This window comes from Triticum aestivum, chromosome 2B, assembly GCF_018294505.1.
Source record: "Triticum aestivum cultivar Chinese Spring chromosome 2B, IWGSC CS RefSeq v2.1, whole genome shotgun sequence".
NCBI lineage: Eukaryota > Viridiplantae > Streptophyta > Magnoliopsida > Poales > Poaceae > Triticum > Triticum aestivum.
Genome location: NC_057798.1, coordinates 785,866,484 through 785,938,572, shown reverse-complemented (window position 1 = coordinate 785,938,572; position 72,089 = coordinate 785,866,484). Strand labels below are relative to the sequence as shown.

The 72,089-nt window shown below is 43.4% G+C and overlaps 3 protein-coding genes and 3 pseudogenes across 4 annotated transcripts; 5 read left to right on the top strand and 1 right to left on the bottom strand.

Annotated features, from left to right (window-relative positions):
• Positions 1-4,508: 4,508 nt before the first annotated feature.
• Positions 4,509-6,884, top strand: LOC123042744 (probable ubiquitin-conjugating enzyme E2 23). The gene is made up of 3 exons (XM_044465133.1): positions 4,509-5,989; positions 6,093-6,218; positions 6,433-6,884. The coding sequence occupies exons 1-3, from the start codon at positions 4,577-4,579 to the stop codon at positions 6,733-6,735; spliced, it is 1,842 nt and encodes a 613-aa protein (XP_044321068.1). The 5' UTR covers positions 4,509-4,576; the 3' UTR covers positions 6,736-6,884.
• A 5,476-nt stretch (positions 6,885-12,360) lies between these two features.
• Positions 12,361-17,298, top strand: LOC123042743 (SKP1-like protein 1). 2 transcript variants are annotated; one of them, XM_044465130.1, is made up of 2 exons: positions 12,361-12,372; positions 16,795-17,298. In XM_044465130.1, the coding sequence occupies exons 1-2, from the start codon at positions 12,361-12,363 to the stop codon at positions 17,296-17,298; spliced, it is 516 nt and encodes a 171-aa protein (XP_044321065.1). The 2 variants fall into 2 exon arrangements, with proteins under 2 accessions (XP_044321065.1, XP_044321067.1); XM_044465132.1 differs by lacking the exon at positions 12,361-12,372 and having other exon boundaries at positions 16,771-17,298.
• A 6,389-nt stretch (positions 17,299-23,687) lies between these two features.
• LOC123042742 (probable ubiquitin-conjugating enzyme E2 23) lies at positions 23,688-26,004 on the top strand. The gene is made up of 3 exons (XM_044465129.1): positions 23,688-25,144; positions 25,242-25,367; positions 25,591-26,004. Exons 1-3 carry the CDS (start codon positions 23,732-23,734, stop codon positions 25,891-25,893), a joined length of 1,842 nt encoding a protein of 613 aa, XP_044321064.1. The 5' UTR covers positions 23,688-23,731; the 3' UTR covers positions 25,894-26,004.
• An 8,987-nt stretch (positions 26,005-34,991) lies between these two features.
• Positions 34,992-53,761, top strand: LOC123039661 (probable ubiquitin-conjugating enzyme E2 23; annotated as a pseudogene).
• Positions 53,762-59,431: 5,670 nt separating this feature from the next.
• LOC123039660 (probable ubiquitin-conjugating enzyme E2 23) lies at positions 59,432-63,847 on the top strand (annotated as a pseudogene).
• A 4,904-nt stretch (positions 63,848-68,751) lies between these two features.
• On the bottom strand, positions 68,752-71,339 carry LOC123042741 (uncharacterized; annotated as a pseudogene).
• Between the last annotated feature and the right edge of the window lie 750 nt (positions 71,340-72,089).

The following is a 72,089-nucleotide window of genomic DNA, read 5'->3' as shown; positions in this document are numbered from 1 at the left end:
ATAAATGTATCAAGACTGACATACTCACTCCATTCAAAAATTATTGTCGTGGTTTTAATTCAATTGAGAAAGTAACATATTACATGGCTGCCACCCATATGTCGACGGGCTCTCTAGACAAAACCGAAGAAGCCAAAGTATAAACTGCAAAATTCTACTCACGAGACTAGATATCAGCTATCAAGTATTTATCTATTTATTATATCAGGTTAGAAACCCCAACAGCGACACCTTTGTTTGGTCTTATGCTATTATCATAATTTTCAAAGTACATGCATATAAATTTTATCACACTTATTTTTTACTTGGTCGACATTTTCCTCCACCCCGCCGACTTTCTTTCTGATTTGATCGACTTTATCCTCCATCGCGACAATTTTATCGACAACCTTGGCCTCCATGTGCTCGACTTTCTTCCTCATTTCATCGACTTTATACTCAATGCTCACAATTGAATGGACCTTGCCTTCCATCTGGGCGACTGTGTTGGCTATGAGTTTGTCATCCATCTGAGTCACCACTTTAGCAATCTCCATCCTCACGATTTTATCCACCTTGCCCTCCATCTGGTGGACTTTCTTCCATATGTTATGAACTTCATCCTCCATGGCCACCACTTTTTCATCGACTTTGTTTTGTATCCTCACTATTTGGTCGACTTTGTCTTCCATCCTCGATAACTTATCAACTTTGCACTCTATTTTGCTGACTTTCTTCCCTATCTTGTCGACTCTATCGTCCATAAGAACGAGGCACCAAGCGGCAACAACAACACCGAAAGCACGTACCGCAGTGAGAGCGTGTTGAAGACGGATGCTACTGAATTCGGAAGACGTCTCGGCGGTGGAAGAGAAGCACCGGGTCTTGCCGCTGCCGCTACGGGCGGCCGTCGGCAAGGCCTTGCCGAAGGTGCCGCTGCTGCCGACGACCTTTGCGACCCTGGCGGTGCAGCCCAGGCCGAGACGGGCCCTTAGCGTAGGGAGCGCCATGGACAGCCGATCGATCGAGTTACCCTGTAGGAATCTTGTATCGCTTCCTGTTGGGGCGATCGAGGTCGGCTATGGAATTTGGTGCGGCCGTAGATGAGATGGTTCCAAGCATCCGTGGAGGAGGGCGTGTTATATACTCCCTAGTACACAGTACAACAAAATATCACGTACAAGTCTTGGGAATGAAGAAAGACCTATCGAGGAGGATCTCAACGTACTCGCAAAACTGCCTTCTACAAAATTATAGTACGCCTTTGACGTAATCTATAAAAAAAAGCGTACCGACAAAAAAAAAGAAAAAAAAGAGAGGAGGATCTCGACGGAAAGGATAGAATCGGCTTGGCTTAGATTTACCAAAAGCGCGCTATGGCATGGTAGATGTTTCAGTATGTGAGACCTGCACCAAATTTCAGATTGTTTGGACATATGACAAGCTCTCAGCAAAAATAACAAAACCGGTCCGAGCAATATACGTGAGCAGTACACTGTTTTACAGACCTCAAATTAGTTTATCTTTTTTCAAGATCTACTCAGATGTCCAAACGAGCTGAAATTTTGCACGAACCTCACGCACTGAAACATCTTTCATGCAAAAATAAAAAAGTTTTTTAGTATTTCTAGTATTTTTTATTTTACTGTTCATGGTGGGTGTAGATGAGCTTGAAAGCCAAATCGTCCCTCTCCAGCGGCAGTTCATATTAGTCGTGCGTATAGGAGGAGGAATTCATCATGCCAAAGCTATTAGGGCATCTCCAACGGCGACCTGCAAATTCCCTTCTGCATCCGTCCGCGGACAAACAGGGTGACCCGTCCACGGACATGGATGTGGAAGGCGGCCATCCAACGCTGCTCACATACATTTCAACTATTTATTTGAACCTACCGGATGAAATACGTGCAAACATGACGGATTTCATACAAACCAGACCAAAACATTTACATTTTGGACATATTTCAATAAAAAGGTAAAACTATATGCACGCATGGTCGCGCAGAGCTCCATTCCCATGACAAGGATACATTACACTAGTCTATGGCCGGCAGTGCCGGATCCCTTTGTCTTCCTCATGTCCGACAGCCCGCTCATCCGACTGACGTGACTCAATCGCTCGGGCTTGGAGGAAAAAATCTCCTCCCCTGTGTGGCCTCCCCCGCCCTCTCCTGCGCTACATCTACGCCGGCGATGTCCTCCCCCCTCCCACCACCACTACGAACACTCCGTAGGCTCCGCGCGGTTCTTTAACCCCCTGGATTTGAGCCTCTCCCGCCTATCCCCGGCGCAGAGTCGAAAGATCTGCGGCTGCCGCCGCCGTGGACCAATGCGCCTTTGGCATCGATTGGCCGGGTACTGGACCACACAGCCCGGCAACACCTCCGCGTCGAATGCATGTACTGACTCCTCCACTAGCCACCCGGATCTCACTCATCGGCTGTTCACCGGGAAAGACACGCCCGGCCATCATCCGGGCTCGGCATTGGCCCAACAGCTCATCGGCTCACCGTCATCAATCATAAAGTACGATGACAACCTGCGCCACGTGGTGCGCCGAGTTTCCACCACACCGGATCACCCCGGATGGGTGTTCTTCAAGTGCAAAAAAGATAGGATATGTGCTTTTCTTCCTTTGGTTGTTCACCGGATTCGGCGCAATTTCGGTAGCTCATTGTTTGTTCAAATTTGTGTGTAGGATGGATGAAAGTTTTGGTATTGGGAAGAAGATTACATCGATCTATTGATAGCAGAAAATTTGACCGATGTTCGTGCACTCGTTGCTAGATTAGAGGTTAGAGATGAGACTAGATACGAAGCAACATCGATTTGTCGGAATCGAAGAAGAAAGAAGTGTGCAACCTCGAGAAGCCAATAGAGAGAATTATTAATAAAGACATAGAGAAAATATTAATCCAACCAGTGGGAGCAATTATGAAAATTAGATATCTTTTAAAGTGTCTAATTGTGGTTCTTGTTTTCTTCTGTTTCATTCTCATGGCGAATAATTTGTGTGTTATGTGCTTCAATGTATTAAAATGTCGTTCAATGAAATAAAAAGACAAGAAATATATTTTGATGGCCGAAAACGAAATGCAAACGAAAAAAAATACTCTGCTATATATAGAGGACCGGCTAGGTTTGGCCAAAACTTAGTAGAGAAAAAATACTTCACTAAAGATTTACTCCGCCAGATCCATCGTTGTATATAGATGATCGAGGGATCTGTTAGAATTTCCCTAAGGGCGCCAGCCTGCACGTAGCGTCTGGATGGCCGAGAACATGGGGCAGCGACCTGCAGGCTGATTATTTTGCTGGTTATAGGAGTCTAACCCAAACTTGTAGATGTTCAGGATCCTATTGCTATACATGTTCAGGATCCTATAAAGGGAAACGGAATAGCAGTACAACATGCCACACACCATGTCAGTACATGTGGTAACGACTTTCTTAATTTGCCCTGGACAGTCCCATCTTTGGGCCGTGTAAAGCTCAATACAGATGGATCTTTCTCTGATGGAATTAGTGGTGCTGGAATGGGGACTGAGATCCGGTGACTTGCTGTGGACAAGTAACCGGTGAACAGTACGGTGCCTGGCCCCCTTCTCCGACTGTCGGATCAAGATCAGCGGATGGAGCTTCGTGAACAGTACCCCGAGCTACAGTGGTCCGTCTACAGGAACTTGTATACTGCGGACGAGCTACAGTGATTCGCATACAGTACCGGCCACCGTGATTTTGCTAGAGCATTCGATCTGGGCTGCCCATCCTCCATCCAATGGTTGGCCTCCTGCCGGTTACGGCGTGACTGCCAGAGGCCAGTCACTGGATCTCTGTGCGCTGGAATGGTACTTCGTGATCATTTGGGAAGTATCATCTTCACTTCTTGCATACATCTGCCCTTTTGCTATGACGCGTTTGAGTATGAGCTTTGAGCTATCATGGAAGGCTTGATGCTCTCGCTGCAATGGAGTACGTTACCAATTGATATTGAGTCAGATTGTCAACAGGGTGTTTCTATGGTGCAGAGTAAAGGAAGCAACAGATCAAAATATGCCCCAATTGTGTTGGAGATCAAGGAATATATGAAGGAACGGAATTCTTGTATTACTCACATCCATCGTAGCCGAAATATTGCTAGCCACTATACGGCAAATTTTGATAGGACTAGTGGGCGTACGACTGTCTGGCTTGGTTCCGGGCCGGAGGACGTCGTGAACGTTTGTAAACGTGATTGTAATCCCTACAGTTTTTGTGTAATACAAGAGTTATTTCACAAAAAAAAAACCAAACTTGTAGATATATACCATAATGATATATATACTCAAACTTACATGAGCATTATTACCAGAAAAGGAAAAGGACGAATCCGCCACCCGAAGTTACTTACCATACCGTAGTCCGATTATGCACAGGACCGAGTATCATAGGTATTCGAATCCTACTCAGACAGCTGCCGGCCGATGCCTATTATTCGCCTATTTATATGCACGACCCCCTGTCTAGCTTGCAACACGACCGTGAGCGCGATACACGAGCACCTCGCAAACAATCCAACAAGCAATCTCTGCCTGCTCTCGCCGGAAAGTCAGCTAAGATGGCCGCAGCTGCATCCCACGACGTTGACTTGGGAGACCTCGTGAGCTTCGGCCGCACGCTCCTCCACCATGGACTAGTCATCGCCGATGCCGACCACGACTCTGCGGACGTCGACACCTTCAAGCTCCTCCTCGCCGATAACACCGTCGTGTACAAGAACGCCGGTGACCTCAGGGTGGTTGACAGGAGCCACCTGCGCCCCGGCCAGGTGGTCGGCTCGGCGTCCGACGATGACGGCCAGCTCGGCGTCGTCACCGGCATCACCACTGTGCTGGACCTTGCCAAGCACGACGCGGTGACACATGTCATCACGGGCGTGTCCCCGTCTACCCTCCGCCGTGTAAGGAGATTCAACCTCGGCGACTTCGTCGTGTCGGGGCCGTGGCTCGGCCAGGTCGTCGAGGTGTCCATCGACGTGGATGTGTTGTTCGATGATGGAGCGGTCTGTAGGGTCAGCAACGCAGACTCCAAGAAGCTACAACTAGTGGACGACACCGGTGCCGGCAGCAACACCATGTATCGCCATCAAATGAACTCTCTCTTCAACCCCGGGGAGCACGTCACTGCACCAGACCCGTGCTCCGCCTTCAAGGCGGCCCGCTGGCTTAATGGCTCCTCGAATCCTGACCATCATATAGGCACTGTCAGCAAGGTGGAGACGTCCGGCGTCCTTGTCTACTGGATTGCATCTATGCATCATGGCACGGACAAGGGGCTCGTCGAGGCATCTGCCCCTTCCGCCTACCAGAACCCGGACGATCTTACTTTCTTCTGCGCCGCGTCCAATTGTAGGTGGGGGGTAGCTGACCGCTGCTTTTTCCGCAAGGACAATGCAACCGATGATGAATGTGAAGCACCAACTGCTCGAGCAAAGGTGGAGATTCCCATGGTCATCACCAACACCCGTACCTCCGTGGACGTGCTGTGGCAGGACGGCACACGGCAACATGGCATAAGTTCAACGACTGTCATCCCCTTTCAGGTAGTGGATGAAGACTTATTCCCAGGGGATCACGTCGTCGGTGTTCTTCCTATTGATGCTAGTGTGAACAATTACGTTTTTGCTGATGGAACTGAATTCGAAAGGCCCGTGGGCGTCATCAGGAGCCTGCACTACGGAGACCGGACGGCTTGTGTGTCATGGTTCAACGAGGCTAGGGAGGTCGAGTGCGACGATACTGTGACTATGTACGCGCTCAAAAAAGACTCTTCTTACCTATCTGCTGACTATGGAGATATTGTCATTCGCCTTCTGCCGTCAGGATCAACCAGCGGTGAAATCGCGCCGTTGCCACAAGGCAACAAGAAAAAGAGTACCGTTGCCGCAGATATTTCATGGGTGGGGCATGTTGTTGACCTTCTCAATGATGGACATGTCCAAGTCAAGTGGGGCGATGGTAGCATGTCAATGGTATGTTGACACTTTCTGTTACTACTCTACTAGTCACTTCTTGTTGGATTCTACGGATGGTAACACATTAGCTGTTTTCGATCTGATCTAGTGTGTGCTGCAGGTATTGCCCCATGAGATTGTTGTCGTCGAGGAGGAACACTATTCAGATCTGTTGGATGAAATGGACAACTGGGTAGTGGTCGACAACATCGTTGATGCACCTGAAGAACTGGCTATGGCTAACACGGTATATATCTTTTCTTCTAACATTGTTCACTTCTACAAACTAAAACAAAAAATCAACTTAAACCAGGGCCTAGCTACTTCGGATTGTCCCGACCGGTTAGCACCAAAGAAAAATAAACTGATGCACACATATTTTATACAGAATTAGGACCTCTTATATTTTATACAGAATTATTATATAAATTGATGTGGTAATGTGTTTTATCTTATTTTAGGACCATGATCTAGGGAATCCAACAGATGATAGTGGTGTCGAAGGTGACAACCTGGCAATGAAGAGGACAAGCCTTTTGGGTCTTGCAACCCAGTCTTTGCTCCAAATGACCGACGGCGTGGTGGCTCGGTGTAAGGGATACATGCCATTGTCGTCATCAACAAGCTCGGAGTTACCTGTGCCCACATACGATGAACGCACTAGTGGTGATACATCGGAGACCATCGATGCTGCCATGACAAGGAACATTGTGGATGTGAACGGCCACGATTTGGCCGAGGAGGGGACGAAGGCTGACAACTAGCCCTCTGGATCATGATTAGCTTGACACCACAGACTAAATAATTACAGTTTTGTTAGAAAATGATGAAGAATCAAATTTTGTGATTTTAGGCAGATATAAGGTGGTGGAGATTGAAACTAGCCCCTCAAGTTATAAAGGTTGATTTAATATGTTTATGTTTTTGATATATTCACCTCCCTGGTTTCACAGCATATCTTTTAAATTTTCATGTGTACTTCTAAATATGTGAGGATCATTGCCTTGCATGACTGAGTGTATACACACCAGAATATATGAAAAGGAAAGGGAAGGAAAATTCCCGGTTTCACATTCTTTGTCGAAAAAGAAACGAAAATGTCCATCTTGTGTGGTTTGTGTAGTTTTTTCTTATTGTTTCTGCACAGTTAATCAATCAGCTGTTGTGTTGGGTCTTGTCTAGTTCAGCTATTTTAACATTTTGTCCACTTGTTGGCTCTTAAGGGCATGCATGTTTCACTCATAACTAACTTTGCCCCAACTAACCTTGGGCAAGTGTGGTCTAGAAAAAGTTTGGCTCATTGATACACACTGGAGTATATGACAAGAGAAAGGAAGGAAAATCCCGGGTTAACATTCTTGGACGCGTCTAGCGAGCGGCAGGGTGCTCGCTAGCGCTCGCGAGCGGCCAGGCAAAAAAGGAAAACTGCCTGTCCCCCCTGTCCCAGGAAGGAAAGCGCTCACCCCCACCACTTTTCGGCCGCCTTTTTCTTGTCGAGAGCGCACAACAGAAACAGTCCCGAGCGGCCGGCAAAAAAGGAAAATTTTGGTCCCCCGTACCAAAAAGGAAACCGCCGGTCCCCCACGACCAGCGCGCACCAGGCGGGCGTCCTGGAGCGGCCAGCTCCGCCAACCGATCACGCCTCCACCCCAGCACTACAAAAGCTCTCTCTCCTCTCCTTTCCTGTCCTTTCCTCCTTCCCCAAAGATCTTCTTTTACCCATGAAAAATGGTTGTCTGCTAAGGAAAACCCCTAGATCGTCATGGCAAGGAGAAGAAGCTGAGATCCAAACTGAGGAAATCAAGGGAAAAAGCTGCAACAAAAACCCTGTGAGTTTCCCCTTCTCATATCCCTCCCCTTCCCCTCTATGCATGTTGATCCTCCCTACCTGCTGTTCTCTCAACCTCCTTGTGGAGATCTTGTTACCAGCAAAAAAAATCCCCCATGCACTGAAGCCAACAGGCTCCCCTTTACTATGTGTTATGTATGAACTCCTGTACCATCTTTTGCATAGTATGTGCAATTCTGGGGGGTGAAAAAGACAGAAGATTAATGGACCATAAAACCAGCAAAAACATGTGGAACTAGGTGAAAACCTTCATGTGCCAACTTTTGCATACTATGTGCAACTAGAGAAGCCTTGATGTACCAACTATACTAGCAAACATGTGCAACTGTGACGGCTGTGGTTTTTGAAGTTTCTGGTTTGTAGCACTGCACTAGGTACTTGGTCAGCTCCGTAGGCAGCGTCTCAGCTACGTTCAGAAGACCCCCCGAATAGCCTCTCACACAAATTTGCTCCTTGCATTGGAGTCAGTTCTTTATTCAACTTGACAAATCTCCCTGGGGACGCCATTATCCTACCAGCCTGTGACGGGCAGTCTGGATTCTCTCCATTCATCTCAACTTCTGCGTTGACATTCTGGATATTAAAAAAAGAACAGTTGAGTGAAAACTTGTGCAAGTATATAACTAACCATGCCAACTAAAAAAGGCTGGTGATACCCTTCATTTGATATTTTTAAAAATACAACTAGAAAATGAGATACTGTTGGATAATGTTGATGATGCCAACTAATGAGATATTCTTGTGCGGCTAGAAATGCTGATGATGCCAACTAATGAGATATTCTTGTGCAACTAGAGAGGCTGAGGATGTCAACTACTTGGATAATGTTGTCCAACTAGAATTGCAGACGGTGCCAACTAAAGAGATACTCTTCTGCAACTAGAAAACCTGAGGGTGCCAAATCATTAGATACTGTTGGACAATCCCTCAAATTTTTTAAGATGGGATTAATCTGAATTCTTGTGCAACTAGAGAGGCTGAGGATGTCAACCACTTGGATAATGTTGTCCAACTAGAATTGCTGAGGGTGCCAACTAAATAGACACTCTTCTGCAACTAGAAAATCTGAGGGTGCCAAGTCGTTAGATACTGTTGGGCAATCCTCAATTTGTTTTAGATGGGACTAATCTGAGTTCTTGTGCAACTAGAGAAGCTGAGGATGTCTACTAGTTGTATATTGTTGTGCAACTAGAATTACTGAGGTTGCCAACTAATTAGATACTATTCTGCAACTAGAAAGCCTAAGGATGCCAAGTCGTTACATACTCTCGGGCAATCCTCAATTTTTTTAAGATGGGACTAATCTGAGTTCTTGTGCAACTAGAGAAACTGAGGATGTCAACTAGTTGTATATTGTTGTGCAACTAGAATTACTGAGGTTGCCAACTAATTAGATACTATTCTGCAACTAGAAAGCCTGAGGATGTCAAGTCGTTACATACTCTTCGGCAATCCTTAATTTTTTTTAAGATGGGACTAATCTGAGTTCTTGTGCAACTAGAGAAGCTGAGGATGTCAAATAGTTGTATATTGTTGTGCAGCTAGAATTACTGAGGTTGCCAACTAATTAGATACTATTCTGCAACTAGAAAGTCTGAGGATGCCAAGTCGTTACATACTCTTGGGACAATTCTAAAAAACTTGAAGATCACAATTCTAAAAAACTCTTGTACAGATCAACACTCCAATCATCAAAAATTCAAGCATCATACCAGAGATTGGCTAGCAGGATCACAAAAGTGATGCATCTGTACAAATGAATTTGACTGTTTTTCCTAGAAAAATACCTAGAAGGGGTTGAGTTAACAATCTGTGAGAATGAAAATGTTGTTAATATTTCAGTACTAGTACTATTTGGGTAAGGTAGCAGACTATACACGCATAAGTGGAGGTGGATTAGATGACTGAATGAAAAATTATCGATAACATAGATGAACTGCATAGACATCAAAAGTCTGATTGCTCCCATCAATATCTGGTAAGATAAGATTACAACTGTTAAGCTACAAAATTTGCATTTTCTACTTCAGCTGCCATAGAAACCCAAGTTGAATCAACATCGCAAGTAAATTTCCCAAGTCTAAATATCATCGCTTGTGCAACTGGTTAGCCCCTAGTGTGCAACTTCATAAGTTGGCTAGCCAACTGAGATATGTATATGAGTCATCCAACTACGTTTGCGTTCCTGTGCAACTATTACAACAAACTAGCCAACTAGTTACTTACATGTGGCAACTTACGAGAAAACAGAGAAACCACACAGATGCATTTACAAGAAAAAAAGAGGTACATAATGTAATGAAGCTCTAGAGAGAGTATCATGTTTAACGGGACAATTGTAGTCTAGGCAAAAATAGATGGATCAAGATAGGATGCTGAACCATATCAATAGTTGCGAAATTAGAACAACCCGCCGCGAAAGTCCAACTCAACCCTAATCGCTGTACAAACTCACCACTAATCCTAATCACCATAGCTCCTTGAGCAAGATGCCGAAAGTACTGTACATATGCGGACGAGAGTATGCATGCTTCTAGTTTACAAATAGTAGTTGGTCGAGCTTACAATGACCCGCGTCTAGCTAAATTGAAGTAAGCAATGTGAGAGCTAGATTCATCTAGCCAATTTAGTATTGTTGTGTTGTGTAACTGCTTGATGGTCATATCCAACTGAGAACTATTATGTGTGCAACTACAACTGCTACACATGCCAACAAAAAATATGAATAGCAAAATAGATCAACTTAAACAAGGCTTAAACAAAAATGTCATCTAGTCTTTGTATCTTCATGAAAGTGGATAGGATTTTCTATACCTGAAGCATACAGAGGCAACAAGCATAGCACAAAAGTAGCAGAATGTAGGACACCCAATTTCATCCAAATCAACGGCCTTCTAGCGAGTGTGCTACAGAGATAAGATTAAGCTGTATCAGAAATGCGTACTGATACAAGTGCATGTGCAACTTGCGCGGCAGTAGAAAAAACAACTTGCATTTCCTGACATGACATACCAGATATTGATGGGAAGCTGCCATGAGCTCGTACAAGGCCAAGTTGAATCACAGCCGCGCGGAGCTGCCATGAGCTCGTACAAGGCATGTGTGTAAAAATCATCATCAGCAGCTTGCTAGTATTTCCGTCCCTGCGTTCAAACACCACCTGAAAGACCGTCCAGATTGACGAACGCAAAGCATGCTAGTATCTCCCTTCTCCGCGTTCAACTACCATCTGAAAAGAGACCGTCCAGATTGGTCATTGACCTTGATACAACACAAAATGATGATCCTGATAGAACACAGAATAATGATCCTGATGGACTTATGCTACTAGTTAACACGAACCACATTATGAATTGATCATTGTGAGATAGTTACACATTAAGTCAGACAACAAACTTGTACACCTAACTCTGGTCGACCATAGCAACTCAAACTAGAAATTGATGTACGAAATGCAGACTAATTCCATCATTGCAATGGAAGGAACACCCATGTCAGGTATAAATGCATCAGATCAAATACCAGAAACAAAAAAGCAAATGATGTTCCTGAATTACTGCATCAGGTGATCTGGTGCTGGATTCTGTTGATCCTTTGCTAGCTCGTACTTGTTCTTAAATTTTTTTGCAGGCATCCATTGCAACTATGCAGAGAGAGAGAGAAGAGAGGCCGCAGGGAGCACCTACACGTCCTCCATGTAGCCGAGTGACGGGGGAGAGGTGGTGGTGTTGGTGGTGCACGGCCGTCCGTGTGGACGTCGTCAATGGCGGAGGAGGCAGCCGGGTTCACGTGGTGGTGGCGCGACACCGCGGCCCGATCTGGATGAGGCGGGTCTTGGACCTCATGCCTGGAGCTCGTGGGGGAGGCGAGTGCTAGGGCCTCGTCTTCACCGTGGTAGAGGGGATGGAGGTACGAGCAGGGAGGGCCATGGCCTAGATCCATGGCTCCACGGCGGCCTGGACCGCACCGTCGCCGGGAAGGTTCCGGGTGGGGGATCTCGGGGTCGAGCCAGAGGAGGAGGCCAGCTTGTGGATGCGGTCATGCGGATCCGGAGAGGGCCGCGCTCGGAGGAGCCGACGGCGACTGGATCCAGATGAATTTGGGGAGATGCGAGACAGTGAGAGACAGCGGGGTGGATGGTGGGCAGGCCGGCTGGCTGGAATGGGATGACGATGTGGGCTCCCGACCAGATGACATCTGGAGTGGGGATGCACGCGTGTGATTGAAATCGTGTGGTTGACAGCCGGCCGCTCGGTCTCGCAAAAAAGTGCGCGTGCACTTTTGAGATTTCGGGAACATTCTTTGTTGAAAAAGAAACGAAAATGTCCATTTTGTGCGATTTGTATAGTTTTTTCTATTGTTTCTGGGAATTAATCAATCAGATTTTGTGTTGGGTAGCTATTTCATTTGTCAGACAACGTTCAGTTCTAAGGGCATGCATGTTTCGTTCATAACTAACTAATTTGTCAGGCAAGTGTGGCTTGGAAAAAGTTTGGCTCATCAATACAGCGGTAAACAGTGGTTACACTAGACTTCACAGATGGCCCAAACCGTCTGCCAACAGTAACCAGAGAATATTTGTTTTATATATAACGTAAAAACAATCACTAGAACGGTAGTGTAGTGTGTACAAAACAGTAAAAAGAATTACCGATCGATTTTTTGTGCACTTCATTTGTGTTTAGTGTTGTGCGTAATTTTTGGGTGTTTTTTTATCAGTGTCGTTAGCAGCGGAAACTAGGTATACAAGTGTGGGGGCATTCGGCAGAAAAATGATTTTTGGACGGGGATGCTATTAGTGTTCTTCGGTCCCGATTGCCTGCGTCAATTTTGCTAGGCGAATGGGAGCTGCTGCACTGCTAACTTAGGCTGCTATTTTGAGCATAGTTGCTTCTAAATATTCAATCAAAATCATGTTGCAAAATAGAGTAGTACGTACATATAGTATGGATATTACATGGTGATTATTTTGTTCATGGCAACGAGGGACTGGTTAAGGTGATTTTTTGAATACAGGCTTGTTTCTCATCGGTAGTCCTTCAGGAGATACATCTCTGTATGATTGTTCAGTTTATCATTTAAGTCTTTTTTCACTGAATATATATGCATGGTTGCATCATTTTTCAGTCGTAAATAATTTTTAATGGCGGAACTAAATCAAACACACTAGACCCTCTTTTAGTTTCCTTTTTCAAGTCTCTCGGCTCCCTAAGTTTTATGTTTGAGTTTGTCCTTATTCCTCATTCCTTTTTATTCTTCTCGAGTAATCAGTGTTCTTTCTTCAGTTTTGTGTTCAAACTCCTAATAAGTTTCCATTCAGTGCTCTTTCTTCATTGTAGTAGGGAAAAAAGAATTCATTATCTCAGTTTTTTCATTGTTTGGTGTCATTGCTTTCAGAAAGCTCAATAATTTCAATTTCAGATACATTTTCAGTTTGGTCATTCGTTCTTCAGTTTTTCTTTTCTGCTGTGTTTATTCCTTATACTTTGTTAATCAGTCATTGTTTAGTTCGTTAGTGAATCTTCTTCGGTCCCTCTTTGCAATTTATTTTTATCAGTCCTTGGTCTTCAATCTTTTTCTTTAGTTAATTTTTTATACGGTATTTTAATCCAAGCATTATGTTTTACGTACATGCAAGCTATCTCCCCATTCCTAAATATAAGTCTTTTTAGAGATTCCAATTGGAACTACATACGCAGCAAAATGAGTGAATGTACACTCTAAAAAATGTCTACATACATCCGTATGTAGTTCTTATTGAAATCTATAAAAAGACTTATATTTAGGAACAGAGGGAGTACATTGGACTCATTATTCTTTAGTTTTCTGATGAAATCTTTTTGTTCGCTTTTCAGTCATATTCTTTTAGTCTTTAACTATGTCATTGCCTCCCGCCTTCAATCCGCAGTTTTGTATTTCCCTATTTGCAATTTCAATTTTTTTTACTTCTCAGTCTATATAAGTTAGCAGTCGCCCGCGTGGGCAACACGGGCAGCGACTCGATCGCCTTTTCTCGCAACCATCCCTGTGTGCCTTCCCCTCTCCGCCACCAGGCTTTTCCGCGCAGCTGACGGCGGCGGCAGGGTTCCATTCCTGTGCTGCTTTGGGGGACGTTTGGCCAAGTACTTGTAGTGGCTGAAGGTTGTGAAGGCGGAGTTACCAGTGGCGCCGACAATCCAAACAATGTTGGATCCAGCAAGAGCTTTACAGGGGTGGCCAGATTTGCACCATAGTGCCTGCCACCGTTCCTCATGGACACCATTAAGGAGTGCCATCTCCAATGCATGTAGTCGCTCCCAGTGCCGTCAAGTTCCACGACGGGATCATGGGAGCCACTACCCTATTCCCTGGCAGGAGTGTAAGTCCGCCCGTATTGGACGCTCCTCGTCCGTACGGCCGCCTCCCATGGCATCCTCTATCTGGGGAGCCCAATTGGTTGAGGCGGTGGCCTAACATAGTTATCGTGGCCATCTCTGGCGGCGAGGCGGCGGCCTTGGTGGTCGTTCACTCGGGCTCGGGTGTAAGGTCAGATGTCGCCGTTAATCTGGACAGTAAGTTGTTGGGCGGTCATCGGTCGTACGACAATAACGTAAGGAACGCTGACCTATTTGATCAGCCGCCACAGGCGAGGATAGAAGAGCATGGCAGATTCACTCTCATAGATTTTCTAAAGACCGAGATAATTTTGAATGCATTAGAAATTGTGCCGTGACAAAATTCATAGATTTTGCACAATAAATTGTACGTGCTAATTTCAAAAGAAAAAAGAGATTGCCATGGCAGTCTCGAATAAAAAAAAAATCCATGGTCGAAATAACAATAAATTTGCCATTGACAATGCAAAAATAGCATTTTCCATTAGAACAATCTAGGAATGTACTATAAAACTTAAGTGCGCCCATGGCTAAAACATGAGAAAGTTTTCCAAGGGTAGTTTTCCGCTGTTATCTAGTCTAATTAATATAATTGAGATGGTCTAAGTACTAAGACTGAGATGCTACATACAGTAAAACTACGATGGTCAAAATTGCCATGATAATAAAAGAAATTTGCCATGATACAAAAAGTAAATTTTCCATGACGTGTGAATTTTTTTTGACATGTTTCAAGACAATAAATGACCATGTTCTAAAATGTATTCACCGTGGTCACAAAGCCATATAGTACAAAATGTAAATTTTCCATGGTCCAAATATATATAAAAAAATCATGGTAACCAAAAAATTCCCATGGCTAAAATAAAAGTTCACCATGATAAAAAAGAACTTCCCATGGTTTGTGAAACAAAATTTCCATGTTACACACTTTTTTGCCATGGTAACAGATACGACATGTTCCAATTTTTTTGCTATGCACAAAAAAAATACCATTGCAAATTATTAACCATGGTCCACCAAGTAAAAAGCCATGCTACAAAAAATAAATTTGGCACGGTCCAAAATATAAAATTTTCCATTCTAACAAAAGTAAATTTGCCATGGGCAATCATTTGTCTACTACAATGGTAACTATGAAGTTAAAACATCTGCCATGGTCCATCAACTAAATTTGCAATTTTCCAGAAAGCAAATTTTCCATGACCCATAAAGTAGATTTGCCATGGTTAAGTGAGAAAAAATAAATCCTAAAGCTTGCCATGGGAGTGTTTCAAAAAGGTCTAAATTTGCCATGTATGGGAGACAAAATTTTTTACGAATTCGCTATGTGAAAATTTAGAAATACTTCTAAGTTTGGCATGGGTAGAAAAACATGACTTTAATGATCTCCAAACATGATTCTGTTATTTTTTCAACTTTTGCCGTGAATTAGAGATCATATTTCTATGTATGGGAACATGGGAATCTGTAATAATTACATGGATAATTTAAGAGTTTTTTCTAGGGATTAGTTCTCCGAAACACATGGTGATTTTGGTTGAGGAAGGCAAATTTAGTTCTTTGAAAACATGCCAAATTAGGAAATGTGTAATGTACCCTGAAGAAAACACAAGCATAGCAGATAAAACATGATTGGTTGACCGATTGATTACAGCAGGAGCAAAACTAAACAGAAGCATGGCAAATTTAGTTGAAATGGCGAAATTCTGGTGATATGGAAATTTAGTTCTCTGAAACCATGGAAACTTTGGAAATCTGTAATGTACCCTGAAGAAGACACAAAGAAAAATTGATTGGTTGACCTAAAATTGATTGATTAAAGCAGCAGCAGCAGCAAGCAAGTGAGCAACACTAACCTGACCTGAGATGGGAGGGAGAAGAGGCACTCACGGCCGACGAGGGACTCAAGCGTCTAGCCGACGGACGCCATGCGAGGCCGGGCAAGACCATGCATGGCGAGCGTGCGCTCCTCCACGGCCGGCTGCCGCGGACTGCCTCTCCTCCTCCACACGCGGCGACGGAGCGGGCATCCGCGATGGCTTCAGATATGACGCGCGGCGGCACTTGGCCGTGACCACGCAGCTCCGTCCGACGGAAGAGACTTGCCTGCTCCCTTTCCATGCTCCCATCCATGCTCCCGCGTACGTGGCTTGATTTGATTGAAAGAAAATAAGACCCGGCCCCACCCCCTGAAAATCAGGGGGGGAGATGATTAGATTAGAAAAGAAAAAGGGAAAAGGACAGCCGTAGGATGAAGTGGGAGCACGGATGGGAGCACGAAAAGGGTGCAGGCAAGCCGGATCCCCGTCCGACGGGCTGACTCCATGATCTGCGCACTCGAAGGAAACGGAAACTACAGGAGGAGGCCGGGCCCAACTCGAGTGATTACGTCACGAGTACGACCCGGAGTCCACCGTAGGCACCGCCTCACTGGCCCCAATAAATCCCCCCGGTTCCCTTCCCACCCTAGCCCAACACGTACGCAAAGAAGCTCCTGTGTCTTTCGTTCGCTTTTCCGCCGCCGTGTCTTTTTTTGCTACTAACTAGGGTTTCGTTTCGCCTCCCTACTCCGATCGATGGCGTCCGAGGAAGGCGAGAAGAAGATGATCATGCTTAAGAGCTCGGACGGCGAGGAATTTCAGGTCGAGGAAGCGGTCGCCATGGAGTCTCAGACCATCCGCCACATGATCGAGGACGACTGCGCCGACAATGTCATCCCGCTCCCCAACGTCGACTCCAAGATCCTCTCCAAGGTCATCGAGTACTGCAAGAAGCACGTCCAGGCCAACCCCAAACCGGCCGACTCCGCCGACGCCGATGCCAGCTCCTCCACCTCTACTGCAAACGCCGCCCCGGTTGAGGACCTCAAGAGCTTTGACGCCGAGTTCGTCAAGGTCGACCAGGCCACCCTCTTAGACCTCATCCTCGCTGCAAACTACCTCAACATCAAGGGATTGCTCGACCTTACTTGCCAGACTGTTGCCGACATGATCAAGGGAAAGACTCCGGAGGAGATCCGCAAGACTTTCAACATCAAGAATGACTTCACACCCGAGGAGGAGGCCGAGATACGCAGGGAGAACCAGTGGGCTTTTGAGTAGAGAAGACAAACATCTAGCTAGCTAGGCACCGTTTCATTGAATTACTGCTTAGTATTCATCTTTTTTTTAGACTTCGTATTATGCAAGAAGAAACCTATCAATTACTTCTGAAACTAAATTGTTCTTTTCTTTTGACAATTGGATGTTTTGATTGGTAACATCATCCTAATTAGCTAATTTATGTGTGTGATTTGAGATATTTTTGGCTATCTTGAAATAGACTTATTGTTTTCGATTTTATATCTATATATTTGCTGAAGATCTGTCAAAATCTTGATTTGCATTTGGCTTCAGGTCGAATATAGTGATCGTTGGATCGTTGTCACGAATCTCAGCGGGCAGCAGCATTTGTCTCTCGTACGGAGCGGGCGCGCGTTTTAGTTTTTCTTTTCTTTTCAGGTTATACGATTCTCCACTCTCCAACCCGTGTCACTTGGAATACATGCTTACAATTTCCCAGAACATCTATCAATGCTCAGAATTACATTTTGAAGCACACGTACAACAATAAAAAAATTTATTCGTCTGTACGTACCTTTGGTGTGACACAACACTGAATCACATCAGAATGGACAGAATCACAGGGCTGGTCCCTCGCGCAGCACCAACCTCTTCGGTTCCAGCAGGATGCGCCGCCCTTGTAGCAAATCATTGCTGCCTTGTAGCACGCCCCCCGTCTGTAGCAGTACCTAGCCGCTGCCGTCGTAGCACGTCCGTTGCAGCACTGCCGTGTCACCGGCCGCAGCTCTCAACGCCGCCGTTCGCACAAAAAACAGCACGCCGGTCGAAGCTTTTTCTCACACGGTGGAAGCTTTCATGGAGTTCAAGCTCATGCCGACTGAAGCTTTTTCATCACAGTTTGAAGCTTTTCCTAAGCTGCTTGAAACTTTTTTCCACCGTCGAAGCTTTTTTCACGTCCATCGGCGCCAGTCACCCACTTGTTTGTAGCGTTGCCGCGCACCGGTTGTACCATCTCTGTACGTCGCTTACAACACTGTAGGCCGTCGGTTGAAGCTTTCATATAAGAGGACGATTGTAACTTTTTTGTTTCGCGGTGGTTTGGTTGAAATCTTTTCAAACTATGGACTAAACTTTTCATATAAACGGTTGTAGCTCTTCAATCACACTATGGTCCAGTTGAAGCTTTATATACTGCCGGTTGAGTTTTGTAAGTCTGGATGATGACCAGACTATGGTCGCAGATGTGCCACTTGACCTCCGGTCACTGATATTGACTGAATGTACAGTGCCTGTTCCAGTTTTGTAAGTCTGGCATAGGTGCATGCTTCATAAAAAAATAATATGTGAAGTCCTAGCATGATATGCTTTAGTATAAGCCACAAAGCAATTATTTACACAATGCATCATAAAATGTTCGGTTTCAGGCTACAAAGACAAAGACTGCCAAACATAAATTTATCGAGTCTTACATAGCATATTACATGGCTGCCATCCATGTCGATGGAAAAACCGAAGAAGACAAAACCGCAAAATTCTACTCTTGAGACTAGGTATATATCGGCACCTACCAAGTATTTGTCTGACTATTATGTCGGTTTTGTGCTCCCAACATCGATGGCTTTGTTTGGTCTTAGGCTATCATTTTTTCCAATTCAATTTCATACTGATACTATCACACGTCATACCTATTTGGTCGGCTTTGCCCTTCACCTCATCGACTTTCTTCACGATTTCATCGACTTTATCCTCCATCCCGACAATTTAATCGACCTTCCTCTCCATCTTCTCGACTTTGTTCGCCATCTCATCGACTTTATACTCCATGCTCACTATTGAATGGACCTTGCCCTCCATCTGGTCGATAGTCTTTGCTATGACTTTGTCGTCCAACTGAGTTGCTATCTGAGTGATCTCCATCCTCACGATTTTATCGACCTTGGCCTCCGTGTGGTGGACTTTCTTCCCTATTTCATCGATTTTATCGACCTTGTCCTCCATCTTCAATACTTTTTGCTCTATTTGGTGGACTTGCTTGCCGATTTGGTCGACTTTATCCTCCATACTAAAGAGACATCCTAGGGCGACAACAGCACCGAAAGCACGTACCGCAGTCATAGCGTATTGAAGACCACTAGATTCGGAGTTGGAAGACGTCTCGGCGGTGGAGGAGAAGCACCGGGTCTTGCCGTTGCTGCGACCGATTGCGGCCATGCCGGAGCGGGAGCCGCCGTCGCCAAACTTGGCGATCCTGGTGGCGCAGCCCAGTCCGAGACGAGCTCTCAGCGCAGGGAGGGCCATGGAACTGCGATCGATGGAGTTGCTGCTGGTTTGGAGACTCTGGACGGACTCGATCCCGATCAAGACGTGAACTAATTGGAAAGCTAGCGACGCCCTGCGATGGATGTGCTTGATATGTTGGCTGGTCGTGTCGTGCCCTAGCTAGGTCCTCTCGGTCTCGGAGCGATCTTTTTCTTTTCTTTTTTTGAGACACCGAACCGATCTTGTTATAGGGGAGCTCCTATACAGCGCTGCAGGCGCCCGTTAACGATCCGGCGCCTGCAATCCTGCTAGCATGGGCCGGCCCATTAGCGTGCTGCCCTAAGTTTTTTTAATTTTTTTACGAAAATAAAAATATGAAATGAAGAAAGGTTTATAGATTTAAAGAAAAAAAGTTCATCCATTTTAAAAAATACATTCATATCATTAAAAAAGGTTCACAAATTTTGAAAAATTTCAATAATTTGAAAAAAAGTTCATTCAAATTGAAAAAAGCTCATCCAACTTAGCAAAAGTTTATTAAATTTGCAAAAAGTTCATAGAAATTGAAAAAAGTTCATGAAACTGAAAAAAAGTTTATAAGTAAAAACAAATCATCAATTTTCAAGACAAATGTTCATTAAATTTCAAAAAAGTTCATCAATCTGAAAAAAGTTCACAGAATTGAAAAAAAACGAGAACCAGCGCCTAGATGGGCCGGCCCATTTATAGACGCCACATGCGCCAGTTAGCAAAATGCACGTTAACTGACGCCTGTGGTGCCAAATAGGAAATGCCTTGTTATATCGCACTGTGGTAGGGCGAGGTGGCTATGGTCCAGGCCGCTGTTGGGCTAGTACTAGCTGACGAGCCAGGATGACCCTTTTTATGTTCTAATAAATAAGAAAAATAGCTAACTGGGCCTTTTGGGCCAGCCCAGGCCTACCCCTAGAGAACGACTCGAAAGGTTCACTGGTTAAAGGGGGAGCAACTAATTAACGAGCGCTTCTTCGGGAGGCTCGCAACAATCAGCGCCACTTAGCGCGCTCTCAGCCATTCGCCACGTGTCCCGCTCTGGACACTCCCTCGGGATTTTGTTTCTTTTTTAATTTTTCTGCACGCGTTTTCGGCTTTTTAAACGATTTTCTTTTACGTTTTAGTTTTCCATCGGTCTTCACTAGCTTTTTGACCAAAAAAAGTTTTGAATTTTTTTTTGGAAACAACCGCATTTTTTCGCGAGAGGCATGATTGTGCTTTCGCGAGAGGCACGGCCGTATCCTTTGGAAACGAAAAAAAATGTGTTTTCTGTTTTTTTCTTTCACGAGAGGCATGGTTTTGCTTCCGTGAGAGTCACGACCGTGCCTCTTGGAAACAAGAGAACACGTTTTCTATTTTTTTCTTCCGCGAGAGGCACGGTTTTGCTTCTGCGAGAGGCACGATTGTGCATTCGCGAGAGTCACGGCCATGCCTCCTCAAAAACGAAAAAAAACGCGTTTTCTGTTTTTTCTTTCTTTCACGAGAGGCACGGTTTTGCTTTCGCGAGAGGAACGGTTGTGATTTCGTCAGAGGCACGGGTGTGCCTCTTTCGGAAAGGGAAAACAATCCGTGCTCCCGGTTCGGTTTTTTTGTCAGGTTTTTTCGTCCGGTTTTTTTCGTGAAAAAAAGTTCGTCAAAACCTATCAACATAGGATCTAGTTTTGAAGATCTCGACGCAAGGAATCCAACGGCGAAAGCGGTTCAAGATTTGGACGCACGGTTTAAGAGATAAAACGTTTTGAATAAACGGATCTACGAAAAAAGGGAAAACTCCCGGGTTGCGACAAGTGGCGCACATGCAGCGTGCCACTTGTCGCAATTTATGGAAGTTGGAGTGATCTCCGCGGACGAGACTTGCCTGCTTCCTTCCCATGCTCCCATCCGTGCTCCCGCGTACGTGGCTTGATTTGATTGGAAGAAAATAAGACCCGGCCCCACCCCCTAAAAATCAGGGGGGGGGAGAAGATTAGATTAGAAAAGAAAAAGAGAAAAGGACAGCCATAGGATGAAGTGGGAGCACGGATGGGAGCATGGGAAAAGAGCAGGCAAGCCGGATCCGATCTCCGCAAGGAGTACTCCTTAACTAGTGCTTTCGGGTTAAAGGATTCCAATCCAAACTCGATCATACCCAAAGAGCCACGAGCATTTTATATATCAGAAAAAAGAAACAGCGGCTTCCTGCAAAAGGAAAAAAGCAAGAGTAAAATAAATACAGCAAAGAATTAAAAACAATCCATTTTTTTGGCATGGTAGATGTTTCAATACGTGAGATCCTCTTCAAATTTCAGATTATTTGGACATGTAAGTAGCTCTCAGCAAAAATAACAAAACCGGTCCGAACAATACATAAGTAGTACACTGTTTCTCAAACTTCAAATTTGTTTTTCTTTTGCCGAGAGCTACTCAGACGTTCAAACAAGTTGAATTTTTGCATGAACCTCACGCACTGAAACATCTTCCACGTAAAAATAAAATATTTTTTCTAAAATATTTCTAGTATTTTTTATTTTACTATTCATGGCGGATGTAGATAACCTCGGAAGCCCAATGACCCCTCTCAAACGGCAATTCATAGTAGCCGTGCATATAAGGAATTCGTCACTCCAAAGCTATTAGGGCATCTCCAACGGTGACCCATAAATTTCCTCTCGCATCCGTCCACAGACAGATAGGGGGGACCAGTCCGCAGACATGGATGCGGCAGACGGCCATCCAACGCTGCTGACATACATTCAACTATTTTTTGAACCAACCAGACAAAATTCGTGCAAACACGACATATTTTATACAAACCGGACCAAAACATTTACATTTTGGACATATTTCAACTAAAAAGATAAAACTATGTGCACGTACAAGCACGCAGAACTCCGTTCCCACGACACGAATACACTACACTAGTCTATGGCCGGCCATGGTAGATCGCTTTGTCTTTTCCATGTCCGACAGCCCACTCATCGGACTGTCGGGACTCCATCGCTCGGGCTTGGAGGAAAAAAAAATATCCTCCCCTCCGTGGCCAACCTCGTCCCACTCCTTCTCTACGTCGACGCCGGCGATGTCCTTCCCACCCCCACCACTACGAACGCTTCGTAGGCTCCGCATAGTCCTTACCTCCTGGATTTGAGCCTCTCTCGCCTCGCCCCGTCCCCAGCACAGAGTTGGGAGATCTGCGATTGCCCCCGCCGTCGACGAATGCGCCTTTTGCATGGATTGGCTGGGTACCGGACGGCACAGCCCAACAACGCCTCCGCGCCGCATGCAGGTATTCACTCATCTAGCTTCCCGGATCTTACTCATTGGAAGTTCGCCGACAAAGACACGCCTAAGCGTTGCTCAGCTCGGGACTGGCCTAGAACCTCGTCGGCTCCCTGTTGTCGGTCATAAAGTGCGAGGACAACTCGTGACAGGTGGTGTGCCGAGTTTCCACCACACCGGAACACCCTGGATGGGTGTTCTTCAAGTGCAAAAACGATGGTATATGCTTTTTTTTCATTCGGTTGTTCACCAGATTCGGTGCAATTTCGGTAGCTCATTGTTTGCTCAAATTTGTATGTAGGATGGATACATATTTTGGTATTGGAAAGAAGATTAGATCGATTATTGATAGCACGAAATTTGATAGATGTTCGTGCATTCATTGCTAGATCAGAGGCTAGAGATGTGACTAGATGTGAAGCAACATCAAATTTGTCGGAATCGAAGAAAAAAAAGTGTGCAACCTCAAGAAGCCAATAGCGAGAATCAACAATGAATACATAGAGAAAATATTAATCTAACTAATGTGAGTAATTATGAAAGTTGGATATCTTTTAAAGTGTCTAATTGTAACATATATTAAAGTAGATAGACATTGCTGGTTAGTAGATATGTACCATAATGATATATACTCAAACTTAAGGGCCATGCGCATTAATTATTACCAGAAAAGGAAGGGACAGCGGCAGTTCATAGCAGTCGTCTAGAAGGACGAATCCGTCACCCGAAGTTACTTACCATATCCTAGTCCGATTATGCACAGGACCGAGTAGCATAGGAATTCGTATCCTACTCGATCAGACAACCGCCGGTGCCTACTATTAGCCTACATATATGCACCCCCTAGCTAGCTTGCAACAGCACCTCGCAATCAATCCAACAAGCAATATCTGCGTGCTCTCGCTTTAAAGTCAGCTATAAGATGGCCGCCGCCGCATCCCACGACGTTGACTTGGGAGACCTCGTGAGCTTCGGCCGCACGCTCCTCCACCATGGCCTAGTCATCGCCGACGCCGACCACGACTCTGCGGACGTCGACACCTTCAAGCTCCTCCTCGCCGACAACACCGTCGTGTACAAGAACGCCGGTGACCTCAGGGTGGTTGACAGGAGCCACCTGCGCCCCGGCGAGGTGGTCGGCTCGGTGTCCGACGATGACGGCCAGCTCGGCATCGTCACCGGCATCACCACCGTGCTCGACCTTGCCAAGCACGACGCGGTGACACATGTAATCACGGGCGTGTCCCCGTCTACCCTCCGCCGTGTAAGGAGCTTCAACCTCTGCGACTTCGTCGTGTCGGGGCCGTGGCTCGGCCAGGTCGTCGAGGTGTCCATCGATGTGCATGTGCTATTCAATGACGGGGCGGTCTGTAGGGTCAGCAACGCAGACTCCAAGAAGCTACAACTAGTGGACGACACCGGCGCCGGCAGCAACACCATGTATCGCCATCAAATGAACACTCTCTTCAACCCCGGGGAGCACGTCACCGCACCAGACCCGTGCTCCGTCTTCAAGGCGGCACGCTGGCTTAACGGCTCCTGGAATCCTGACCATCAGATAGGCACTGTCAGCAAGGTGGAGATGTCCGGCGTCCTTGTCTACTGGATTGCATCTATGCATCATGGCACAGACAAGGGGCTCGTCAAGGCATCCGCCCCTTCCGCCTACCAGAACCCGGATGATCTTACTTTCTTCTGTGCCACGTCCAATTGTCGTTGGGGGGTAGCTGACCGCTGCTTTTTCCGCAAGGACAATGCGGCCCATGATGAATGTGAAACACCAACTGCTCAGGCGAAGGTGGAGATTCCTATGGTCGTCGCCAACACCCGTACCTCTGTCGACGTGCTGTGGCAGGACGGCACACGACAACATGGCATAAGTTCAACAACTGTCATCCCCTTTCAGGTAGTGGATGAAGACTTGTTCCCAGGGGATCACGTCGTTGGTGTTCTTCCTATTGACGCTAGTGTGAACAATTACGTTTTTGCTGATGGAACTGAATTCAAAAGGCCCGTGGGCGTCATCAGGAGCCTGCACTATGAAGACCGGACGGCTTGCGTGTCATGGTTCAATGAGGCTAGGGAGGTCGAGTGTGAGGATACCGTGACTGTGTATGCCCTGAAAAAAGACTCTTCTTACCTACCTGTTGACTATGGTGATATTGTCATTCGCCTCCTGCCGTCAGGATCAACCAGCGGTGAAATCGCACCGTTGCTACAGGGCAACAAGAAAAAGAGTGTTGTTGCAGCCGATCTTTCATGGGTGGGGCATGTTGTTGACCTACTCAATGATGGGCACGTCCAAGTCAAGTGGGGCGATGGTAGCATGTCAATGGTACGTGAACACTTTCTGTTACTACTCTACTAGTCACTTCTTGTTGGACTCTACTCAACTCATTAGCGTTTTCGATCTGATTTGGTGTGTGCTGCAGGTATTGCCCCATGAGATTGTTGTCGTCGAGGAGGTGCATTATTCAGATCTGTTGGATGAAATGGACAACTGGGTAGTGGTCGACAACATTGTTGATGCACCTGAAGAACTGGCTACGGCTAACACGGTATATATCTATTCTTCTAACAGTCCACTTCTACAAACTAACAAAAATCAACTTAAACCAGGGCCTAGTTACTTCGGATTGTCCCGACCGGTCAGCACCAAAGAAAAATAATCTGATGCACACATATTTTATAGTGAATTAGGACCTCTTATATTTTATACAGAATTATTATCTGGATGGATTCATCTCAATTGATGTGGCAATGTGTTTTATCTTATTTTAGGACCATGATCTAGGGAATCCAACAGATGATAGCGGTGTCGAAGGTGACCACCCGGCAATGAAGAGGATAAGCCTTTTGGGTCTTGCAACCCAGTCTTTGCTCCAAATGACCGACGGCGTGGTGGCTCGGTGTAAGGGATACATGCCATTGTCGTCATCAACAAGCTCGGAGTTACCTGTACCCACATACGATGAAAGCACTAGTGGTGATACAGCAGAGACCATCGATGCTGCCATGACAAGGAACATTGTGGATGTGAACGGCCATGATTTGGCTGAGGAGGGGGCGAAGGCTGACAACTAGACCGCTGGATCATGATTAGCTTGACAGACTATGCAATTACAGTTTTATTAGAAAATGATGAAGGATCACATTTTGTGATTTTAGGCAGATATAAAGTGGTCGAGATTGAAAGTAGCCCCTCAAGTTATAAAGGTTGATCCAATCTGTTTACGTTTTGGATATATTCACCTCCCTGGTTTCACAGCATGATCTTTAAAATTTCCATGTGCATTTGTAAATATACGAGGATCATTGTCTTGCATGACGAGTGTATACATACTGGAAGGTTAAGTTAGTTATGAACGAAACATGCATGCCCTTAGAACTGAACATTGCCTGACAGATGAAATAGCTACCCAACACAGCAGCTGATTGATTAATTGCCCAGAAACAATCGAAATACTACACAAACCGCACAAGATGGACATTTTCGTTTCTTTTTCGACAAAGAATGTGAAACCGGGGATTTTCCTTCCCTTTCCTTTTCATATATTGGGCAACTGCGGCTTGGAAAAAGGTTGGCTCATTGATCCTGCGGTAACCAGTGGGTACTCTACAGATTAAACTTCACAGATGGCCAAAACCCTCTGCCGACAGTACAATGGAACCAGATCATATTTTATAACGAAAATAACCAGAACTGTAGTGTAGTGACAAAATAGTACAGAAAAACAATTACCAATCAATTGTCCTTTGAAAGGCTCATTTTGATCTACATGCTTCTGATTTCCCACAGCATCTATGCTCTACATTTTGAAGCGCACGTACGACAAATTTTTTGAAGCACACCACTAAATCGGCCGATATCTTTATCTGAGGCGTCCCAGATAAATTTTCTACAAGAAAATAGCATAAGAGCTAGTAGTTGCTTTAGTGTAATGCAAATGTTTCATAAAATGACATATTGTCGTCATCGTCTTTACACTGAATTTTCGTCTGATCTAGTGTTGATTTCCTCTCTTTATTCAGTTGCTTCATGCATTAATGATGTATATGAAATGTGTTTTGCAAAACTAGTTCATCTTACATCAAGTTCATATGAGAAGAAGCAATATAAGAGAGGTTAGTTTTTGGGAATGGTGCGGGTTCAATCAACTGTTTTGGTGTGGATTCAACTGCGGTTTATGTTTGGATTGGGCTTAATTGGGTTAGTTAGGAAAACGAGTGCGGCTTGGACTAAGGGCATGTACATCAGTTTAGACACCTGTTGTCTGCAACGATCCTCCACGTCACCTGTAGACAACAGTAAAATTACCTCATACAACAGACCATCCTTTCTTACTATATTTAACACCCCAAATTTGTAAATATAATTAATTAGTATATGAAGTTAAATCCCATCCCGACCCCACCGCTCCTACTCTCTACAAACGGGGCAGTTGCCGTTTTCTACAGACGCACTCGATACAAAGTGGAATGATCAATTCTCTCTGTATGTTCATTCACCCACACCGAGTACAATATATACACATGCTGGAGTGGTTACAAGGAGCCCGATGGAAGTGGCACGCAGGCCTGGGCATGCTCCATGATCCTATAATCTAGGAGTACAAGTACACATACATACACAGGTACAATACACGTTAACACCCCCCCCCCCCCATCAGCCGGAACTCCATGTGGAAGGATGTTGAGGCTGGATCGGAACTCGTGGAAGACCTGTGAAGGCGGCCCCTTGGTGAACAGGTCCGCAAATTGTGAGCTGGAGGGGACGTGGAGAACACGAATGTTACCGAGAGCCACACGATCGCGGACAAAATGAAGATCGATCTCAATGTGTTTGGTCCTTTGGTGATGTACGGGGTTGGAGGCAATGTAGGAGGACGACACATTGTCACAATAGACGATGGTGGCATGAGATGGTGGGTGACGAAGCTCATGCAAGAGTTGGCACAACCAGCATGACTCGGCAACACAATTTGCGACACCACGGTATTCGGCCTCGGCACTTGATCGAGAAACCGTGGCTTGCCTCCTAGAGGACCAGGACAACAAGTTATGGCCGAGAAAGACACAGAACCCGGAGGTAGACTTGCGTGTGTCCAGACAGCCGGCCCAATCGGCGTCGGTATAAGCCACAAGGTCTAGGGATGAGGACTTGTATAGTTGCAAGCCATAGTAGGTAGTGCCACGGAGATATCTCATGATGCGTTTGATGAGTTGCATGTGAGAATCGCGAGGGCCATGCATGAAGAGACACGCTTGTTGTACCGCATAGGAGAGATCGGGCCGAGTGAGTGTTAGGTATTGAAGTGCTCCGGCAAGGCTACGGTACTGGGTGGGGTTGTCAAGGAAACGACCATCATGGGCAGACAGCTTGGATTGTGTGTCGATGGGAGTGGAGACTGGCTTGCAGTTGAGCATCTTGGCACGTTCAAGGACCTCAAGTGCATATTGTTGTTGACACAAGAACAAGCCATGGGTGTTGGGGGTGACGTTGATGCCAAGGAAGTGATGGATCTCACCGAGATCGGACATAGAAAACTCGTGTTTGAGAGAGGAGATGATGTGGTGGAGAGTATGTGGTGTGCTAGCGGTGAGGATAATATCATCGACATACACGAGAAGGTAGGCAAGAGAGGCTCCACGATGTAGGATGAAGAGCAAAGAGTCGCTTTTGGAGGCGGTGAAGCCAAGAGACAAGAGAAAGGAACAAAAACGGTGAAACCATGTGTGGGGGGCTTGCTTCAAGCCATAGAGTGATTTGCGAAGAAGGCACACATGGTCTGGCCGGTCGGGATCCACGAAGCCGGACGGTTGAGCACGGACCATTTCCTTGAGATCGCCATGGAGGAACACATTCTTCACGTCAAGTTGGTGAATTGGCCAGGAGCTGGCCGTGGCAATGCTGAGCATGGCGCGAATGGTGGCCGGCTTGATGACCGGACTAAATGTTTCGTCGTAGTCGACGCCCTCCCGTTGGGTAAAACCTCGCACAACCCAACTTGCCTTGTACCGAGCCAATGTGCCGTCCGGATGGAACTTGTGGCGATAGATCCACTTGCCTATCACCACATTAACACCTGCAGGTCTGGGAACCAAAGACCAAGTAGAATTCTTAAGTAAAGCATCATATTCATCTAGCATTGCACGTTGCCAATGTGGGTCTTTGAGAGTAGAATGGTAAGTTGGAGGGACGGGTGAGATGGTGGAGGAGTCGGTAGTGGCGAGGAAAAGGCGTTTGGGTTGGCAAAAACCGGATTTAGGGCGTGTTTCCATTTTATGTGAGTTGTGGGGAGGCTGAGCTGGCTGGGCGCGAGGTGGGAGACGTGGCTGCACGGGAGTGGCGGGCGCGGAATCAGAGGTGGATGGCATGGGGTCAGCGGCAGGGCTGGCAGGCACGGGATCCAAGGAGGATCCGCGGGCAGGAGAATCTGGCGGCCGATCCAAGGGAGCAGACTCGGCACGCGAGGCCGGTGCGAGGCCCGAGGAAGCGCGTGGGCGTGGTGGTGGGGAAGAGCCAGGCGCAGGGGACCGGGGCGAGATAGAGGGGGAGCTGCACGTGGAGGGGGTTGTTGGGCTGGGTGGGAAACGGCGATGCGGGATTGGGCCGCATGAGGGCGTCCCATCCGGTGGATTGCATGGGTCCCGGTCCGAGGTAGGTGGGAGAGGGGGGTGCGGATCTGGCAGCAATTGGAGGGCAGGTGGGACAGGATTTTCTGCGGAGGGGTTGGACTGGGGCGGTTGTGTGGGCGGTGCATATGGAAAATTTGTCTCGTCAAATGTGACGTGACGGGAGACGATTACGCGGCGTTGGGTTAGGTCGTAGCATCGATACCCCTTGTGTTCCCAGGGATAGCCAAGAAAAATGCAGCGGGTGGAGCGTGGGGCTAGCTTATGGGGAGAAGTGGCGTAGAGGTTGGGGTAACAAAGACACCCAAACACTCGTAAATGATCGTACGTGGGGTGAATGCCATGAAGCATAAAGTATTGTGTGTGGTCGTGAATGGCACGAGAGGGGCGACGGTTGAGGAGATATGTGGCCGTGTGCAAAGCTTCTGCCCAAAATGGAGGGGTGAGGTTGGCTTGGACAAGGAGAGTGTGTATGATATCATTTGTAGTCCGAAGAAGACGTTCTGCCTTGCCATTTTGTGTTGATGTGTGAGGGCACGAGAAGCGATAGGAAATGCCGTTAACGGAGAAGAACGCACGGAGTGTGGAGTTTATGAACTCACCCCCATTGTCGCATTGTAATGCTTTGATGATCACATTGTATTGAGTGCGAACGTAAGAGATAAAGCGGTGGAGAGTAAGGGATGTGTCCGACTTATTGCGAAGAGGAAAATACCATGAGAAGTGGGTGTAATCATCAAGCACAATCAAATAATATTTATAACCGGAGAAGCTTACAACGGGACTGGTCCATAAATCACAATGGATGAGCTCAAAAGGAGCAAAAGTGCGACTATGAGAGTGAGGAAAAGGTAGGCGCGGCTGCCGTCCAAGTTGGCAAGCATTACATGGTGTATGCGCAATCTTATTACAAGAGGGAAGAAAATCTTGGGCTGCTAGCGAAGAAGTAACGTGGGGGCTGGGGTGGCCAAGCCGGCGGTGCCAGACGTCTGCGTTGGAGGTGGTGGCGGTGAGTGCGGTGCTCCAAGGCATGTTATTGCCGAAGAAGGGGTAGAGATCGCCGGAGCTAGCGGAGATCATGATTACCCTCCTGGTGCGAAGATCCTTCACAACAAAGCCAAGAGGGAAAAATTCAATAGAGCATAAGTTATCTTTGGTGAACTGGCGAACAGAGATGAGACTAGTGACTACATGGGGAAAAAAGAGAACGTCGCGTAGATGGAAGTTGTGGGGGGGGGAGGTAAGGTGGTCGATCCAATGGTTTGAATGGGGAGGTCACTACAAGAAATATGTCAACTAGTGACCTTATGTGAGTGACCCTGGAAGAATTGGTCATAGATCTATGACCATTTGAGACCAATTGGTCAAAAGCTGTTCGGGGGGCTCCAAACCCTAAACCATTGCGACCATTTTGGTCAGAAAGGTCATAATTTCCTTACACGAAATGGTCACAAAGCAAACAGTGCTGGTCCGCTGCCTTATTTCTAGTTGTTAACGACCAATATAGATGGTCATAGCCTTCTAGATTGTGGTGGGTTGTGATGACTAGGCGCCATCTCATCAGTTTTGTCTGTGTGTCATGTCCATGTGTCAATTTTTGCCCTAGGTTGTGAAGCAACCTATATTTCTGTTATTCCAAAAATTCCCAAAAATATCTCATAAATTGTTTGTATCATATCTTCAACAAATGTGTCAAAAACCTTCCTTGCCTAGTTCAAAAATAACTCAACAATATTCATTTTCCTATTCTGTTCAGAGCAGCACTTTGTGAAGGAAGTGTTATTTATATATTCTTGTTTTCCCTAAAAATTTGTGACGAAGGTCTTCTTAGTAACTGATCATCCTCAGCCAAAACTCACGCCCATTAGCCATGTGCATTCCCCGTACCGCAAATCAAACACTTGGCTGCCTATTCATGTTTGAGCATCGACCGGTCTCCTTGTGAGAATCTTATGTTATAATTTTCTTCCTAGCATCTACCTAGGGAGTGAACAACCCACTAGACATGCCTAGGAGGCCCAGAATACATGGCAACGCCACGGTCACGCGGTGACCACGCGGTGGGCATGCGAGCTTATGCGCTCTAGAGTTGGGGCCCTCAGCCACCGTCCAAACCTCGATGTCTCGCCATCAAACCATGTATTTCTAATTAAATAGATACTTATTTACCTAGAAATGATTTTTAGAAAAAAATAAAGAGCAATCTATGAGGCACCTACAGTTCAAATTTGACCCGCTTCCAACTGAATCAGCGGGAATTTGTCTTTTTCACCAGAGGTGGATCAAAAATTTTGACACCCAACCATTTTATCAATTGTGCATTATATATGGCCTAGTATTTTATAAAATTGATTATGTCCAATTTTGCAACAAATATATGGTAGATCCTTCACAAAAAAACTCATTTTGGGCCCTCGAAAAAATGGAAAATGAATTTTTCGTCCAAAGAAAATGAAAACTTCCTTAGGCAGCATTGTTTGTCATTCCAAGATGCACCCTTGTGCATGATATGAGGTTATTTGAACAAACTATGCCATGAATGTGGCCACAAGATTGATCATTTGGCTTGAAAGCCATGAATCTTCACCCATGATAGCTCATTTCTGAGAACACTTTTTAAAAATAATTACCGTATTATAAGTTTATTATTTTTCCTGGAAACTTGGTCACATATAATGACACAATGTGGAGGTTTTATAATTTTTTGATTTTTTTGAATTTTTTATGCCTGTTTCAAAATGCGGTTAAAAACGCCGGGAATGACCGTTCCTAGCTAGTGGTTGAATCTTGTAATTTTTTTTGGTGTTTCTCTGATTAAATAGATACTTATTTACCTAGAAATGATTTTTGGAAAAAATAAAGAGCAAACTACGAGGTAGCTACAATTCAAATTTGACCCGCTTCCAAATGAATCAGCGGGAATTTGTCTTTTTCAGCAGAGGTGGATCAAAACTTTTTACACCAAACCATTTGGTCAATTGTGCATTAAATATGTCCTAGTATTTTAGAAAATTTATTTGGTACAATTTTGCAATAAATATATGGTAGGTCCTTCACAAAAAAACCTCCTTTTGGGCACTCGAAAAATGGAAAATGGTTTTTTCATCCAAAGAAAATGAAAACTTCCTTAGGCAATATTGTTTTCCATTCCAATATGCACCCTTGTGCACAATATGAGATCATTTGAATAAACTATGCCATGAATGTGGCCATAAGATTGATCATTTGGCTTGAAAGCCATGAATCTTCACGCTTGATAGTTCATTTCCGAGAACACTTTTTTAAAATAATTACCGTATTACAAGTTTATTATTTTTCCTGGAAACTTGGTCACATATAATGACACAATGCGAAGGTTTTCCAATTTTTTGATTTTTTTGAATTTTTATGCCCGTTTCAAAATGCGGTCAAAACGGCGGGCTTGACCGTTCCTATCTAGTGGTTGAATCTTGGCATTTTTTTGGTGTTTCTATGATTAAATAGATACTTATGTACCTTGAAATGATTTTTGGAAAAAATAAATAGCAAACTATGAGGCAGCTTCAGTTCAAATTTGACCCATTTCTAGCTGAATCAACGGGAATTTGTCTTTTTCACCAGAGGTGGATCAAAACTTTTTACTCCCAACCATTTGGTCAATTGTGCATTATATATGGCCTAGTATTTTATAAAATTGATTAGGTCCAATTTTGCAACAAATATATGGTAGGTCCTTCACAAAAAAAACTCATTTCAGGCACTCGGAAAATGGAAAATGGTTTTTTCGTCCAAATAAAATAAAAACTTCCTTAGGAAACATTGTTTGCCATTCCAATATGCACCCTTGTGCACAATATGAGATCATTTGAACAAACTATGCCATGAATGTGGCCATAAGATTGATCATTTGGCTTGTAAGCCATGAATCTTCACGCATGATAGCTCATTTTTGAGAACACTTTTTTAAAATAATTACCGTATTACAAGTTTATTATTTTTCCTGGAAACTTGGTCACATATAATGACAGAATGCGAAGGTTTTCCAATTTTTTGTTTTTTTGAATATTTTATTCCCGTTTCAAAATGCGGTCAAAACGGCGGGCTTGACCGTTCCTGGCTAGTGGGTGAATCTTGGAAAACTTTTGACGTTTCTCTGATTATATAGATACTTATGTACCTAGAAATGATTTTTGGAAAAAATAAAGAGCAAACTATGAGGCAGCTCCAGTTCAAATTTGACCCCCTTCATGCTAAATCGGCGGAAATTTGTCTTTTTCACGAGAGGTGGATCAAATCTTTTGACACCTAACCATTTAGTCAATTGTGAATTAAATATGTCCTATTATTTTATAAAAATGATTTGGTCCAATTTTGCAACAATTATTTGGTAGGTCGTTCCCAAAAAAAACCTCATTTTGGGCACTCAAAAAATGGAAAATTATTTTTTCGTCCCAAGAAAATGAAAACTCCCTGAGGCAACACTGTTTGGAATTCCAAGATGCATCCATGTAGATATACAATGACACAATGCGAAGGTTTTACATTTTTTTGTGAATTTCCTATGTCGATTTCAAAATGTGATCAAATTTGCCCGCATGACCCTTCTCAGTTAGGTGCTTAATAATGCAAAACTATTGGTTTGTCTATGATGAAGTAGCTACTTTTGTATCTAAAAATGATTTTTTCAGAAAATAAATAGCAAACTATAAGATACATGTAGTTCAAATTTGACCTGTTTCTTGCCGAATTGGCTGTTTCATAAAATAGCTAGAAAGATCGGAAATGCAATCAAATTGATGATCATCCATGAAATGTGGTCTAACTTAAATGAAAATTTTAGTGATGCCATTTTGCAAAATATTTTTGATAGAGGCCTCACAAAACTTCCTTGTTTTTAGCACTAAGAAGAGTAATTTTTAAAAGCTCATTTTCGAACCAATCAGGACGCAGCACACGGATCACCCCACTGTATTCGATCTGAGCCGTCCACCTCCTATTGATCCAGTGTCTCTTATTAACATGTCTTCCTTCCCCCCTCGACCCCCTCCTTCCCGAAAAACCCTAGGTCAAGCGCTGCCGCCTCCCTCTCCCCGATCCAGATCCATCCTCCGCTGCCCCTCCCCCCGATCCAGATCCGTCCTCCGCCGCCCCTCCTCCGCCGCCCCATCCCCGGCCATCCCCACTTCCACCACCCCTCCTGTCCCAGTTGCTACTCTCTCTCTCGGTTCAGTGAGATGGGATCCACTCCCGCAGCCTCCGCTCCACCCTCACCGTCGACGACCCACGCCGCCGCCGCACACCACCGCGCCCTCCCCTCACCCTGGCCCCAGGTCGGTTCAGTGAGATGAGGAGAAGGCCGCTCGGCGTCGTGGAGGCAACCCCCGCCACCAGATCGGCCGCCCGATGTGGCGCCGTCCTCTGCCGCGCACGCCATCAACCAAGGAACGCGCCCGGCTCTGCTTCAGGTGCCGTGCTACTACATTATCAATTAGCTTAGACAAGCCAAGCTAACCCTCCCCTGTTTCGCCTTCTCCTCTCGCCACTGTGCGCGCGTCTGCTCGCATCGCATGCCACCCCCCGCTCTCTGCGCCACCTCCGCCGCCCGACTGCGGCTGCTCTTGCCGTCCGCCTCGTCTGCGCTCTTCCTCCACGCAGTTGCTGCTTCTGCTGCCTTCGCGCCCGCGAGGCAAAGATCGTTCTCGATGACGGGCATGGCGGCGGCCGCGGGAGCAAAGGCGTAATTTATAATTGTTCATTGTTCTCCACCAAACACCACGGGTAACTAATCCACATCCCTAATCTTCTTTTCCATGGATTCATGATCCAGAGTGTTGATGCTTGTTGTGAAATTTTCAAGTATACAGAACGTGACTAGGCAGTAGCTGCTGTTGGTTCAGTACCAAAATCATACAAGTAGATTTAGACAGGTTTGTGTAACATGACATCTGGACATCAATCATTCTTGTTTCGTTGTGAGTATCATGTAGTATTAGACCAGGACAATTTTCTTGATTGCCATACAACGTTATTAGGAGGCAAAGGCATCACCAACAGTAGAGAAGCCACTACTATTCTCTTTTGCTTTCTGCATATATTAAATGACACTGGAAAAATAAATGATAAATGCAGAGGGTAAATTGTTGAACAAACATCAAATTGGCCATGGAGAGATCATACTTTCATTCATGAAAGAAGGCAATCTTTTCCAGGTCACATCTGGCAATTCACCTCTAATTAGATATGTATATCAAGACAAGAATCTTTGCTGTTTTTCCATGTCTACTAAATGATATCTGTTGGTCAGCTATATATGCATGCCTTTCTTTACAATGGCCAAGATATGATATGGAAAGTTCAGACAACATTTCTACTGAATTGTACCATATGTAATGTTCAAAATTTATTCATACCTGAACTTATGATGGCAACGACACTAATGTTAAAAGAAATTGTAAGATTGCCCATTTGCCAAGGTACCCGTGATTAACCTTTGTTTTCCTCTCTCTCTCCTTGTGAAGCGGCTATTGATTGGTCACCACCAAGCTCAGGTCCATGGAGCTCCAACGTCAAGGGCACAAAGGTCAGCTACCTGATGCTCCCTTGTTGTTTCGGGATGCATTCCTTCCTTTCTAGCACATGTCTCATCTTCTTCTTCTTGTGCAGCAGAAGCAGCAGCAAAGATAGAGGCCAAGGCATTCATCCAGGAGGTGCGCAGTCTGCTCGGCATCAACCTTATTATACACTTGTGAATATTATTAGAATGAGGTGTGGTTTGCCAGCACCAGCAGTTCCTTTTATGCAACGGTTCAGACTACTTGTTGAATTGAATACACTTGTGCAATCCTATTCTAGTTCAAATAGAAACGCTAAACATATCATAGATGATGCACCTTTTGCATTCTTCCAGTCTTGTATTTTTAGGAAGCATTTTAAAACGACAGATCATGCAGCCCCCACATAACACTCATGCAGCCCCCACATAATGTTGTCTAACAAATTGCATTGGAAATATACTGTTCTTCCTTGCCTAATGTTATTGTTGCCGATAATAGGGCCTATAGACAGCAAGTTATTTCCTAGTGGTTACTTATGCTTATTGTGTATCACACTGAAAAAGAAAATGCACAATGAGCTTGTTTGATCTTTTTTATGCTTATGTATACTTGATCAGGGCAATCCTATTTCCTGTATCTGTCCTATCATGTGGTAGTGTGATGTTTCAAGATGACAAATTTTAAAACCCAAACTATTGTAAACAAGCTTTCTGCATCTTGAGAATTAATTGTTCATGATAAGCGAATAGTGTAGTTGATCATCACTATTGCTAAATGCTATTGTCTGATATAATAGAAGCATGAGCACTCAACCATTGTATAGCTTTATGCATATTTGTTTTGTATTTTTTATAAATGATGATAGTTTGTGCAAGATGTTCACATGTTATTTTATTTTTTGACTAAATTCTCATATGCCCTTGACTTAGCTTGACCCAGAACAGCAGCATCCTTGATACGCGTACTGACCTTCACCTCGCTCTTTCTCTCGCAGACTCGAAGGAGACCATATGCAAGGCACCTCCTCTTCGGTTGTGAGAGTGTCCAGGGGTCGTGGGTGCTGTTAATGCCTATGTATGTGGCCGCACTTGACACTGCCCTTTCTTTAAGGGCACATATCATTTTTTATAACTCTGCTATGTTTTCCCAAGTCTTTATTATCTTGCCTAGCCTTGTACTGATATGTATTGTTTGATGCTAATTACCCAAGTTAGTGCATGATGTTAAGGATAACCTGAGAACACTTGCCTAAGTTTATAAGATATCGAAAGTACATGTAGTCCCCATGTGTGGTTTTGGTAATTAAATGGCAATCCTAATGGACTAATGTTTGCATTGAGTTGTACATTTGAAGGAAAGTTCCATTTCCAATGCATGAAGAATATTGGATGAACTGAAGGATGTTTGTTCCATGGTGATGCAAGAAGGAGATAGAATGGATTCGAAATGAATGCCATATACATATTGTTGTGCATGCATCAAGGCTTATGGGTTGAACCATGATGGATCAAGATCTTGAGAGAATGATTAAAGAGAAGAATTCTACATATGCTTGATGATAGGATCATTATGAGCTCATTTGTTGAGTCGGGGATTATTATGTCATGAAGCAAGTAATTCAAGTGAAGAAATCATTGTGCCTCTCAAGATACCATGTTGGAGCATGAGAATGGGCAAATGATGTCCAATATGATATTCAAGGAGAAACTTGATATGGTCATGGTGAATTGAGATATTGGTTATTATGTCTTGAAGAAATGAAGCATAGTGAAGATATCAATAGGGCCTTCAAGAAATCAATATTAATCATGGAGCAAAGATAAATGTTGACCAAGATGAAGATCAAAGATTGACCTCTAAGATGGACAACACACAAGCGCATATCATGTGCCACATGAGATCTTGTGGCATGATAAGAATTTATCAATTGCGCTTTGTGTACTAACCCATACTATGTGTTGTCTATGTTATGTTGGTTAGGTAATTCTCATGAGCTTGGTGCTTCTAAGAAAGCTTGGTGCTCATCAAAGTATGTCATCAAGTAATTAATGTTGATGGACAAGTAAAGATGAATGCAAAACAAATCTTCCCACATTGTGTATGGGGGAGCTACTTGAAGACTTCTCCAATGTCTTGCCTTCAACTTGAGCCATGAAGAAACATCAATATAAAGCTCAAGTGAAAGGCTCTAGTCAAAGGTATTAGTTCCTTTGGCTTTAGATGTGAGGATCTATGACCATCGAAAAGGATATATGCTCAGGAATGAGTTTTCGGAAGCTATCTAGTATAGTTCTTTTATGATTCTTGAGTTATAGGGATCCCGCACTATTGAGAGGGGATCAAAGGGGTTAGTGATGGATTTGCTCAAGTCAACATCATCTATTTCTATTCTTCTCACATCATATTCCAACATAGGCATATTTCGCTCCTATCCAATACAAATACAATATGCCTACATATCTCAAAAGAAAATCCAAAGCCAACTAGGTTCCCCAAAGTATATGTATAACCATTGCATGCTTTGCACCCTCCATTATGGCTTATATTGGGTGGTTCTATATGTGAGGACCTGCAATTTTTACATAGCTTCAAAACGAGCCCAAGATCATCAAAATCGGAGTCCGGATGTAAAAGTTTTGGGGTTCCTGCTGTTTTTTTGATGGCCGGACATCCGCGACTTGGCCGGATGTCCGGGCTTCCGGGTCGCCCCGGTTGTCCGGGATCCTCCCGGAAATCCGGCCCGCAAATTCCAGAACCTGTTTTCAAATGTTGGTTGTGCCTGCCGGATGTCCGGCACTTGCCCGGATGTCCGTCCCTTGCCCGGATGTCCGGCCCGACGCTGTCACTTACCCACAAACGGCTAGTTTTCTAGTCCTTCTATATATACCCCTCTACTAATCTGGTAGAGGGTTGACCACTTTATCCCAAATCGCCCCAAGAACACAAGTGGCTCCCTCTCACTTCTCCTACACCAAATCTTAGATCCCGGAGAGATTTGTGAGAGTTCTTGAGAGTTTTTCCAATCAAGTGATAGATCCACTCCCTCTCCCTCTCTTGACCAAAGGAATTCATGATTTGAGCAAGTCTTGAGCATTTCCCCTTTGTTCTTGATACTCTTGGAGGTTGGAGACTCCTAGGCGGTAGGAGTGCTCCGGTGAGGAATCAACTTGTGATTTGTCCCCCGGAAAGTTTGTGAAGGTTTGGAGGCCGCCTCAAGGTCTACCACTAGTGGTTGAGAATCGCCTTCGTGGTGATATCTCAAGGAGAATAGGGTGAGCTTTCATGGCGTTGGTGTGCCTTCATGGTAACATCCACCTCTCTAACGGTGACTAGCTTCTCTCCAAGGAAGTGAACATCGGGATACATCCTTGTCTTCGTGACTTTGGTTATCCTTAACCCTAACTCCTTACTTGTGGTTTACTTTGGTCACTTGACCGTGCATTCACTATATCTTGTTGTCCTCATTATATTGTGTTGGTTACCATTTCGTAGAGATAATTTAGGCCAACACTTTATAGTCGCAATTCATACTTGCTACCATTGTTCTATCTTGTGCTGAGTGTGAATTGCTAGCTTGTAACATTCATTTCCATATCTTGTGACATAATTTGTGTAAGCTTGTATTTCTTACTTGTGGTTGTGTGTATTATTCATTTACATATCTTGTGATATACATTGAGTAAGTTTGTGTACTTACTTGTGCTTACTCATATCCTCGTTGTTCTCATCTTGTTTATCCTAAGCTGTTGTTGCACTTAGTGAGCCTAGTATATTTAGGATTTGTGCTTGAAAAATATCCGCTTAGTTTATTTCCGCATTAGGATATAGCCAAATCCGCAAAATATTTTAAAACGCCTATTCACCCCCCTTCTAGGCGACATCGTGGTCCTTTCAATTGGTATCAGAGTCCGGTCTCTCCTTATTAGGCTTCACCGCCTAGAGAGTAATGATGTCGACTAGTGAACTAGTGCACAACAACACTTTTGATTTGGATGGCACAAATTATCACCTATGGAGAATCTGCATGCTTTGTCACTTTCGGGCCATGGGTCGAAATGCTTTGCGAATTGTTCTTATAGGAATTTCTATTGCTAAGGATGGACATTCTCCATCTATCGAAGATATGTATCTTGATTGTGATACTTCTCTTGTCATTAATCAAGCTTTAACATTTGAAGTGTTTAAGGCAGTCACGACTTGCAAGTCGGCTCATGAGACTTGGACCAAACTTGAAGATATATATGGTGGGTACAATCTTGATGAAGATAATATTCTATTTGGGGAGTTGATGGAGGAGTTCTCCACATTTTTAAATCATGAAGAGCTCTCTATTACTTCCACCTCCGATTACTTGCACACTTCAATATCTTGCACTTCACCAACACGAGCAAGCGAAAAGTGAACAACTTGAACATGAACTTGCTAAGGCTCATCAATGTCGTAGTGACTTGAGGTCTTTAAAAGAAGAGATTGAAGTTACTCATTGTAAACTTAAAGAGGATTTTGAGCACCTTGACCTTAGCTACAATAATGTCAAAGGAGAGCTCACCAAACTCTCTAAGTCTCACGAGGAACTTCAAGCTACTCATGCGGAGTCTCTAGTTTCTACATGCTCCTCTCATATTGATAATGATGCTTGTGCTACTAACTCTATCTTGTGTGAAGCATCGATATTGAAAGAAAATGTTGAGCTAAGGACTCAACTTGATTTGCTAACTAGCAATTATGGGAAATTGGAAGAAACTCATAAAAAGCTCTCAGGCACTCATGATGATCTTCTAATCTCTCATGATGGGTTAAAGTTATCTCATGAGGCTATGGTCACCAAGGTAAAATCATGTGAGTCTCATGTGGATATTAGCACATCTTCTACTCGGAATGCCTTATTGCAATGTGCTAGTCCTTGCAATTCCTCTCTACATGATATTGGTACACCTCATGATGAATTGCTCACCTTGTCTTGTTGCTCTAACCATGAAGTTTCTACTTCCACTACTCCTCTTGTTTCTAGTCTTGAAACTAACCATGTAGAGGAAATTAATAAGCTCAAGGCCCAAGTCACTAGTTTGAAGAAAGACTTGGAAAAGTGCGATGATGGACATAGTTTTCACTCCAACAAGAAGAAATCCATGAACAAGAAAAGGGGGCAAGGCCGAGCCAAGAATGAGCCCACCATTTCTTGCTTTAAATGCAAAAAGGTTGGACATCACGTGAGATATTGTCCACTAAAGAAAAGGGCTTATAAAGGGAAGCTACATGGAAAGCAGCCTCAAGCTCAATCTCAAGTTCAACCTCAAGTTGAAGAACGGGCACTATCCATGATGAACCATGTTATTACTTCCCAAGTTGAGAAAGTAAAGAAGAAGAGAAGGGGGAGTACACGTTGCTATATTTGCCGTAAGAAGGGACACATAGCTTCATCATGTCCAAATGGTAACATATCTAAGCCTCCAATTATCAATGATCATTATTCACTTAGGAAGGATATTGATGATAATATGTTTTCCAAGTATATTGGTGCCCAAAGTGGTTTGAAAGTGGATAAGACCATTTGGGTTGCCAAGCCTATTGTTACTAACTTCTTAGGACCCAACGTGGTTGGGGACCATCGAGTTCAAAATTAATCAATAGGTGTGTGGAGGGCATTGGACGCTTGGCTAGTTCATGAAGAAAAATGATTCTCACCATTCATTATGGTTCAAACCAAGTTAAGTGAATTATCATCATATTTGTCATTCCAATGCTCCTCGTGGCGGTAACTTGTATTTATATTGTCTACATTGAAAGTTACTAGCCCCATGCATGTTTAGGTTTTGTTCCTAGCATGTGTTTGTATATGTTGTGCCTCCTAATATGCTTGATTCATGTTATCTAGCTTGTGTAGGTTGCTATGCACATCATATAGTTGCATGTGTGGTTTCGAGCCTTTATTGCTTCATTAGTTGAATCTTCCTTGGCTCTTTTGAGATATTAATGGATCATCACATTATGGGAGAGTGCTATGTTTTACACATATCACAAACCTTAAATGTGTATATATGTAGGATACCACCTAGTATTGTTAGTGCAATATTATCTAGTTACTATGGGGTATGTAAAGTTCATTTGAAACTCAAATCCTCATCCATTAATTATCCTTAGTTGGGTTTCATTTGCCTCGTGTGGATAATACATGGATTATCACATTATGGGGGAGTGATATACTTTGTGCATATCACTTCTCGTGTGAACATTAACAATAGTGGTTTGCTAGTTTGCCACTTAGAATTTATGTTTGAGATTATCTTATATCTCTGTGGCATGCAATGTTTTTTTAGTATGGAATTCTTGTGCGATTTTGCCCATGGTTATCTTAAAAATTGTATTTGGAAAATCATTTGAATAAATCCATTCCAATTGTTGCTTTGCATGATGATCTATCTTATTGGAATGTTAATAATATGCTATCCAAGCATTGTGTTTATTTCTAAACTCTCATGTTATGCTTGTGTTAGCATAGATGATCATGTACTTATTTGGTTTCTACACCGAATGACAACTCGAAACACCATTTTGTTCAAGTTCATCTTATTGGTTTGTATGGAGTTATGGTAGTTTGTTATCTCATTGTTTATAGTGTCATATATCTTCTTGAGTGAGATATTCCCATGAGCATGTGTGCAATGCATATCTTATATGCTCATTGGTTTTCCTTAGTTCATATGTTCAACTTTCTGTGCTATCATATGTTGATTTGTCACTTTGAGTCATTTTGGACAACATGAATGACTACTGATGTTATTGGAAGTATTAACGGTTATATGTTCATTTGTCAAATTTGTATCTCCCTAGATTTTGGTAGGCTTGTGCATGGATATTTACTATGTGTAAATTTGCATGCCTTGTTTGTTTTATTTGATCCAATATATATATATATATATATATATATATATATATATATATATATATATATATATATATATATATATATATGGTAAATCCATCAAAATTCTTAATTGCTAATATGTGCATGAAATTCAAATTCATATTGATATGCACATATTTAAGTGATTTTACCCTATGTTTTATAGTTATGCTAACTACTTCGGACCCAATAAGTTTGGGGACCATATTGTACTTAAATTGTTTTAGGTACATTTAAGGAGCATTGGGTGCTTGGCTTATTCATGAAGTTGGTGGCACTATGAGGAAATTAGAGCCAAGCTTGAACCATTACCTACTACATCATTCCAATGCTATCTCGGTAACAAGTATTTACTTCATGCATACATTTCTTGCATTCAACCTTATGTATAGGTTGCATCATGGCATGAATTTCTTGACTCGTTCTTGTCATACTTGTTTCCTCTCTCAAAGCATCTCAACAATGATCTCTTGTTGCTAGTTGTGATGTCTTTGATGGTTGTGTGTTTGGAGTTCATCAATATACGATAAGATTATATTAAGCCAAGTGCTATACTTTCAAGCAAAGATCTCATTGGTATATTTTATGTCTCCCTTTTGGGTATCTTATTCTTTCCTTTTGTAATTATTTCATGTGTACATCCTTCTTTGTGGATATATATCATCATGATTGTCATCTACCTAGAATCTTGTACACATGAGAGAAGTTACATCTCTAGTTGATATCCCTATTCTTTCATGTCCACCATTTCATTCTCTTTTTACATATTTGGTGGCTCCGTGGAAGCATTTATTGTATGAGTGCGTGTCTTACCTCTTTGCACCTTAGTGCACTCATGTTTGGTGAAGATTGTTGTCCTCGTGCTTGTCTTGACAAGCCTATTATTTCCTATCTTCATCATGGGTTGTCACAAGCTTTTATTTTTAATTTGCTATTAGTGAGCTTGTGAACCCATTTGCTTGATGTGTGTGTGTCGCTCTTAACTTCGTGTGTGTGGGAAGGACATGTCTTGCACCTTGTATCTAATTTACTCAAGGCTATGTTGATGCTTAATTCTCATCCATATACTAATCTTCTCAAGTTCTTTGACATGACTCACACACATCATTTTGGTTGTGCCTATTCTTAGGTTGCCTCATTTTCATGTTGCTCAACCATATGTTTGTTGCAAATGCTAGGCTTCTTTTCTTATCTATGCTTGCTTGCAATTGTTTTGTGTTCCTATTGATTTTGGGAGAGTCATGATCCTATTTTGTGCACTTGTATCCAAATACAAAAATTATAAATAGTACACAAATCATGGGGAGCTTCTCTATTTTCCTTAGACCACTCCTTTACCCAAATCGTAATATTCTTTTATCCTTTTGGCTCATCGGATCTTTTGATTACTTGCTTCACTTTTGTTATGCAAATGAGATCAATTTGTGCCATGTGCCTTGCTATTATGACTAGGCTCAAGTTGTATAATAGTGGATTCACTTGTGGATATCATGTTCTTATCAATTGCAACCTTTCTTTTTGTGTATATGAGTTTCTTTGTGGATACATATCATGATTATTATTGGCCACTTAAAAAAATTTACATGAAAAAGTTCATATCTTTGTATCGGATTGCGTTCTATAGATTCCGAGCTCGTTTAATTGTTCATCATTTAAATATGTGCATTTGTTTTCAGTGACATTTTGTGATATGCACACATCAAGGAGGAACTCATACTATATTGGTCGGCTAGATGTTTTGTCTTCCGTTTTGGCAATTGTTGCCAATGGGGGAGAAGTTTAGAGGGTTTAAGATAAATATCTTTTGTAGTTCTTGTTGTCACTCATGCATATCTACCCTTGTTATATATTCTTATTGCGTGGATGAGTATTGCAATGACATTCAAAGTTCATTCACACATGCATATATTGTGGGGGAGTTTTCTCTATATACTATGGGTGTACTATCATCAAATGCTTGTGTAGTGTCTTGATGATAATACAACCATCCCAAGTATATAATTTATCCTCGGATAAATTGCATCCTTGTTTAAAAAGCACTATATAAACCCTCTTGTTGAGATTGTCATCAATTACCAAAATGGGGGAGATTGAAAGTACATGTAGTCCCCATGTGTGGTTTTGGTAATTGAATGGCAATCCTAATGGACTAATGTTTTTGCATTGAGTTGTACATTTGAAGGAAAGTTCCATTTCCAATGCATGAAGAATATTGGATGAACTGAAGGATGTTTGTTCCATGGTGATGCAAGAAGGAGATAGAATGGATTCTAAATGAATGCCATATACATATTGTTGTGCATGCATCAAGGCTTATGGGTTGAACCATGATGGATCAAGATCTTGAGAGAATGATTAAAGATAAGAATTCTACATATGCTTGATGATAGGATCATTATGAACTCATTTGTTGAGTCGGGGATTATTATGTCTTGAAGCAAGTAATTCAAGTGAAGAAATCATTGTGCCTCTCAAGATACCATGTTGGAGCATGAGAACGGGCAAATGATGTCCAATATGATATTCAAGGAGAAACTTGATATGGTCATGGTGAATTGAGATATTGGTTATTATGTCTTGAAGAAATGAAGCATAGTGAAGATATCAATAGGGCCTTCAAGACATCAATATTAATCATGGAGCAAAGATAAATGTTGACCAAGATGAAGATCAAAGATTGACCTTTAAGGTGGACAACACACAAGCGCATATCATGTGCCACATGAGATCTTGTGGCATGATAAGAATTTATCAATTGCGCTTTGTGTACTAACCCATACTATGTGTTGTCTATGTTATGTCGGTTAGGTAATTCTCATGAGCTTGGTGCTTCTAAGAAAGCTTGGTGCTCATCAAAGTATGTCATCAAGTAATTAATGTTGATGGACAAGTAAAGATGAATGCAAAACAAATCTTCCCACATTGTGTATGGGGGAGCTACTTGAAGACTTCTCCAATGTCTTGCCTTCAACTTGAGCCATGAAGAAACATCAATATAAAGCTCAAGTGAAAGGCTCTAGTCAAAGGTATTAGTTCCTTTGGCTTTAGATGTGAGGATCTATGACCATCGAAAAGGATATATGCTCAGGAATGAGTTTTCGGAAGCTATCTAGTATAGTTCTTTTATGATTCTTGAGTTATAGGGACCCCGCACTATTGAGAGGGGATCAAAGGGGTTAGTGATGGATTTTCTCAATTCAACATCATCTATTTCTATTCTTCTCACATCATATTCCAACATAAGCATATTTCGCTCCTATCCAATACAAATACAATATGCCTACATATCTCAAAAGAAAATCCAAAGCCAACTAGGTTCCCCAAAGTATATGTATAACCATTGCATGCTTTGCACCCTCCATTATGGCTTATCTTGGGTGGTTCTATATGTGAGGACCTGGAGTTTTTCCATAGCTTCAAAACGAGCCCAAGATCATTAAAATCGGAGTCAGGATGTAAAAGTTATGCATGTTTCAGTTCTGGGGTTCCTGCTGTTTTTTTATGGCCGGACATCCAGGACTTGGCCGGATGTCCGGGCTTCCGGGTCGCCCCGGATGTCCGGGATCCTCCCGAAAATCCGGCCCGCAAATTCCAGAACTTGTTTTCAAATGTTGGTTGTGCCCGCCGGATGTCTGGCACTTGCCCGGATGTCCGGCCCTTGCCCGGATGTCCGGCCCGACGCTGTCACTTACTCACAAACGGCTAGTTTTCTAGGCCTTCTATATAGACCCCTCTACTAATCTGGTAGAGGGTCGACCACTTTATCCCAAATCACCCCAAGAACACAAGTGGCTCCCTCTCACTTCTCGTACACCAAATCCTTATATCCCGGAGAGATTTGTGAGAGTTCTTGAGAGTTTTTCCAATCAAGTGATAGATCCACTCCCTCTCCCTCTCTTGACCAAAAGAATTCGTGATTTGAGCAAGTCTTGAGCATTTCCCCTTTGTTCTTGTTACTCTTGGAGGTTGGAGACTCCTAGGCGGTAGGAGTGCTCCGGTGAGGAATCAACTTGTGATTTGTCCCCCGGAAAGTTTGTGAAGGTTTGGAGGCCGCCTCAAGGTCTACCACTAGTGGTTGAGAATCGCCTTCGTGGTGATATCTCAAGGAGAATAGGGTGAGCTTTCATGGCGTTGGTGTGCCTTCATGGTAACATCCACCTCTCTAACGGTGACTAGCTTCCCTCCAAGGAAGTGAACATCGGGATACATCCTCGTCTTCGTGACTTTGGTTATCCCTAACCCTAACTCCTTACTTGTGGTTTACTTTGGTCACTTGACCGTGCATTCACTATATCTTGTTGTCCTCATTGTATTGTGTTGGTTACCATATCGTAGAGATCATTTAGGCCAATACTTTATAGTCCGCAATTCATACTTGCTACCATTGTTCTATCTTGTGCTGAGTGTGAATTGCTAGCTTATAACATTCATTTCCATATCTTGTGACATAATTTGTGTAAGCTTGTATTTCTTACTTGTGGTTGTGTGTATTATTCATTTACATATCTTGTGATATACATTAAGTTTATGTACTTACTTGTGCTTACTCATATCATCGTTGTTCTCATCTTGTTTATCCTAAGCTGTTGGTGCACTTAGTGAGCCTAGTATATTTAGGATTTGTGCTTGAAAAATATCCGCTTAGTTTATTTCCGCATTAGGATATAGCCAAATCCTTAAAATATTTTAAAACGCCTATTCACCCCCCCTTAGGCGACATCGTGGTCCTTCCAGATATGACATGTGATAGTTCAAACCTGCTTTGCTGCTCTTTCAATGCTTTTGCTGCTGTACTGTGCTTCTCTAGTTGTTTGAATGCTTCTGCTGCTAGCCTGCTAGACTGCTACTAGCTTGAATAAGTGTGCACTTGTGGTGGTGGTGGTGCTGCTTGTGTTGCTGCTGCTAATTTAATGCTTATACTCACGCCGCTGTTGATTAAATTCTTATGTTGTTGTTGCATGCTTATGCTACTGATTCAGTGCTTTAGAAATTAATTGAATTGAACATGTTGTAATCCTTCCTGTTATACTCGTATTTAATTTTTGGGTTTCTATTTGATATTTTAGTCTGTTATATACGGTTCATCTTCAATTTCTTTTGTAACCTGCTTGGAGCTTAGAATACACAACCCAACTAGTCTCATATACAACTAAGATCAATGATTCATGCTCAATTTTGTATATGTATGTATGACCAGTAAAGTTGGAAGGCCCAAATCTTAACGTTAATATGCTCTATTCTGTACCATATTCATGCTCATGCATCACCAGTTACTGCTTTTTTTGCTTGGTCTATTTTGGCTCATAACCTAAGTATACCAAAACTGACTAAATGATTTCTCCAACTTGCCAAAATTGTCATAATTGTCTCGTGCCTTGTGATGTTAGTCTCTGTGCACTTACTAGTATTGTTAGTTGAATGGATGGTCGTGGTAGTAGAATAGGATTTTTCTTTAGGTTAGTGTTATAGTGATTTTATTTTCATTACCTAAACTTTGTACCAATGTACCATGCAGGTATGTATAGATTATTATTGTAGAACAACATCAAGTTAATCTGTTGCATTCAAGTTGTTGGAAGCTTTGTTATGCCATGCTTAGTGTTTACTGAATTGGGGCATTTGGGGATGTATGTATAAATTTTAGCCTCTTGAAAGAATATTATTTACTTCCAGTGTATTTCACTAATAACTTATCTGGATCAGGATCTAATGTTGTCGAGGTTGCTGCTGCTGTGGCAGAAGATTAGAAGAAGCTTGGAGATGCGCGCCATAGTTTTAGTTGATGTTGCCACCAAGTTTTGGTGTTTGTGTATCTGTTTTTGATTGTATGTGCACTTGTTGGACATGCAAACGTGTATGTGCTCTTATTAGTATTTGACTGGATGATTTCTGGATTTAATCAGTTAACTGAGAGATTTATTGATTTTTTGCTGTTCAAATGTGTAAATTGAAATCTGTGAATGAAAAAGACCAAATGTTCTACTTGACAAAATAATATTTGGGCTCTAAAAAGGCTGTGGCCCAAACTATAGTGTATCGGAACAGTGTGTATTTCAGAAAAACCAGAAAATAAGCTTAATGAAATGGTTCGCAAAAAGGCCATGTCCCAGAAAATAAAAAGGCCAAATTGCTGGGTCAGGCCCATGTAGGTAGCGAAAATTAACAAAAAAAGTATGAAAAAGGCTGAATTGTTGGGCTAGGCCCATGTAGAAAACCGAATTGGATCGGGCTGAATCTTGTGCCACATCAGCTTGCCACGCTGGATGCCTACATGGCCTGGGGAGGTTGCTAGTGACCAAAACGCCACAGTGGACATATTTTGGTCATAAACGTCTTCGACCATTCCAGAAGAAAGGTCGCTATAGTCAGTTTACGACCACTAGCTTTTGACCTTCTCTTTTTGGTCACAAAAAGGTCGCAAATAAAAAACCATGACCTTTCAGTGACCAATAGTGGTGGTCACAAGTTGACATATTTCTTTTAGTGGGTGTTTGCCATTGCCAACAACAATACTAGAGAAACGAGGCTTCAAAGAAGAATTCGAGAGGTCGAGGTTATCAGGGTTGCCGGTGACGTGGGAGGAGGCGCCGCTGTCGAGGTACTACTCGTGCGGAGCGGAGCCATTGTTGGAGAAGCCATTGGCGCTGTAGGCAACCTGGAGCATGGCGAGATGATCCCAGAAGGGTGGGGCAGGCGGCGGCTGCGTGTGGTAGCCAGAGAGCTGCATCGGGTATGCCTGCGCGTGGGACCCGGGCCGCGGGCCGAGGACACCAGCGGCGTTGGGAGGGACCAAAACTTAGTAGAGTAAAAATACTATAGAAAAGATTTTCTCCGCCAGATCCTCCGTTATAAATAGATGGTCGGGGGATCGTTTAGAATTTCCCTAAGGGCGCCAGCCTGCACGTAGCGTCTGGATGGCCGAGAACATGGGGCAGCGACCTGCAGGCTGATTATTTTGCTAGAGATGGATGCTAGCGATCGATGGCCGGCATTGGGGACTGAGGCCTACGGCGGCGATAGGCTAGTAGGCTACTATCAGTCTAATTAATTAGACAAAAGATAAGTACTAATATGTTCGGAAGCCAAATTCTGACGGACTCATACTGATCATTAGATTAACTTAATACTACTTCCTCTGTTCCTAAATATTTGTTTTTTCTAGAGATTTCAACAAGTGACTACATACGAAGCAAAATGAGTGAATCTACGCTCTAAAGTATGTCTACGTACGTCCGTATGTGGTAGTCCATTTAAAATCTCTAAAAAAACAAATATTTAGGAATGGAGGGAGTACATGTTATGTTGAGTAGTATGGTGTACTATATTTTTTTTCTATATTTAACACTAAAACGTGACAACCACTTGGCATGAGGGGTAAGTTATATCAAAAACAAAAGCAATGAACATTAAAACGTGACAAGAAACATATGTATCTGTATAAATCTAAGACAAGAATTTTGGAAATACTATATAGATATGCTGGTTATAAAGGGAAAGAGAATAGCAGTACAACATGCCATGCACCATGTCAGTACATGTGGTAACGACTCCTAATTTTCCCTGGACAATCTTATCTTTGGGCCGTGTAAAGCTCAGTACAGATGGATCTTTCCCTGATGGAATTGGTGGTGCTGGAATGGGGACTAAGATCCGGTGACTTGCTGTGGACAAGTCATCGGTGAACAGTATGGTGCCTGACCTCCTTCTCCAGACTGTCGGATCAAGGATCAGCGGATGGAGCTTCGTGAACAGTACCCGAGCTACAGTGGCCCGTCAACAGGAACTTGTATATTGTGGACGAGCTACAGTGATTCACATACAACACCGGCCACCGTGATTTTGCTACAACTTTCGATCTGGGCTGCCCATCCTCCATCCAACGGCTGGCCTCCCGCCGGTTACGGCGTGACTGCCAGAGGCCAGTCACTGGATCTCTGTCCGCTGGAATGGTACTTCATGATCATTTGTGAAGTATCATCTTCACTTCTTGCGGACATCTGCCATTTAGCTATGACGCGCTTGAATATGAGCTTTGAGCTATCATGGAAGGCTTGATGCTCTCACTCCAATGGAGTACATTACCAATCCAGAAATAAGAGAGGAGTGTTCCACCGAGCTCTCATAGCGATTAGAGTATTCTGGCCGTCGGATCGTTTTCTTGATTGTGTTCTGGCCGTCGGATCTCGGGTTTGGCTCACGTGAGACGTCGGATATTTACCAGATCGTTGTGAGCCGTTAGATAAAGTTCCAGTGCGCCCCGGTCATGTCACCGCGCGAAAATAGCCAGCCCCGCCGGGGGCATTTCTGTCATTTAGTGCACTGGGGGTATAAAAGATGACGGCTCGCGTGGAGGTGACCTAACTGCCTCCTCCTCTCCCTCCCTTCTGCACGCCTCCCCTCCTCCCACCCACATCGTCGCCGCCGCCACCCACCTCCTTGAACCGCACGGTCGGCAGGGGCGGAGCCAGAAAATTTGGCCATTGGGTTCATTCCATGACTTCATTGTGAGAACTTAGTACTAATATGTAAAGTGTAAGTCTAATTTAAATTATCTTACAACAAAATTATATTACCCCAAAACAACATAAATAGAAATGTGGTATGGCGTATCACATATTGTGTTGCATTAAGAACTGAAGAGTGCAAGACATAGAAATCTCTGCCTGCTCTCGCCGGAAAGTCAGCTAAGATGGTCGCACGCTGACTTGGGAGACCTTGTGAGCTTCGGCCCCACGCTCCTCCACCATGGGCTAGTCATCGCCGACGCCGACCACGACTCTGCGGACGTCGACACCTTCAAGCTCGTCCTCGCGGAAAACACCGTCGTGTACAAGAACTCCAGTGACCTCAGGGTGGTCGACAGGAGCCACCTGCGCCCCGGCCAGGTGGTCGGCTCAGCGTCCGACGATGACGGCCAGCTTGGCCTCGTCACCGGCATCACCACCATGCTCGACCTTGCCAAGCACGACGCGGTGACACAAGTCATCACGGGCGTGTCCCCGTCTACCCTCCGCCGTGTAAGGAGCTTCAACCTCGGCGACTTCGTCGTGTCGGGGCCGTGGCTCGGCCAGGTCGTCGAGGTGTCCATCGATGTGGATGTGTTGTTCGATGACGGGGCGGTCTGTAGGGTTAGCAACGCAGACTCCAAGAAGCTACACTAGTGGACGACACCGGCGCCGGCAGCAACACCATGTATCAACATCAAATGAACACTCTCTTCAACCCTGGGGAGCACGTCACCGCACTAGACCCGTGCTCCGCCTTCAAGGCGGCACGCTGGCTTAATGGCTCCTGAAATCCTGACCATTAGATAGGCACTATCAGCAAGGTGGAGACATCTGGCGTCCTTGTCTACTGGATTGCATCTATGCATCATTGCACAGACAAGGGGCTCGTCAAGGCATCCGCCCCTTCCGCCTACCAGAACCCGGACGATCTTACTCTCTTCTGCGCCGCGTCCAATTGTAGCTGGGGGTAGCTGACCCCTGCTTTTTCCAAAAGGACAATGCAACTGATGATGAATGTGAAGCACCAACTGCTCAAGCAAAGGTGGAGATTCCCATGGTCGTCGCCAACACCCGTACCTCCGTGGATATGCTGTGGCAGGACGGCATACGACAACATGGCATAAGTTCAACGACCATCATCCCCTTTCAGGTAGTGGATAAAGACTTATTCCCAGGGGATCATGTCGTCGGTGTTCTTCCTATTGATGCTAGTGTGAACAATTACGTGTTTGCTGATGGGACTGAATTCAAAAGGCCCGTGGGTGTCATCAGGAGCCTGCACTATGGAGACCGGACGGCTTGCGTGTCATGGTTCAACGAGGCTAGGAAGGTCGAGTGCGACGATACTGTGACTGTGTATGCGCTCAAAAAAGACTCTTCATACTTATCTGCTGACTATGGAGATATTGTCATTCGCCTCCTGCCATCAGGATCAACCAGCGGTGAAATCGTGCCGTTGCCACAGGGCAACAAGAAAAAGAGTGCCGTTGCAGCCGATATTTCATGGGTGGGGCATGTTGTTGACCTTCTTAATGGACAAGTCCAAGTCAAGTGGGGCGATGGTAGCATGTCAATGGTACGTGAACACTTTCTGTTACTACTACTCTACTGGTCACTTCTTGTTGGACTCTACTCAACTCATTAGCTGTTTTCGATCTGATTTGGTGTGTGCTGCAGGTATTGCCCCATGAGATTGTTGTCGTCGAGGAGGAGCACTATTCAGATCTGTTGGATGAAATGGGCAACTGGGTAGTGGTTGACAACATCCTTGATGCACCTCAAGAACTGGCTATGGCTAACACGGTATATATCTATTCTTCTAACATTGACCACTTCTACAAACTAAAACAAAAATCAACTTAAACCAGGGCCTAGCTACTTCGGATTGTCCCGACCGGTTGGCACCAAAGAAAAATAAACTGATGCACACATATTTTATACTAAATTATTATCTGTATGGATTCATCTCAATTGATGTGGCAATATGTTTTATCTTATTTTAGGACCATGATCTACGGAATTCAACCGATGATAATGGTGTTGAAGATGGCAACCCAACAACAACGAAGAGTACAAGCCTTTTGGGTCTTGCAACCCAGTCTTTGCTCCAAATGACCGACGGCATTGTGGCTCGGTGTAAAGGATACATGCCGTTGTCGTCATCACCAAGCTCAGAGTTACCTATGCCCATGTACGATGAAAGCACTAGTGGTGATACAGCGGAGACCATCGATGCTGTCATGATAAGGAACGCTGAGGATGTGAATGGACAAGATTTGGCCGAGGAGGGGACAAAGGCTGACGAGCAGCCCTCTGGATCACGAATCAAATTACAGTTTTATTACAAAATCATGAAGAATCAAATTTTGTGACTTTAGGCAGATATAAAGTGGTGGAGATTGAAACTAGCCTCTCAAGTTATAAATGTTGATTTACTCTGTTTATATTTTGGATATATTCACCTCCCGAGTTTGACATCATGATCTTTTAAATTTCCATGTGCATTTGCTAAATGTACGTGGACCATTGCCTTGCATACAGACATGAATATATGAAAAGTAAAGGTAAGGAAAATGCCCGGTTTCACACTGTTTGTTGGGCGGTTTGTGTAGTATTTTTTATTGTTTCCGGGCAACTAATCAGTCAGCTGCTGTGTTGGGTCTTGTCTTGTTCAGCTATTTCAATGGCATGCTTTTCGTTCATAACTAACTTTGCCCCAACTAACCTTGGGCGGCTTGGAAAATGTTGGCTCATTAATACAGTGTAACCAGTGGGTACACTAGACTTCACAGATGGCCCAAACCCTCGTATTACAATGAAACCAGGTTATATTTTATAATGAAAAGAATCAGAGCTGTAGTGTACTGCCCCCGTCCAAAATTAGTTTGAGTTTTGCTCAAACGGATGTACAGAGGGAGTACAAACAAACATCCCTTCGTCTCATTACCGATCGATTTGCTCTACATGCTTTGAAGCACATGTATGGCAATAACAATTTTTACTCGTATGTACGTACCTTAGGTGCGGCACAACACTGAATGACATCAGAACGGACGGAATCACAGGGCATGTGGCAGTCAGCATCATCTTGTTAGTTATGCATTTTCTGCTAAGTAAACACAGCAGCATAAACATGTCATCTTGTTAGTTCGAGCCATGGCCTATGTGAGAAAAAAAATATAACTTTGAACTGACAAAGTACTTCGTATGACATGTGGGGCCCACACATAGGTAAATATTTATAATGAGGGATATATACAATATTTGGCTCTTTTCATCGAGTTCATGGTCCGGGTGCGGGGAGACCATTAGTACCGGTTGGTAACACCAACCGGTACTAAATGTTTGGGAGGGGGGGGGGGGTTAGTTTCATTTTTTATTTTTTATTTAATTTTGTGTTTTCAATTTAATTTAGAATTCGTTTTTACATATAATGAGTTGTTAAATCATTAGGTGAACGTACCACAGATTAGTTTCGACTGGATGCATGGATCCTAGCTAAGTGATACTAATCTATTGTTTCTTTCATAAATGATATAATAACTCATCATCATCATCATCGTAATCATATTAATATAAAAACTCTTACATCATATCATTACCAACAACAATATACTAGCTAGCTAAAAATCATCATAGTCGTTATTATCACTATTTAATCATCATAGTCATTACCTCTATCTAATCACCACCAACACTAGCTTAAAGAAGAAATATTCACTTGTACAAGAAGCAAAGATATCATCGAGTTCAACATGGTCATGAGATTATAAGCGTTCATATAAGACCACAGAAGCAAAACACTCTTTGAGATTAAGTTCAGGACGAAGAGCACAGACATGAGAGGACAAGTATTAATTAAGAGAATGAACTAGCTAATAATCACTCCTGCTGCTCTCTCTTAGCTAAAATAGCATATAACATGTATAGCTCTCCTAATTCATCATATTGGAGCATGTAGATGAACCTGTCTCCTAATCATGGGCTACGCTTCTGTTTGCTGCCGCCTAGTACTTCTCTGCGATCGTTAACAATTTTGCTCCAATATTTCACTGTTAAGCATTTTCTCGCTTTTAGAAATCCTGAATGCACTCATGTGCATTGTAGGATGTCTTGGCCGTAAGCTAACTATTGACATGCGACTTTTAGTACCGATCCACTGAGACACAACTGTCATCGGGAGTCCCTGTTTAAGAACATCGTATAGTAACATTACTTAGCAATGAAGTTTAGCTTGAAAAATAATGTATGCAAAAGATGCACTGATGACAAATAGTAAAAATCTTACCATCTTTTCTAAATAAATGTGACTGTAGTTCAATACGATCACTATTGGTTGCACATTTTGAGTACTAAGATTTTCAAATTCAGAAAATAATTTGTCTTCACAGCATTAAGATCCTTAAGCCATGAAACATAATGACTTATCTCCTCGCAGTTTAGTTCAGCCCCGGGACAGTGGACGGTCCTGTCTACTAAGCGCCCGACATGTCTACTTGAATGAAAATAAGCTGTGAATAGAAACTAGTTGTCAACTATTTTTTAATAAACAATAGCGAAGACATAAATATGGTTGAGAAACTCACATAATGGTAGAACTGGAGGCGTCTGCACATCGACCCAAATGTCTCTATTACCTTCGATATCATCTTCGAGGCGAATATCAAAGGTGATAAACATATCAGGCTTAAATATAATGCATAAGCCTTGCATAGTGATTGCCAAGTTTTGCATTCAAAACAGGTGTAGGTGTTTGCATTGTATAATTTGACGTTGAAGGTATAACCATGCTCGGTCTTCAAGTAAACTCTCTCTACCTCCATAGTTTTGTTAGGACTGAAACCTATCTTATCCAAGACAAAAATTCTTGCATGGCAGGGGATATGTTAGTAGAATAGTGAAAATTTAAAATTATAAGTTGAAGCAAATGAAGCATAAGTCATGCTTAATTACGAAAGAAGACTTGTCGTTGTGACTTACTGTACCCACTTCGAAGGTCTCATCCAGCTTGATGCTGAAGCGCCTATCATCAACTAGAAAATTTCTGTCGCACAGGCCGCGCTGGTCTTCACAGTATTCGCACATAATGAAATCGTTTTCGTCGTGAGACGACATTTCCTATGTTCATAGGTGAAACATTAAACACTTATTAGTTCTATTAATTCAACTAATTCAACTAGTTCTATTAATTCAACTAGTTCAACTAATTCAATTAATTCAACTAAGCACTTACTAAAAATAAACTAATTTTATTAATTTTCTTACTGAAAATAAAGTAGCTAGTTCTATATAGTAAATTTTTAATTAGATGATCAAATCTCATATACCTAAATTTGAAGTATATCTAATTCATCTAACATTAATATATCTGAATTCATCTATTAATTCAACTAATTCAACAAGTTCTATTAATTCAACTAATGCAACTAATTCAACTAAGCACTTATTAAAAATAAACTAGTTCTATTAATTTTGTTACCAATAATAAAGTAGCTAGTTCTATATAGTAAAATTTTAATTAGATGATCAAATCTCATATAACTAAATTTAATATATATCTAATTCATCTAACATTAATAAATCTAAATTCATCTACAACTAAAAGTATAAAAACTAACTCGGGAAACATTAATATATATCTAGCTAGCTAATTCATCTTAACATTTGACATAATTAATATCTAACATATATTTCTATCTAATTCATCTAACATTTGACATTAATATCTAACATTTATATAAAATAAAAGTATAATAAACTAAAAAACAGAAAACAGAAAAAAAATATGTTGCTTACTTTGTGTGTGTGTTTACCGGGCGGCACAATGACGACGTACGGGCCGGGGCGGCGACAGGGGGCGGCGATGACGGGGGGCGACGCGGGCACGGGCGGCGACGACCACGGGCTGGGGCGGCGATGACGGGGGCGGCGACGACGGCGTGCGACGGGCTCCGGGGCGGCGCGCGAGCAATGGCGGTGACGGGCTCTAGGGCGGTGATGACGGGGGCGACGATGACGGTGATGGGCTGGGGGCGGCGATGACGGGGGCAGCAACGATGGCGACGGGCTGGGGCGGCGAAGCGGGCGGCGCAGGGGCGGGCGGGCGACGAAGACGAATAGCAACTAACTAAAAAATTTCCTAAGTGCTCTTTATATAGGAGAGGCCTTTAGTACCGGTTGGAGACCAACTGGTACTAAATATCAAATTTGGCAGCCCGATGGACAGTGATTACCAGAACTGTGCGGAATAACAAAGACATGGACAGTGATTACCAGAACTCTGGGGTGACAATTCAATGCGTGACTGATGCCAACGGCACAACTAAAAGATTCTATGGAAGGGTCGAAGAGATCTGGGAGCTTGACTATGCTGGAATGCACGATACGACGATGTTCCGTGTCAGATGGGCCAAGGATGTCGTAAGAGAAAACAAGTATCTCACCACCATGTCTATACCCGACGCGAAGAGCACTCCCGTGAACGTTAACGTCATCGCCAAAAATGAGCCATGGGTACATACTAAGCACATGACACAATGCTTCTTCATAACCGACGAGGCCAATCCCAGCCGTGTTGTCGTGAGGAGGTCCAAAAGGAGCATCGTCGGAATGGATGGAGTCACCAACGAGGAAGACTACGACCAATACGGCAACCCGATGAGGGAAGATGATGATGAAGATGAAGCATACATGAAAAGAAGAATCAATACTACATTACCTAATAAAGAACGTACTCCATGGCTCCGGAAAAGTTACAAGGAGGGGCTCAATTACTCGGCAACGAACAAGAAAGGGAAGAAGCTCAATGTGAAACGTCGTCGACGTAGCTGATCAAAAACCTACACACACACACACACACACACACACACACACACACACACACACACACACACACACACACACACACACACATATATATATATATATATCTATTTTGTGTACGCACTTAAGTAATCGTTATCGGTCAAGTGATATGTTACCAGTAGCAAAAACAGTAGCAAAGTTTAGAAAAACAGTAGCAATTTTAAAAAAGAGTAGCAAAAAATTAGGTATAAAAACAGTAGCAAATAAAAAAATAGTAGCAAATTTAAAAAACAGTAGCAAAGTTAGCAAAATTTTGAGCAAGTTAGCAAAAACAGTAGAGAGAGAGAGAGAGAGAGTTGTAGCAAGTTTGTAGCTATTTTTGTCATTTTTGTGCATTTAATTACAAGCATGCTTTTGCTTGAATGATATATGTCATTGATGTTATATGTTGGTTTTGCAATATTGGTAAAATGTTGAAAATTATCCGAGTGGCCTATGTTTTGCCGGAATGTTGATTCATTTCCGTTCTGGCAAATTAGAGGTGCTCCATATGTCCACTTTTTTAGCAAAGTTCATGCCGAAAATTTTCGTGATTTTCGGCATAACTTGTGCTAGAAACTAGGATATATGGAGTACCTTGGATTTGCCGGAAGGGGAATGAATCAACATTCCGACAAAATATAGGCCCCTTTTTTCTCTTCATTATATCTTTTATTTATAATTCTTGAATAGGAAACATGTCTATCGACGCCGAAGTTGCGGGTGGTTCTGCTCGCCTCGAAGACCCCTACAAGGCAGCAAATCACTTTTTCGATTACCTGGACGAACACCAGATGGGGTTGCATGGTGGCGGCAGTGGCACCAACGCCGACACTGGCACCGGGACCGACACCACCCCCGAGACCGACAACGATGCTGTCATAGACGGTAAAGCAACGAAGAAGAGGAGGACACGAAGATGAAACGAGCTTGGCATCGTACAAATTGTGGTCACGGAGATGCACCCCAAGAAGTTAGAGCCAACGGCGCCGGAGGAAGTGCACTCGTGTTGGGGCAATCAACTTGGATTCATCCTCTGGGAACTGCCAACATCAACAACGAGAGGTTGTGGCAGATACCACATATGGAGAACATGCTCCTAAAAAGTTGCACAATAGGTTCTTGTTCCCCGGCCGGAATGAAGAAAAATATAAAGATCTGCGGGAAGACATCGCCTGACAAAGATAAACGGCAAGGCAATGGTGACGTTCACCAACGACTTGTCCTCCTGGAAAGTTTGGGTGAAAAAAGCGATTGCAAAGAATGAACCGTGGTCCAAGATTCATGCTGATAATCCGTCAATAATGGAAGAGGACATTGCAAAACTCAAGGAGAATTGCTGTAAAGAAAGTGTCATGGCAAAGTCGAAGAAAATGAAGGCGCTCCAGGCCAAGAACACGCCTCCCCACCGTCTCAGAAGCCGTGGTTACGAGGGGAAGAGGCACATGTGGGCCAAGGAGGACGCCGAATGTGAAAGTCTCGGAATACCAGACCCCTTGGCGGAGTTCACCGACCCGCTGGAGCAGGACTGGATCAGGGCCCGGTACAAGTGGGACAAAGTCAAAAAGATCTTTTACACGGACCCGAACACGAGGGAGTTCATGAGACTTCTGGTAATTGTTATATTGCCACATTATCTTATTAGCTTCCAATCAATTCGACTGCAATTTTTGTCACATTAGTAAACCATCCACGTTCCTTTTGCAGAAAGAGCCACACCAAAAGGCAGTCAAGAGCGACAAGTCGTCACAGTCGTCAGCGAGGCCCAAGTGGGACAGCCCATTCAACCGGGCCCTGAACATACCAAAAAAGGACCCAGTGGACAAGCCGCCGTCCTATGGACGTGTGCATGGCGTCGGAGATGGCGCCTCGTGGAAGACGTGCTACCATGAGGAGCCAGAGGAAAGAAGGAAGAGATGGCCGGTCATCACTCAGCAGAGCATCGACGAGAAGGTCGCGATTGTGGTCAATAAGACCAAAGTTGAGACCAAAGAAGAGTTGCTCGGGGCCGTCAATGCAGCGGTCACTGATGCGGTGGTCAGCTTGCTTCCGTCACTTTTCGATTTCACGAAGAACAATCCAAATGCATGACCGGAGGACTTTCCCATTCCCAGCTTTGTCGGGAGCAATTTGGCGAACACCACAACACTAGTACCTGCTCAAGCAACCGCAAAAGGTCCCGCTCCTGTTCATAGCAGCCCGACCTCCGTCTCTCGCATGCTCGGTGGGCCTTCATCGCTGGCTGAGCTCAATGCCCTCACGGTAATTACACATCATACCCTTTTCACCAGCATGTCTATACTCTTCCGCTTCAGTTGCCTTTCGGATGTTTGACGTCGCAGACATGTCTCCTTCGTAGGTCACTGACGCCCCATGCACCCTACTCTACGACATAAAGGGCTAGAAGGTGGCTGTGGGAAAGGCAACGATTGTGAAGCCGAAGGACCACATGTTCCACAACCGAGAGATGCTCGATGGCGTCTTCAAGGTTAACGTGGCCAGTGTCTTAGCGGGCTTCGAGGATTTGCCTCCATCAGTACCAGTCGATGACGACGAGACCCCTAAGATGATTGGCGCATGCAAGAGCTGGTTCTTGCCTTGGCCGAAGTCTCTTCTTCGTCTCGAGGCGCCCAGTATCACGCCAATGCCACCTTCTCAAGAAGGTATGAACACCACTCCCACCTACCACTAGTAGAAAAGAGGGCTTTGCTCCAGGCCGGGTTAGCTCATTAGTCCCGGTTCAGTCTAGAACCGGGACTAATGGGGGCATTAGTCCAGGTTCGTGCGCCCAGAGGCCATGTGGGCCATTTGTCCCGGTTCGTCTGGACCTTTTAGTCCCGGTTGGTGCCACGAACCGGGACTAAAGGGTGCGATGCCCATTAGTACCGGTTCGTGGCACCAACCGATACTAAAGGTTAGAACTTTAGTCCCGGTTCGAGCCACCAACCGGTACTAATGGGGTTTGAGGCATTAGTATCGGTTCATGGCACGAACCGGTACTAAAGGTCCCATTTTCAAACTCCCACCCCCTGGATCGCCTTTTCAGTTTAAAAAAATAAAAGAAAATGATGACAATGTCAAAAAAATAATAAAAAAAAAGTTTCCCATGTGATATGTGGTCTAGTTGTTGGGAAAATTTGCAAATGTGAATTTCGACTTTATTTGCAAAATCTCTCTAGAATTTAGTAAAATGGGCATAACTTTTGCATACTAACTCGGATGAAAAAGTTTTTTATATGAAAATCCATCTACTCGAAAAGTTACATCCAAATTTGGCCATTGGGTTCATTCCATGACTTCATTGTGAGAACTTAGTACTAATATGTAAAGTGTAAGTCTAATTTAAATTATCTTACAACAAAATTATATTACCCAAAAACAACATAAATAGAAATGTGGTATGGCGTATCACATATTGTGTTGCATTAAGAACTAAAGAGTGCAAGACATAGAAATCTCTGCTGCTCTCGCCGGAAAGTCAGCTAAGATGGTTGCACGCTGACTTGGGAGACCTCGTGAGCTTCGGCCCCACGCTCCTCCACCATGGGCTAGTCATCGCCGACGCCGACCACGACTCTGCGGACGTCGACACCTTCAAGCTCCTCCTCGCGGAAAACACCGTCGTGTACAAGAACGCCAGTGACCTCAGGGTGGTCGACAGGAGCCACCTGCGTCCCGGCCAGGTGGTCGGCTCAGCGTCCGACGATGACGGCCAGCTTGGCCTCGTCACCGGCATCACCACCATGCTCGACCTTGCCAAGCACGACGCGGTGACACAAGTCATCACGGGCGTGTCCCCGTCTACCCTCCGCCGTGTAAGGAGCTTCAACCTCGGCGACTTCGTCGTGTCGGGGCCGTGGCTCGGCCAGGTCGTCGAGGTGTCCATCGATGTGGATGTGTTGTTCGATGACGGGGCGGTCCGTAGGGTTAGCAACGCAGACTCCAAGAAGCTACACTAGTGGACGACACCGGCGCCGGCAGCAACACCATGTATCGACATCAAATGAACACTCTCTTCAACCCTGGGGAGCACGTCACCGCACTAGACCCGTGCTCCGCCTTCAAGGCGGCACGCTGGCTTAATGGCTCCTGGAATCCTGACCATCAGATAGGCACTGTCAGCAAGGTGGAGACATCTGGCGTCCTTGTCTACTGGATTGCATCTATGCATCATGGCACGGACAAGGGGCTCGTCAAGGCATCCACCCCTTCCGCCTACCAGAACCCGGACGATCTTACTCTCTTCTGCGCCGCGTCCAATTGTAGCTGGGGGGTAGCTGACCCCTGCTTTTTCCAAAAGGACAATGCAACTGATGATGAATGTGAAGCACCAACTGCTCAAGCAAAGGTGGAGATTCCCATGGTCGTCGCCAACACCCGTACCTCCGTGGATGTGCTGCGGCAGGACGGCACACGACAACATGGCATAAGTTCAACGACCGTCATCCCCTTTCAGGTAGTGGATGAAGACTTATTCCCAGGGGATCATGTCGTCGGTGTTCTTCCTATTGATGCTAGTGTGAACAATTGCGTGTTTGCTGATGGGACTGAATTCAAAAGGCCCGTGGGTGTCATCAGGAGCCTGCACTATGGAGACCGGACGGCTTGCGTGTCATGGTTCAACGAGGCTAGGAAGGTCGAGTGCGACGATACTGTGACTGTGTATGCGCTGAAAAAAGACTCTTCATACCTATCTGCTGACTATGGAGATATTGTCATTCGCCTCCTGCCATCAGGATCAACCAGCGGTGAAATCGTGCCGTTGCCACAGGGCAACAAGAAAAAGAGTGCCGTTGCAGCCGATATTTCATGGGTGGGGCATGTTGTTGACCTTCTTAATGGACAAGTCCAACTCAAGTGGAGCGATGGTAGCATGTCAATGGTACGTGAACACTTTCTGTTACTACTACTCTACTGGTCACTTCTTGTTGGACTCTACTCAACTCATTAGCTGTTTTCGATCTGATTTGGTGTGTGCTGCAGGTATTGTCCCATGAGATTATTGTCGTCGAGGAGAAGCACTATTCAGATCTGTTGGATGAAATGGACAACTGGGTAGTGGTTGACAACATCCTTGATGCACCTCAAGAACTGGCTATGGCTAACACGGTATATATCTATTCTTCTAACATTGACCACTTCTACAAACTAAAACAAAAATCAACTTAAACCAGGGCCTAGCTACTTCGGATTGTCCCGACCGGTCGGCACCAAAGAAAAATAAACTGATGCACACATATTTTATACTAAATTATTATCTGTATGGATTCATCTCAATTGATGTGGCAATATGTTTTATCTTATTTTAGGACCATGTTCTACGGTATTCAACCGATGATAATGGTGTTGAAGATGGCAACCCAACAACAACGAAGAGTACAAGCCTTTTGGGTCTTGCAACCCAGTCTTTGCTCCAAATGACCGACGGCATGGTGGCTCGGTGTAAAGGATACATGCCGTTGTCGTCATCACCAAGCTCAGAGTTACCTACGCCCATGTACGATGAAAGCACTAGTGGTGATACAGCGGAGACCATCGATGCTGTCATGATAAGGAACGCTGAGGATGTGAATGGACAAGATTTGGCCGAGGAGGGGACGAAGGCTGACGAGTAGCCCTCTGGATCACGAATCAAATTACAGTTTTATTACAAAATCATGAAGAATCAAATTTTGTGACTTTAGGCAGATATAAAGTGGTGGAGATTGAAACTAGCCTCTCAAGTTATAAATGTTGATTTACTCTGTTTATATTTTGGATATATTCACCTCCCGAGTTTGACATCTTGATCTTTTAAATTTCCATGTGCATTTGCTAAATGTACGTGGACCATTGCCTTGCATACACACATGAATATATGAAAAGTAAAGGTAAGGAAAATGCCCGGTTTCACACTGTTTGTTGGGCAGTTTGTGTAGTATTTTTTATTGTTTCCGGGCAACTAATCAGTCAGCTGCTGTGTTGGGTCTTGTCTTGTTCAGCTATTTCAAGGGCATGCTTTTCGTTCATAACTAACTTTGCCCCAATTAACCTTGGGCAGCTTGGAAAATGTTGGGTCATTAATACAGTGTAACCAGTGGGTACACTAGACTTCACAGATGGCCCAAACCCTCATACTCCCTCCGTTTCTTTTTACTCCGCGTATAAGTTTTGGTCAAAGTCAAACTACACAAAGATTGACCAAATTTATATTTTAAAATATGAACATCTACAATACTTAAACTATATAATATGAAAATACATTTCTTGGTGCATCTGAAAATGTTGATTTCATATTGTGAATGTTGATATTTTTTAATATAAAGTTAGTCAAACTATGCAAAGCTTGACTTTAACCAAAACCTTATATGCAGACTAAAAAGAAACGGAGGGAGTACAATGAAACCAGGTTATATTTTATAATGAAAAGAATCAGAGCTGTAGTGTACTGCCCCCGTCCAAAATTAGTTTGAGTTTTGCTCAAACGGATGTACAGAGGAAGTACAAACAAACATCCCTTCGTCTCATTACCGATCGATTTGCTCTACATGCTTTGAAGCACATGTATGGCAATAACAATTTTTACTCGTATGTACGTACCTTAGGTGCGGCACAACACTGAATGACATCAGAACGGACGGAATCACATGGCATGTGGCAGTCAGCATCATCTTGTTAGTTCTGCATTTGCTGCTAAGTAAAAACAGCAGCATAAACATGTCATCTTGTTAGTTCGAGCCATGGCCTATGTGAGAAAAAAATATAACTTTGAACTGACAAAGTACTTCGTATGACATGTGGGGCCCACACATAGGTAAATATTTATAATGAGGGATATATACAATATTTGGCTCTATTCATCGAGTTCACGGTCCGGGTACGGGGAGACCATTAGTACCGGTTGGTAACACCAACCGATACTAAATGTTTGTGGGGGGGGGTTAGTTTCATTTTTTATTTTTTATTTAATTTTGTGTTTTCAATTTAATTTAGAATTCGTTTTTACATATAATGAGTTGTTAAATCATTAGGTGAAAGTACCACAGATTAGTTTCGACTAGATGCATGGATCCTAGCTAAGTGATCAAGTATAAGTGATCATGTAATATGGATATGGCATATACTTGATTACTTAGCTAGGATCCATCCAGTTGATACTAATCTGCTGTTTCTTTCATAAATGATATAATAATTCTTTATCATCATCATCGTCATCATATTAATATAAAAACTCTTACATCATATCATCACCAACAACAATATACTAGCTAGCTAAAAATCATCATAGTCGTCATTATCACTATTTAATCATCATAGTCATTACCTCTATCTACTCACCACCAACACTAGCTTAAAGAAGAAATATTCACTTGTACAAGAAGCAAAGATATCATCGAGTTCAACATGGTCATGAGATTATAAACGTTCATATAAGACCACAAAAGCAAATCACTCTTTGAGATTAAGTTCAGGACGAAGAGCACATACATGAGAGGACAAGTATTAATTAAGAGCATGAACTAGCTAATAATCACTCCTGCTGCTTTCTCTCAGCTAAAATAGCATATAACATGTATAGCTCTCCTAATTCATCATATTGGAGCATGTAGATGAACCTGTCTCCTAATCATGGGCTGCGCTTCTGTTTGCTGCCGCCTAGTACTTCTCTGCGATCGTTAACAATTTTGCTCCAATCTTTCACTGTTAAGCATTTTCTCGCTTTTAGAAATCCTGAATGCACTCATGTGCATTGTAGGATGTTTTGGCCGTAAGCTAACTATAGACATGCGACTTTTAGTACCGATCCCCTGAGACACAACTGTCATCGGGAGTCCCTGTTTAAGAACATCGTATAGTAACATTACTTAGCAATGAAGTTTAGCTTGAAAAATAATGTATGCAAAAGATGCACTGATGACAAATAGTAAAAATCTTACCATCTTTTCTAAATAAATGTGACCGTAGTTCAATACGATCACTATTGGTCGCACATTTTGAGTATTAAGATTTTCAAATTCAGGAAATTTTTTGTCTTCACAGCATCAAGATCCTTAAGCCATGAAACATAATGACTTATCTCCTCGCAGTTTAGTTTAGCCCCGGGACAGTGGACGGTCCTGTCTACTAAGCGTCCGACATGTTTACTTGAATGAAAATAAGCTGTGAATAGAAACTAGTTGTCAACTATTTTTGAATAAACAATAGCGAAGACATAAATATGGTTGAGAAACTCACATAATGGTAGAACTGGATGCGTCTGCACATCGACCCAAATGTCTCTCTTACCTTCAATATCATCTTCGAGGCGAATATCAAAGGTGATAAACATATCAATATAATGCATAAGGCTTGCATAGTGCTTGCCAAGTTTTGCATTCAAAATAGGTGTAGGTGTTTGCATTGTATAATTTGACGTTGAAGGTATAACCATGCTCGGTCTTCAAGTAAACTCTCTCTACCTCCATAGTTTTGTTAGGACTGAAACCTATCTTATCCAAGACAAAAATTCTTGCATGGCAGGGGATATGTTAGTAGAATAGTGAAAATTTAAAATTATAAGTTGAAGCAAATGAAGCATAAGTCATGCTTAATTACGAGGGGCATCACATGACTGGGCACCGACGAGGCGAAAGTCATTCCCTTCATCGACACATCCCGGTGGTCACACCAATATGGCGATAGTACTCATGACCGGGTTTCAGCGAAACAAAGCCACCCGCAACATATTTCATGAACATCACACATGCATATGGATGAGCAATCCGATACATGACGACGACTATCAGCGCAACTTAATCGGAGGTATTTCGTGGGATAGACCCGATGGTTGAATTAACCGGATGCTTGCAAACGCCACAGGAATCAGCGAACTACACAATCATCTTCAGTCAAATACTCCTTAAGCGCGATGCAGCAGACAGAAGGATAAATTCCCATGGAACTTGTACAATGTATTTGTATTCAATACAATGAGCAATAAAGTGCAGTGTTTTGTATATACATTTGTCCATTATTTTTTCTGTCTATTTATTTCTTGTTTTCATAAAACAAGTGGCATGCCCGCAATATTTTCTACTTGTACGCGTTAGGAAATACCCTCCCTAAAAAGGGAGCAGCGTGTTTCTTTTTGGCGAAACACCAATCACAAGCGGAAGCCTGCAAGCATGCCTAGCCTCACTCATATGCCAAGCTATTCGCCTGTGCTCGCAATTACAACAATTATTACTACTAACATCTCTCTCTGCTTTCTGTTGCTGTTTCTAACCTCGGCGTGTACCTTTTCATCTTGGCCTACCATTATCATTTGCAGCAGCAATGGTCATGGACTCAAATCCTTGTGTTAGTGGGCGGCAACATTTAGGCGTTGTTTGGATAGTGAAGATTAGCGATAGGATTATAGAAAATGAGTTTTCAGCCGATTTCTAGGAAAACCCGTTTTATGTCAGTTTTTACGAATAACCGGTTTATAAATAACTATGTTTGGTATGGAAATTTGGAAAACTGGTCGGCCCAGTTCCTTGTTTGGATGCCCACGCCACTAGCTGCTCCTATTCTATTCTCCTCCCGTGAGTGACTTACTTTCCCCAAATCGCACACCATGGCCTCATCCATCCAAGCTCGTTGAGCTGCTGCTGCCCTCCGATTCCTCCTCCGCTCATTCACATCGCTGCTCCTCGTCTCGCCCGTGGAACAATCCGCGCGCGGACGCCCGGTACGGCGCGCCTCCGCCGACCTGGACACCGGTTGCTGCTGGACTCCCAGGTCGCTAGGTACACGCCGCCGTGCGCGGACGCCTACTACTGCGCACCTCCGCCCCCTGGATGTTGGTTGCTGCTCGCCTCCCCTCCCCTGGACGGCTAGGTTCCCAGGCGTACTCCGTTTCGTCGGCCGTCGACCCCATACAAGCTCTACCTAGCGAGCGGTCCTGCTTCAGGTCAACGCACAGGCCTGCCTCCCCTCAACGTCGGCCGTGCAGGCTGCACCGACATCAGCCTGTATCGGCGGCGCCGGGGGCAGCAGGCAGCTGTAGCGGATGGGGATTCAGAGGAGCAGGTATGTTTGAGTATTATTTTCAAGTTTTGTACTAGTAAATTAACATGAACTACATCATGCACTTGACGAGAGAAGCTACAGTTATCTCCCTTTTTGGTTTCTTAGCATGTTTTCATGGTCTACATCACGCACTTGCGGAGAGTATACTACTTCATAACTGACAGGACTTAGCAATTAGCTACATATCTACTTGGTCCATTGAAGAATCTGGTGCGTAGGTACAAGGGGAACACTTGAATGTCACATAAAAATGCACCAATTTGAAGTAGTTTATTGGTTGCTTTACTTGCTAAAAAGATTAGTAGACAATAACATTTCATCTTTTAGCTCCAGATAGAGAGAGGGAGAGGCAGAGGGTGAGAGAGAGATAGAGCATATAAGCCTATAAAAGAATGGGAAGTTCATGTCCATATAAAGAATTAAAAGTTGCAACAATAATTATGCAGATATATCTGCAATTGAAGATGGAAAACAAATATTGCAGTATTTAATCATCTTCTGGTTGAGCACTACGTTGTTGATGTTTAGTCCACAACTCTTGGGCGATGGCAGCACGAACTCTCTCACCAGCAACTCTATCATCTTCTCTTACTTGCCCATGAACTTGTTGATCACCATGGTCAGTATTTTGTTCTGTTTCCCCATGCTCATAAAGCTCGAATAACTCATCAGGATGATTAACCTTCCTTATGAAGTTGTGGATAATGCAACAAGCCATAACAATTTTCACTTGAGTTCTGTATGGATAAGGAATTCCTCCTTTCCTACTTAGAATTGGAAAACGAGCTTTTAGAACACCAAAAGTTCGTTCAACAACATTCCGCAACTGTGCATGTAGATGGTTGAACAAGTCCTTCTCACCAGTATATCGCCGATTACTTCCACGAAAAGAAGCAATATGATAGCGATCTCCACGATACGGGGCAATAAATCTGGGAGTATTTGCGTAGCCTGAATCAACAAGGTAAAATTTATCTGCACATTAATTTCATATCAAACTCAGCATCTTTATATATATTGTAGATACACAAATAATTGTACTTCACCTTCAGGAACAACTAAACCCCCACTAGTCACAGCCCATCTTAGAACAGCTTGATCCGATGCAGAACCCTCCCATCCAGGAGCGACATAAGAGAATGTCATGTCAAATGACACTACTGCCATTACATTTTGAGACGGATAACCATGTCTGTTTCTATAAGGAGTTTGCTTATCAAGCCTGACTTTTGCCTCAATATGTGTCCCATCAATTGCTCCTAGGCAGTTCTGTTGGGATTTTTTGTTAGTCAGAAAATAAAGTTTAAATGGTGTTGTCCTTCTATATATGAAAATCATATGTAAAAGAGTATCTGCTTCTAATAGCAAACATACCTTGAAATATGGGTAGAATCTTGCGTCACCCAATATTTTTGATGGGACTTGATTGCTTGAATCTGTTATGCAAACATCACGCAAACCATTTATGGCGTCTAAAACTTTGTTGAAGTGTCGGCTGATTGGTTCGCCAGAATGCTGATATCTATCTTGGATGACACAGTTTCTAACATTGTGACCAATTGTATGTAGAAACATGAGTAGTTGTTCATCCACTGTCATTCGATTTGTATCCTTGAGTAACTTCCTCTCGCACAAAGCATCCCGCAACAAGTAGAATGTGTGCTTCTCAAGACAAAATTGTTCATAAAATCTAACTGGATGTCCCTCTAAAAACTCTATCGTTTTCTGAGCACCAGTTAATATAGAAGTGTTGCGAGGCGTTCTGAATAACCTTGTGAACAACACATCGCGAAACAAGGACACTGCAGAAATGTTATTAATAAGCACTTGCTCGGAATCAGAAAGTTCATCATCTGGCACATCCGAAATGTTCATAGATCCCTGCACGATTTGCACAGTTGACCATATCATCTCTGGATAATTGTTTTAAAATGTAATAGTGCTGAACCGGACAATGAACAATACCAAACTGAAAACAATGTTTATTACTTCACACAAACTGACAGAATATAAGTGAAATTGTTTTCTGAATCTTGTAAAGTGCGACAACAACTGAAATAAAATACTATGCTCAAAGGTTTATTACAAAAATTCTAAGGATCAAGAATCCAGAGCTTCCGCGTCTCTTCATCCATCTCAATGAAAATGGCTCGTTTATCACCATCTGTAAATGCCTTTACCGCTTTTAGTTTCTCTTTGGGATCTAGATTACTCATACTATTTAGTATTGCCATACAAGATTTAACCGAGTAAGCTTCAGTTTGTTGTGCTACTATTTTCTTTGCTTCAGCAATGCTAAGTGATGCATCTGCAAGGCGATCAATTGCTATTATGGCATCATCGGCTGTCTGTTTTTGTCCTCTTGCAGTTTCCTTGGATCCACTTCCAGGGGACTTCTTTTTTTCTGGCTCAATGGTAGTTGACTTCTTGGTGAAGACACCAGGGGAAGCATTGATTTCATCAGAATCGATGTCATGTACTTCAACTTCCGTATTGAGATCAATTTGTGAAGATTTGGTCGTACATGTACCATCTTTTCCTTTGCTAGATACAGCACCAGCTCCGGATGCTGTTGAACTAGCACATATGGCTTGAAGATCTATCCAACTAGGCCACACCTTATCTCGATATTCTTGGATAGCCTTATCCTTCTGCAAGTTGTTTAATGTTTTTGTTAATAATAGGATTTGGAAACTTTATATGAATTCTACTCGAACAAACTTACCTTAATTAGTTCTTCCCAAATATCTTCTGGAGCTTTTATCATTTTGTCATCGTCATCCCAACCAAATCCCGTGAGTTTTAGAAGTCTGTCCATGGTGCTGTAGCAACTCCTGTAGTACTTATGACGATTTTTCAGTTGTTGTAATTCAAGTTTTTCTACCCTTGAATCATTGAATTGTTCTAAGATATCACGCCATGCTTTCTTTGTGTAACATGTTCCTTCTTTTCCTCCATGTAGGCTTTGATCTTTTAATATATTCAGCAGTATTTTGTCCTCTGAAGATTTCCATACATGGCGCTTAGCTTTATCTGTGTTTTCCTTCTTAATTTTTTTTCCTTCTCATCATCCATATTTTTCTACAGAGGGGATACAAGAAGCAATAATGGAAGATGAGTCATTTGGTTCAAAAGGAATAAGTCTACGAAGTGGAAGAAAATGAGCATGCCACTAATCTTTTGTTCATGCTATGACTGGACACTTGAATTTTTGTCGCTTGTTTGTCTAACGGGATGTTCACATCCCTTATCAGTCATTTTCCTAGATTGCTGCCAAGATCTTTAATTTGCTATTAAATCTGGTCTTACTTGCCCCACATACTGCTATCAACATCAGATGACATCACAAGGTATTCTAATCTTCATCTGCTTACTGCTTAGCTCTTACTGCACACTATATATTCTGGATAAATATGATTGATACTTATGGAAAATTATCCTTACAGTGTGCTTTAAACTGCATCCTTGTCATGAAAAATTAACTACTGCACTTGATATATATAGTCATCGATAATCTAATTGTGGTTCGGTGTTAGATCATTTTAGTATGTATATAGGCATCCATAGTGCAATCTGATTCTCTTATGTGCCACATGTTCATATTTATGGTACTCCCTAATCAGAGTTGCCTCTAATTTTTCCTTCAACAGTACATGTTATCATTTAGATTAACAGATTACCAGGTTGTTGGATTTACTATGTCCTAGGAATTGCCCATATGAAATAATCAGAGGTTTTATGCAAAATAGGATTCACTACCAAATAGATTAATTCAATCAACAGTACCATGAAAATATTTACAAATACAAATTCGTACTGCTGTGT

What these genes read in the sequence shown, in the direction of transcription:
- LOC123042744 (XM_044465133.1), top strand. Translation starts at nt 4,577, where the DNA reads ATGGCCGCAGCTGCATCCCACGACGTTGACTTGGGAGACCTCGTGAGC. An exon ending in GCGATGGTAGCATGTCAATG is followed by an intron (nt 5,990 to 6,092) that starts GTATGTTGACAC and finishes TGTGTGCTGCAG; the next exon opens with GTATTGCCCCATGAGATTGT. An exon ending in AACTGGCTATGGCTAACACG is followed by an intron (nt 6,219 to 6,432) that starts GTATATATCTTT and finishes ATCTTATTTTAG; the next exon opens with GACCATGATCTAGGGAATCC.
- LOC123042743 (XM_044465132.1), top strand. Translation starts at nt 16,774, where the DNA reads ATGGCGTCCGAGGAAGGCGAGAAGAAGATGATCATGCTTAAGAGCTCG.
- LOC123042742 (XM_044465129.1), top strand. Translation starts at nt 23,732, where the DNA reads ATGGCCGCCGCCGCATCCCACGACGTTGACTTGGGAGACCTCGTGAGC. An exon ending in GCGATGGTAGCATGTCAATG is followed by an intron (nt 25,145 to 25,241) that starts GTACGTGAACAC and finishes TGTGTGCTGCAG; the next exon opens with GTATTGCCCCATGAGATTGT. An exon ending in AACTGGCTACGGCTAACACG is followed by an intron (nt 25,368 to 25,590) that starts GTATATATCTAT and finishes ATCTTATTTTAG; the next exon opens with GACCATGATCTAGGGAATCC.